Source organism: Globicephala melas, chromosome 2 (genome assembly GCF_963455315.2).
Source record: "Globicephala melas chromosome 2, mGloMel1.2, whole genome shotgun sequence".
Lineage (NCBI taxonomy): Eukaryota > Metazoa > Chordata > Mammalia > Artiodactyla > Delphinidae > Globicephala > Globicephala melas.
This window is the reverse complement of record NC_083315.2, coordinates 119,264,567-119,336,655: the sequence shown is the minus strand read 5'-3', so window position 1 is coordinate 119,336,655 and position 72,089 is coordinate 119,264,567.

Below are 72,089 nucleotides of genomic sequence, written 5' to 3'. Positions count from 1 at the left end.
TTCTTTCTTCCCTATAAGGTATTTTGCTTCAGTTCTATTCAACCCTGTTTGAAAGTGTTTTTCTGAAATAAGCCGTGTTATTACCTAAGGCACATATCTTTATTTTCAATTAGATGACATAGATTGACTGCCTCAATCTATTTGTAAATTCATAAGCCACAAGAAAAATGTTAGAAAACTAAGTAATTTTCTCGTAATGCCAGTGTTTGATTTCTGGCATCTTATTTGTCTACTTGCTTTGAATGGGGTCCATATATAGCTTCTTCAGATATAACTTTTGCTTCAAGGATACTGGACTTAATCTGTGAAGTAAGTAAAGGCAATAATGGCAGTTTTCCTCAAAGACATATTTTGGTCTACAGCAAATAGCAGATTATCACAAGATCACTCTTGCCTCTAACTATCACAGAGCTACACAGCTTGTTACAATAGCCAAATCTGTGTTCTCTCAGATCATTAGGCACATTTTGAAAAGGGGCTTTGGAACCTACCATTTCGAAGACTGTAAACAAAGTGCTAGCTAGCAAATTAAAATGTAAGCAATCATTTCACAAGCATTGTTTATTGTTGGTCAAAACTACTTTTGTAAAATATAGCCATTGTACAAAACAGCATCAGGCTTCGATATTCCCAGTAGGATATTCTCTTGACTATTCGTTGTCTGAAGATATTTTTGTAGCAAACTATTTCAGAACTTGATTTTATTAACAGTTTCTTGCCTAACTAGAAAAAATTTAAGAAGTTTATCCTTCAGTTAAAAAGCAGAAACTGATATATTCATTACTATAAGTCTCTTTCATATCCTACTCAAAAGAATTTAAATGTACCCAATGGTCAGAGTTCAATAAATACCTTACATATTTTATATCCGTATATTATTTTTCTCAGTCAGAGAATCAGCATTTTATGTGCATGTCCACCTTTGCTCATCGATAATTACTTGTGCCCTAATGTTTTAATAAATCCTATTCTTTCCATAGTATCATTAAGTAAAAGTTCATTATTCTTGCTATTTCTAAATCAATGACATATTTTGAATGCTAAAGAAAGTCACATTTCAATAGATCAAGGTACATATGTTGAGGGAATATAAAGTATTTTTAATTGTATACCTGGTTTTAGTAATAGACTGGTTTAAAGAGAAATCAAAATTAAAAAGATAGTTTGAAAGTGTCATAAATTACTATTAGAAAGACATGTGATTCTTATTCCTGATGAGGCATTTTTCACAGTATTGTAATTTCCTGTTTATTCATGTACCTCATCTATTACTTTCTAAATTCCTTAAGTTAAAAAAAGCTTTATTTGTAAACCAAACACTTATTTGAAATAACACACTGCCCAGACTATGTTAGAAGCACAAGTACTTTTTTAAAATAAATTGAATAAACGACTGTACCATCAATACCAGTGTAACAAAAGTGAATTTTCTAAAACTTGTTGATATTACATAATTTTATAAATTAAATGGCTTAATTCCTTATGGGCAAAGGGAATTAGAGGGATATTTCAGGCATAAACCATTTGATTACCTCAAAGAGAAAGTCAGTCTAGGATGGCTAAGGGAATATTCATGTAAGGTTTCATACAAGTTTGATGATGATATATTAGTAAATGGGTATTCTGAAGCTAGACATTTATATTTCTAATCCACTAATGTGGACAAAGTGATACTTGAAAATTCCAGATATATCCTCCTGTGGCTCTAAGGATTGGAGCTGATATTTCCCTCTGGAGAAATACTTTACTTTTGGAGGCAGTTATATGGACACCATGATTCTCTTCCTACATCACAATATGCTTCACACTGCTGTTAGGACTATCTTCTGAAAATAAAAATCTGCTCCCAAATACATGAAGCCACCCATATACTTCATGAAGCTCCGTTTTATCCCTTAACATAATATATACGTCCCAGAAAAATATGGTTTATTGCTCTCTCTTCAGTTACCACAGCTTAAACTTGATAAACCCCTTATCACCTCACAAGTGGATCATGCAATTTAGTGTCTAAAAGCTACTATTCTTACCATTGCCTGGAGTCTCTTCTCTATACTTATTTGGCAAAATTTTTGTTGAGTTCTTAAAGATCCAGCTCAGGGGCTTCCCTGGTGGCGCAGTGGTTGAGAGTCCGATGCAGGGGACACAGGTTCGTGCCCTGGTCTGGGAAGATCCCACATGCCGCGGAGCAGCTAGGCCTGTGAGCCATGGCCGCTGAGCCTGCGCGTCTGGAGCTTGTGCTCCGTCACGGGAGAGGCCACAACAGTGAGAGGCCCGCGTACAGAAGAAAAAAAAAAAAAAAGATCCAGCTCAAAATTTACCTTCCTCAAATAAATCCTCAAGTAACTGCATGAAATAAATTATGGGACTCCCTTATCTTGCTCCTATAGCATTTCCTTCACACCTATACAACTGGACCTACCATGATGCTAGGACAGTGTATGGGACTGTCACCTTGTACTGTATTTTGATACCTACAAGACAAGGCTCTATGTTTATAAGCTCCAAAGTCAGTACTTAGAGAGACTAATGAGACATTTAAAAGTATATAATCATAATAGATGTCAATAAAGTCCATAAATCATTTTTGTTTTATTTTAGCTTATATTAAAGATGTATAAGCTAATAAGATAACTGGTTATAAAAATCCTTTCACTCTGCCTATACTATTTAAATGAGGACTAAAAAAGATCTTTCATTAAAAATAATAAAGTTTTGCACATCAAAGGAAACCATAAACAAGAAGAAAAGACAACCCTCAGAATGGGAGAAAATATTTGCAAATGAAGCAACTGACAAAGAATTAATCTCCAAAATATGCAAGCAGTTCATGCAGCTCAATGTCAAAAAAACAAACAACCTAATCCAAAAATGGGCAGAAGACCTAAACAGACATTGTCCAAAGATGATATACAGATTGCCAACAAACACATGAAAGGATGCTCAACATCACTAATCATTACAGAAATGCAAATCAAAACTACAATGAGGTATCACCTCACACCAGTCAGAATGGCCATCATCAAAAAATCTACAAACAATAAATGCTGGAGAGGGTGTGGAAAAAAGGGAACCCGCCTGCACTGTTGGTGGGAATGTAAATTGATACAGTCACTATGGAGAACAGTATGGAGGTTCCTCAGAAAACTAAAAATAGAACTACCATATGACCCAGCAATCCCACTCCTGGACATATACCCTGAGAAAACCATAATTCAAAGAGTCATGTACCACAATGTTCATTGCAGCTCTATTTACAATAGCCAGGACATGAAAGCAATCTAAGTGTCCATTGACAGATGAATGGATAAAAAAGATGTGGAACATATATACAATGGAATATTACTCAGCCATAAAAAGAAACGAAATTGAGTTATTTGTAGTGAGGTGGATGGACCTAGAGACTTACAGAGTGAAATAAGTCAGAAAGAGAAAAACAAATACCATATGCTAACACATATATATGGAATTAAAAAAAAATGGTTCTGAAGAACCTAGGGGCAGGACAGGAATAAAGATGCAGACATAGAGAATGGACTTGAGTACATTGGGAGGGGGAAGGGTAAGCTGGGACAAAGTGAGAGAGTGGCATGGACGTATATACACTACCAAACGTAAAATAGATAGCTAGTGGGAAGCAGCCGCATAGCACAGGGAGATCATCTCGGTGCTTTGTGACCACCTAGAGGGGTGGGATAGGGAGGGTGGGAAGGAGATGCAAGAGGGAGGAGATATGGGGATATATGTATATGTATAGCTGATTCACTTCATTATACAGCAGAAACTAAAACACCATTGTAAAGCAATTATATTCCAATAAAGATATTAAAATAATAATAGTAAATGACTATATGATCTACCTGTGTTCTAATTATAATTTATATGAGTAAGAAATTAAAAATATGTATTCATTAATTAAAATATTAAAACTTAATTTAATTATTTAATTAATCTTTGAAAGAAAAATTGTTTCCTTTTGTGTAGCTTTCTTATGGAATCCACCAAACCTGTATTTCTTTGTCCTCCTGCTCAACTTTCAACATTATGTAAATTAACTTGAATTTGCAGAATTAATGTGTCTAAAGGCCATATTCCATTCAGTGAAAGCTTGGTAAGTGTGATTTCCTCAGCCAAAATATCTAGCTTACAAATAACCTTCAAGAGTTATGAAACCTACCTGTTACATTTGGTCATGCATTTCCCATTAGTATTTCCATTCAGTCATTCCAGTCTCTTTCTATTATTCATCAACAAATATATTCAAAAGCAAGTTTACTTAGTCCTTGTTATTATAACAAATCCAAAATTGACCACAGAACCACACGCAACTTTAGTCAGGTGTAAAAAAGCACATGCACACATGTAAGCACGTGAATATAGACATATTGAATAGGAATACCATCTCCTTTGGTTTATGTACTACTGTTAAAGTATATTTAATCTCATTTTGGTGAGGTGAACTCCACTATAGCAATAAATACATGATTGTATTGTTTGTTTGTTTGCTTTTGTCACCTTCAACATTGTAAACCATATCCTCTGGGTCTAACATCTCTCTCTCTCTCTCTCTCTCTCTCTCTCTCTCTCTTTATATATATATATATATATATATACTTTTTTTTTTTGTACCTATCTGTTCATTTATCTATTTACAAAGACTTTAACTTCCAGTAATGGAGGACAGAAGAAGAAAATAAAATACCTGGAAGAATAATTCTAACTGAAGAACTTTCTATACGTACCTTATATAGGCCTTTTCTGGCTAACGTCTGTGGGAAAACAGAAGTTGAGAGAGGTGTGGTTGGTGTTTGGAGCTGCTCTTTCTTAGGGGCAGTTGCGGATGTGGAAGATTTATCTGTGAGTCTGAGTAGCACTTTTGATCGCTGTAATGGAAAAGGAGGAGGGGCAGGAATACATGTTGGGTGCAGAGTCATAGCTGGGAAAGTGACAGGAGAACCAGGAGGCCACAGCATGAAACCCAGGATTATGGTGACTGCTTGAGAGTGAGGTTTGATCAAAACAGAAAAGATTTCCACCTTCCTCCTCCCCCTACCTCCCCTTCACCACTGCCCAGCCTCTCCCCACCAGGCTACGGAGAGTTGAGTAATGTATAGCAGTGCAATACTGCTGAATTTCAACAAAAGTTATGATGCATACTAAAACGTAACAAAGCAGATCAAAAGGACAAAGCAATTTTCAGAATCACAGATGTATGAAATATCAGACAAAGTTGTAAATGATTATGATTAATATGCTAAAGGTTTTAATGTTAAAAATGTAGAAAAAATGTAGGAGAAACAGTATTAAGATTTGAGATAATATTTCTATATCTTTCTTTTTTTTTTTCTGTACACGGGCCTCTCATTGTCGTGGCCTCTCCCGTTGCAGAGCACAGGCTCCGGACGCGCAGGCTCAGCGGCCATGGCTCACGGGCCCAGCCGCTCCGCGGCCATGGCTCACGGGCCCAGTCCTCCTGCATCGGCAGGCGGACTCTCAACCACTGCGCCACCAGGGAAACCCTCTATATCTTCTTTATAGTCAATACTCTCTCAATCAATATTCTTTCAAATGTATGTATATAACCCATTAATCAAAGACATGATAAAATAAGTCATAATTGAGCAACATATACCTTAGGAGAGAAAAGGAGAGTAAACTGTGATTTTATGTGACCTTAAGAATGTAACATTGCTTCTTTCCTAGAAATATTTTAATGTCTTATTCTGGTGTATTTTTAAAAATTTATTTGGAAATAATTTTAGATTTACAGAAACTCTCATATATAATACTAGTATTCCCATATACCCTTCAATCAGCTTCTCCTAATCTTAAAATCTTACATAGGGCTTCCCTGGTGGCGCAGTGATTGAGAGTCCGCCTGCCAATGAAGGGGACACGGGTTCGTGCCCCGGTCCAGGGAGATCCCACATGCCGCGGAGCGGCTGGGCCCATGAGCCATGGCCGCTGAGCCTGCGCTTCCAGAGCCTGTGCTCCACAACAGGAGAGGCCACAACAGTGAGAGGCCTGCATATTGCAAAAAAAAAAAAAAAAAAAAAAAAACTTACATAACCATGGTATACTTATCAAAACAAAGACATTAATTTGATATAATACTAACTAAACTACAGATTTTGATTTGATTTTCCAACTAAATGTCCTTTTTCTGTTCCAGGACACAATCTGTGGTGTCATGTTGCTTTCAATCATGTCTCTTTGATCTCTAATCTCTGACAGTTCTCAGGCTTTCCTTGTTCACCAGGACTTTGATACTTTTAAAGAGTACTAGTTAGTCTTTTTGTAGGCTGTCCCTCTATTTTGGTTTCCCTAATGTTGTCACATGGTTAGCAAATGTAATTTTAAAGATAAGTTTTTAAATACGCCTTCTGCTTTCTTACTAATTTATCCATTGATTTTCCTTTCATACAAATGTTCTACATTCAGAGCTACCACTTGTTTGTGCAGACCCTGCACTGAGCAGTACTGGGCGGGGGGCGCTCCATATCCATTACAGTGCTTATTTATTTATTCACACAGTCCCAAGACTATAAAAATAGTTGTATTCTGTAAACACTGTGAAAGTGTAATTTATTTTAATTATTAATCAACCTGAGGGAAATTCACACGTGCAAGTGTACATGTTTTAACAAACTACTTGTTTCTATGGCAACGGTATATTTAATAATTTTTTTTAAGAAAACCTCAGAATATGGCTGCACCCTCTTGTCCCAACAGCACAGCTATCCAGATCAAAAGATAAAAGAATGCAATCCCAAAATTCAATCTTAATTTCCCTCAATTTCCTTTACCTTTCCAGAGCTTCACTGCAGAAATTTCTAGCCCTACCAATATTTCTATTTTATATCTTTTTTTCTCTGGCTAATTCTGTTCTCTTACTTTACAAATTATACAGTGAGGAAATATTTTCTTAATTGTCTCACTTGCTAAAATTGAAAATCTCAAGGCTGTGGTAAGGATATATAGAAAGTAATTTTCAAATAAAATAGGACATAAAAGAAATTCAGATTTTGGGAAGGATTTAAAAGAACTCATAGGTTCCCCAGAAATCTCTCAGACAGTGAATTCCATGGTAAAATGCATTAAGAAAAAATGATTATGCTACTTTCCATCTTTGGGGCCATATGCATTAAAATGCTAAATAGATTATGACATAAGTTTCAATGAAGTCTTCCTATCCTTCCTCTTTTATCAGTGGGAACTTGCTTTAATAAATTTTAGATGCCTGTCTTAGCATTAAAATTCTTCAAGAATATAACATTATAAAATTATCTACCTTTTTCTACTCTAATATTCTATTATTAGATGAAATTTTGTAAGTTGCTAAATGACAGCTTAATTGAAAAAGTGGTTTTAAAAAAGGCTACTTAAATACATTCATTATTATATCTATGGGTGAGTGAAATATTATACACATATTAAAAATCTTTGCAAAATTTTAAATAAATATTATGCATATTGGCTTCCCTAAGCAACAAAATACAATTTGTTTTCATTTCTTTTCCTAAAGCATGGAGAGTCAAGAGAATAATTAGATTCTTCCTGGAATTGAATCCTATAATACATGTGAAATAGAGTACTACAATAGAAATTACCTGACTTTGTCTTCATTATAATAGCAATTACTTCTACTCACTACCAATCTGAACATTTTATTTTCAATATTTCTGATATTATTGATACCTTCTCCGTATACAAATCTTCTAAAATTTGTTTGCATTTAGTCAGCCGTTTATATATCTTCTCAATGTAAAATTTAAATCCTTAATCCTTATGTAATCACTAACACAATCTTGGAATTTATGGTCCGCTTTTTCAAGTTACATGATATTATTATTTTGACCATTTAAAATTATTTCTAGATCCAGAGTCCTGATCAAATGAGAAAGTTCCTAAAATAGACACACCCTGATCAGTGGTTTATTTTAAAAAAGTTATCTTGCAAGAGATTAGTATTGCTGCATGCTCAGGCAAAATTATGAAGCACAGCAATTTATTTTTAACTTGATCTTTCCTCTCTTTCTGTATTCTTCTTAACTACCACTCTGTCCTGGGCCTAGTGTCCATATGTTTTTATTTCACAAACTATATCTGTCCAATTTCAATAATTATCGTCTTAAATTACTCTTTCTTGCCACACATTAAACCCTGGAAACTCTGACCCACCCTAGATGCTTTCCCAGCTGCTCAAATTATCTCTCAGACCATACTCAATGTACTTCTCAATTCTGTGTGTTTTTCATCGAAACTTTACAAAAATCAGATTTTAACTCTCTAAAAGAAGAATTCACAAATTCTCCTAATGGGAAAATATTTGGGACCAAATTTATTTTCAGATGATTCTTATATTAAATATCATTCAGAAATGCCTGTAATCAGAGATAAAGTGGTAAGATAATAGGTCTTGCAGTCTATGATTTTAGCAGAAGAGCTTTAAAAATATTTATTATATATAATTTTCTGTTCAATTTATACACTAAGTAAACTATTAAAAATGAAGTTTTTTTCCTGTGCTAATTTAACACTTCTCCAGAATAACTTTAACTCTTGTATTGTCTTCTTGTATTTATATTATGAATTCATTTAATTTCATTCACCTCATTCATTATAGCAGTTTCTATTTATAGATCTTAAAACATATATCAAAGAGCCAAATTATGATGTTGCAATGCTTTACTTCATAGTTCCTTCTGTTCATGCTATGGATTCAGTTAATTAGAATTTTTGTAGTGCAATTACCAGTTGAGGATGAAATTTATTTTACTTAATTATTTTCCTTGATGAGAAGTGCAAACATTTTTTGATATTTCAGAAGCTATATTTTTATCTGGAAAGAACACTAAAACAATGTAAATAAACCTACTCTACTAGTTTGGAAAAGAAAAACCTAAATATAGTGAATCAAAATAAACCTTTTTTGTAAATGAAAGTATACAAACGTCAAATAGAAAGATGGGAAAATGAGTAATAGTTTACAACTCTGAAAGATTTTATGTCCAAAGGAAGAAAAATTTTGAAGTTGTTTTAGATTTCAATTAAAAGGTGAACTTTGGAAAAGAAAAATCACTGGATGTATGTATTCTTTTAAAATTGCATAGCAGGATATTTATTTATATGTGTGTGTATGTTCACCTAATTTTTATTAATGTACAAGATGTATGGAAATAATGCTATATTTTCTAACATATAAACCAATTGTTTAGTATACTAATTTTATTCATGGGCGATTAATAATTTTGCAAAGGATTTTGATAACTCTGAAATTGAAAATTCTTCAAACATTTAAAGATAAAATAATCTCTGTGAAATCAGTATACCTTTTCTCTAAAATTAAATTTGTTACTCTACCAATATTTCTGTATGTGTTTCTAAGTCCAAAGAATATTCAAACATGTAATATTTTCTATTTGGCAAGTTTTATCATAATCTTCAAGTAAAATTAAAACTGTAATTAAAATATATTAAAGAGGATGCTAAATACAAAAGAAAAACAGCAGAGTTTCTTTTTCTTCCCTTTTCTTATTTTTTCTAGTCTTTTAAAATATTGATTCTAATAGACTGTTTTAGACAGAGACATATTTTCCTTTAAATGAAGAACTTAAGTAAAAATGGTAGACATATAGAGAGAAAATCGTCTACATAAATGAGGCAGACATATTTGTCCATCATCTGATATATAAATATAGATTATTTAATAGTATTAAATTATACACATAATGAAAAATTTTTAATAATAATATGCCAGAATGTACTAACCTTAAATAATTGTCCTTTCGAGCCACAAATATGATTATCAAAAGAACCCTATTATATATCTTTTAATCTATTACATGTGTTTTTATAACTGTGATAAGTGCTCATATTCCAAATGCAAGTACTTTGCAAAAGTCATAGTAAAAAGAGATTTTTTATATTCTTCACTTTCTATCTCTATGATCTTGTCTTTCTTTCCTATTAGAATGAATCTTTTCTTCAAAACAGTTGTTTATACTTGCTGTTTTCAATTTTCTACTCCCATTTTTTATTGAACCAACTTCAGTCAAGTTTGACATCCAATAAATCTATTTTTGTTCTTCACTCTGCCTAAGATATTTATTTTCATACACAGACCTTAAAATTGTTTATAACTGATAATTTCTGGCTCTTCTTATTCACATTTCCATTGCTTCTCGTGCACGGAATACAACTCCTTGACCTCAGTGGAACCTTAAACCCTTCGGATCCTATGACATATTATTTACTGGACTCCACCTACCTCACATTTTTATTTTCCTCCAATCCATCTTAAATAACACTATCAATAATTGCAATCACTCACTTTAATATATTTTCAACTTCCTGTCATTTCTCCATGATTTACATTGAACCGGTTGAAAAAAATCACAAACCTTGTTAAGCTAAATCCCCTTGAATTACACACTGCATTTGTGTAGCTGTATCGGGCTGAAGAAAAACACAAAATCATGACGTCTCATCTCACTTTAACATTCTGGTTGTGAACATGAAGTGCACTTATAATGCCACCTAGCCACCATATCGTGATTCACCTTGTCCACATATCCTTCTACTGTGCTGGAGACACGATAATTATCCAAGCTTTCTCAGTTCATGGAAGCTTAGTGTCTTGCTAATTTTCATATGGCACCCTTAGATAAAAAGAAATACTGAACAGTTCTATTTATTAGGTTATTAGGTTAGGAAATGTATAAAAATTTATGTCAAAATGACAAAATATATACATATAAATTGTAATAAAACATTGTAATTTCAATTTTAAATGACCACAATCACTTACTAAGGAGATATGGGCACCTTGTTGGGCGTGGTACAATTTCTCAACCCTTAGAATTATATTGGATGCCACCACCTTCATTTCCAGCTCCACACTGATTTTCATGCACTGCTTGTTTTTCATCACAAGGCAACAACCAAAGTAACAACCAAAACCAACTTTGCAAAAGAATGACATTATCTAAAGGAATGTAGCACAATCTAATATTGGAATTGTTAACACGTCAACCCAGTAGTTAGTATAGCATCCATTGGTTATCAGGTATCACTGAGATGCCTTAAAAAAAGATTGTTTTCAATGTAAGTTCATTGCAGTGCCTGGATGTTCTTTGGTGCACAGTGTTAGAATTTCAAGACTACACTATATCATTCTCGCTCTTCTCAAACTTCTAACAATTCTTCCCCATCATCATTTAGTTAGTGTTTTTGATGCTTATTTCACAGAGAATAGAAAAAATTCAGAGGATAACTTTCACAAGTTCCCACAAAAAGATGACCCCATCTCCTGAATTTGTGCTAATATTCTTTGATTTATTTTGTTATTAAGATGGTTTTAATCCCTGTGTTTTTAGTAAAGGCCAAACTGTCATTTGTGTCTCGATCCCATCCAACTAATCCTGCTCTCTCATGCAACAGATACTTTCCCACTTTACTGAACATTTCATATTGGCATACAAGCATGCTGTTATTTCTCCCACTGACTTAAAAAAAAAAACTTTAAAAATTGCCATCCATGTATTCCTTCTTTTAGTGCAAAGTTCTTCCTCAAAATAAGTTGTATTTACTTTGTCTTTAAGTTTTCTCTTCCCACTTTCTCATGAACTTCAAGCAAATTTCATTCTCATCACTCCTCTGGAAACTGGGCCTACAGTTTATTATTCCATCCTTGACATACTTTATCTTCTCAATATCATGGATACCTCCTTTACTCCCAACCCTGTCAGCTTCTCAGCTTACATTGCTATTTCATCAACATGTACCTGATCTCTGAACTTTACAGTGTTGTATGGATCAGCCCTTGTACTGCATTATTTTTTTTTCAATATGCAGTCATTTACTTAGGTTCTCATCCAATTCCATGGCTTTGAATATTATCTCTGCTAATATCTTTCAGTTGTATATCACTCTCTTACCTTTGCTCTAACCCCCAGGTTTATATATCCAAGTCCTTATTAATTTCGGAGGCAAATGTTGCTTCTTATTTGTTTTCCCTCAAAACTGTTTGTATCAGAGTTTCCCTCTATCAATTGTCATCAATCTCATCTTCCCAATTTTTCAGGGTTAAACTTTTTTCTCTCAGCATAACCATTTCATGAACAATTCCTGCTATTTCTTAACCCAATCAGTTCCCATCAAACCCATTGCAAATTTCTTGTTCTGAGCCACTACCATCTTTCACTAAATTAAGGCAAATTCTTACATCTGGCTTCCATGAATCTTCCTTTACTCATCTTTCCATTCTCAATACAGCGCTCACAGTGTTCCATGTAGAACTAAATCAGATTTATGTCATGACTCTGATTGCTCAATACCTTCAAATGGCTTCCCTTCTGTGAGTTAAAACCAGTAGGGTTTGGTGTAACTCATTTTTGATGTTTGTTGACAAATTTAAATTTCTACTCTCCTTTTTACCTAATTGCTCCATATACTTATGTGCAAACTGATAAGAAAGCGGGAATGCTCTCTCCCCAGCAGAGGAAGGAGGTTCAAACCATACAAGCCCCACCTTCGTGCACAGAAACTCTTGCCTCAGCCCTGCCCCTTAACCAATATAATACCCAAGCCAGCTGCTCCTTCTTGATCTCTCAAGCCATTTTCAGACCCACTTGGGAGCATGTCCTGCTCTCCCCAGAAAGCTACACTAGTGAGTAATAAGTTCATCTTAGTTGGCCTGTGTGTATGTCATCATCAGTTCAACATCTGAAGCAAATTTTGGGTAGGGAGTTTATTCCACTTACATGGGGTAACCACAACATCTGGTCATACATGACTTTTCTGATCTCATTCCTTAATATCTCATACTTCATTCAATTCACTCCAATTCACTGGAATCTTTGCTCCCCATATGTTACACTAGGTAATTGTTCCTAAGTTTTTTTGCACAGAATGCTCTCCACTTTGTTTAGAACTTTCTTTCCCTAGAAATCCAGACATATCCATATCCTCACTCCCTAGAAATCCACAGACATATCCATATCCTCACTCCCTCATACTTAAAATCACCTTCTGAGACTGGCTTTCCTTAAGAAACCTTTTTATTCCGTAGCACTTACTAACATCTAACATAATTAACACTGGCTTATTTAGTTTGTTTATTATTGGTAAGTCCTATATGGATGGACATTTTCACCTCTTTTGTTCACTGCTTTATTTATACCTCCTAGAATAGTGCCTTATACATGCAATAGATGTTAATCAGTACTTGTAGAGTGAATAGACTCATAGATGTGTATTGGTGGTGGTGGGAGTTCATTCATCAAAAATGAACATGTCTTACACAGATAATTTTTATAAAAATAAAGGTAAAAATATCAAAACTTCATGGGCATATTTTTAACTTCCCTATTAATTACACTAAAAATATGTTGTGTGTGTTTATTTATTTATTTATTTTGGTCATCAGTGAAGAAAAATTAGAGGTAACAAAAATACTAAAGTACATTAAAATTCAATGAAATAAATGATCTTGTACACTATAGGTGGAATAGAATGTTAACATGATTCCTTGGGAAAGCAATTTAGAAATATACCAACAACTTAAAATTGTTTTTCATGTACTTTGAAAAATAATTTTAATTAACTATCAGATAATCCAAATGTTTGGAATAGAAAAATAATATTTCCTTTGAAATAATGTTGATCAAACTCATAATGTTGTTTTAAATGGATTGGTGGTTTTATATCTATTTTTTCAGAAAACAGAGTAAAATGTGCTAAACTTAGGCAATAGGATATGATTTTAAAATTATTTTTATAAAATAAAATGGTTTAGGTATAATCCTGTTACTGAGACCAAAATATTAGGAAAATATTGGAAATCTGTAACCTTTCAGTGTCTGAAAAAATAAGGACAGATATTTATATTGGATAGGTAAGTCATGACTCTATAAATATTTGACTCAGTTTTTAAAAACTTTATCCACTTGTGTGAGTCAACCCAGATTATTTTCCCCTTGAAGTTCATAAATGCTCCTGACCTAGTGGTAGGTCTTTTTCTACATTGAAGTATGTTATTTCTTGTTATTGATATTCCTATTGATTTTCCTTTCCCTTGAAAACAATAATATACTAAAGATTTTGCCGTAAAGGTACACATATCTAAATTTGATCTTTCCCAAAGACATCAGTGGAGAGATATAAAACATTTATTTTTCAATAAGTATTATTAAAATAATGTCATGGCAATTGCTCCTGTATTTAGCTTTTTATATTTCAATGAGATTTATAGGAGAAAATAGAAAGTTTATAATAAAATCCCAAAATATCAAGCTTTGCCAGAAGTCATTTATATTGTCGAATTACTGCCAAATTTCAAGTTGTATGGGCTATATTTCACTAATAGTAACCTGACAACCAATGGTTTATTTTATTATTAACAATTGCCATCCATTGCAATTTCTCTAGGACAAACATTTATTATTGAGAGTTATTAAAGAACTTCAGTGTTGAGAGGAGATCTACTACAGATGCAGAATTATTTCCAAAAATAGACTTCTTGAGTATAATCTAAAAATCATTGTGCAAATCTAAAAACCATTGTGTAAATATAAGGTTTTGTTTGTAAACTAAAGATTTGTTTTTTAAAAAAAGCAGAATAGTAAGCTTGATTGTCCTTCATAAACAGCAAAAGAAAATATTATATGTCATTCTTATTTGTCAAAGGGCAAAATTACATGTATTTGTATATAGTGCATTTTGAGTGATAGCATAAAATTTACAGAGACATAATCGTTATTCCTATCAAGTGTTGAAAGTTACAACAAAACTTTCAATATTTTCATTCACCATCTACAAAATGACAAAATGCTAAGGGGATATAAATATCAAATTACATACACCTTTCCTAAAGGCATTACAAAAAATATAGGGTGTCAGACATATCCATATACACTGCCTTATAAGTTTCAGAATAGATGTATAGGAAAGGAAATGGCATTTGAATTAAGTCTTAACATGAGTTAAAAGGATGCACAAACATTACTTTTATCTTAAATCTTTTAGAGCTTTTATTTTGGCCACGTGAAGGAAAATTTCTCATTAACCAGGAAGACATGTATTATATTGTTACATAATTGTAAAATAAGCACATGTTTTGTTAAGCTACTGAAAACTTGCAGTTATCTATTACAGAAAGTACAATTCTAATACTGGTGAAAAGTGTGCTTGTGCATGCACACACACACACAAAACACACATACAAACACACACACTTGTAATTCCAGATGGGAAGAAAAAGTATGGACAAGAAGCAGTATTGAAGGAAAGATGGCCAAAATTTACTGAAACTGGAAAGAAAGACACATCTTCTGAAATATAGAAGCAAAGGGAAGCACTAAAAATGAAGCCATACTGTATGTAACTACCATTCAAGGTATTTGGTGACTCCATATGTGTGAAGCAAGACTCCCAGAAACCAAGCAGAAAACAGATGTTATGAGACTAAAAATGCTAAAGATAAATGTTGGCAGTCACATAAAATGTAAACACAAAAACTGGAGTCAGAGCCACAGAGGTAAAGGGACACAACAGGCACTACAGACCCTCACCTAAGACTCTTGAAAGGTTTTACCTATGAAGGAGAGCAAAATGGAATTAAATCACTCTTAAGAAAACCATAATTCGGAAAGATATATGCACCCCAATGTTCACTGCAGCACTATGTACAATAGCCAGGACATAGAAGAAACCTGAATGTCCATCAACAGAGGAATGGATAAAGAAGTGGTAGATATATACAATGGAATATTACTCAGCCATAAAAAAGAACAAAATAATGCCATTTGCAGCAACATGGGTGAACCTAGAGATTGTCATACTGGGGGAGGTAAGTCAGACAGAGAAAGACAAGTATCATATGATACCACTTATATATGGAATCTAAAAGAAGGGTACAAATGGACTTATTCACAAAACAGAAATAGAGTCACAGATGTAGAAAACAACTTTATAGCTACCAGTGGGTATGGTGGGGAGGGATAAATTAGGAGATTGGGATTGACATATACACACTACTATATATACAATAAGTAACTAATAAGGACCTACAGTATAGCACAGGGAACTCTACTCAATACTCTGTAATGGCCTATACGGGAAAAGAATCTAAAAAAGAGTGGATATTTGTATATGTATAACTGATTCACTTTGCTGTCCACCTGAAACTAACACAACATTGTAAATCAACTCTACTCCAATAAAAGTTTTAAAAAAATCACTCTCAAGATGATCTGCCTTTACTCCATCTACATGCTAAAAGTTTAACTTCTTTGAAGGAAGATATCATCAGCCCAGAGACTGCTCCCCTCCGCCCAGTATTTTTAAAATACAAATATCTGAAATGTAGTTAAAAATTAAAAGACATAATAAAAACAAATCCCAATGACTTAAATTCAAGAGCTAAAAGGGACAAAGGAAATATATCCATAGGTGGTACAGATTTTGAAATTATCAACAAGGATATTAAATAACTCTAATGTTTAAAGAAAATACATGGAAATATTAAAAATTTCTCATGAAATCAAAAAATCTATTAAGAGGAATCAAAATAATATTTGAACTGAGACATTCTTAACATCTGAAACTAATAATTCAAGAAATACATTTGAAAGAAAATTATAAATAGCAGAATTGAGATTAGTGAATTTGAATATATGTCAGTATAAATTAACCACATTGAAACAAGGAGGTTTTGAAAAAGAGAGGAAGGAAAACAGTGCTAGCATTGTATAGAACGTGGTGGGATGATTTAACATATATGCAATCATAGTCCCAAGTGGGAAGGAAAAAAAAGTATGAATTGAAGGAGAAAGAAATAAAGGAAAATCTGGCCAAGAATTTTTGTTGTTGTTGTTTAAAAGAACAGACATTAAACTATGGATTTTAGATTTTTGCCAAAGAAGAGGGATAAAAACAAAAGAAAAAAACTCACACTCAAAAATGTAGTAAAATTGCTGAAAACTAAAGACAAAATGACTATTTTAAAACCAGCCAGAGGAAAATAGAAACCTTCCCTTTGGAGAAGGAAAACGAAGACTTACAGCTGACTTCTAAGCATATATAATCCAGAAAACTGTGGATGAAGATACATAAAATATGGAAGGAAAATAAGTGCCAATTAAAAATTACATATGCAAAGAATGTATATTATTACAGTTGATGGGGTTATGTGTGTGTATTTCCCCATATATAAATTATAGATTTGAAATACATATAATCTATGAATTATATGTATGGAGACACACACAGAGATAGACACACATAGAACACATGCATGCACTCATATAGCTCCATCAACTGTAAAAACACACATTCTTTTCTAGTACACATATGATTCTTACCAAAAGAAAACATATTATGGGTTATGCAGAAAGTCTCAACAAAGTTAAAAAACATGTGATATGTTCTGAACAAAATGAAAATTAATGATAGAAAATTAGAGTATCCCCAAATGATTTGAAATGAAACAATACACTTTTAAATAATTTGAGTTATTTTAAGAGAAATAAAATTCAAAATATAAGTCAAAATGGATATTAGAAAATATTTAAACTGATTAATAATAAAACGTCATAATAAAATACATAAGCTATTACCTAAGAAGTCCACTTCTATGTATTCATCCAGAGAAATGTCATATAATATAGCATCTCAGCATAATTATTCATAATTCTAATCTGGAAACAACCAAAATAGTTATCAACAGTAACAGAATTGTACAATAAGTTGTAGGATATTGGTAAAATGGAATACTGCAAAACAATAAAAATAGTGAATTGTACACTATATGCAAAACATGGATGAACCTTAAAAAATAATGTATGATTCCATTCATACAAATTTCAAGATCAAGAAAAACTAGTCCAAAATCAAAGTGTTAAAAGTCATAAAAACAGTTATTGAATACCTTCAAGGACGGCAATGATTTGGACAGGGCAGGAGGGAGGTTTCTGAAGTACTAAACATACTCGACACTTTGATCTGGGTCTTCCTTAATGGCTATGTTAACACTGTAAAGTCATCAGGCTTTATACTTACAATTGGTGTACTTTATACGTCAATAAAAATTATATAATTCAGTTAAAATGTAAGATAAATAAGTAGTTATAGTAATTTAATTTTCCACATGAGAAAACTATGGAATACTTTTTTAAATATTTTTGAATTTTTTCTCTACATAAAGAATTCTAGATTGAGAGTTATTTCTTCTCAGCACTTTAATTGGAATAATTCTATTGCCTTCTGTCTTCCATCATTTCTGTTGAGACGTGAGGTGTATGTCAAGGTGCTACTCCTCTGATTTCTAATTGAATTTATCTGATAATTTTCTCAATACCTTTAAAAAGTGGTAAGGGCAATTAAAACTCTTCGCTTAAAATAAATCAATAAATCTTGTCGCCTTGTGTGGTATGTTCAACTCAGACAACTTATGAATTCCTACGGGAATAATTTCATATGCTGCTGTCAAATGTCATCAACTCTAGAATACAACAGATGTTTAATAGTTACAACAATATTTAGCTCTTAACAGAATATCTCATCTTCGAAGCACCATACAAACATTACATAACTAAACTTTACCACTTCCTAGTGCTGTAGATAAGTAAAGATTCATGATGCTGTTTGTTTATTTTTTAAAAAGTTGTATCATTATACTGGTGAGCAGACTCAGAGAGAGAAAAAGCTATCTATTCTCAGAAACTACTTGTTGTATGTAAGGAAAAGAATGTGTTTCTTTGGAAGTCAGCGTTATTCAAATACAAATATTTAAAAGAAAATTTAAAACTGTGACTCTTTATTTGCAAAAATTTAGAGCAGGTTTTCTCAAAATGCTGTCTGAGTAGGATATCAATATCATAATTACTAGGTGTATTTGATAAAAATACAGATGCCTTGGACAAAATTAACTATACACCTACAAAATCAGAATCCCTAGAAGTAGACTGAGGGAATTGGAATTTATAACATCATCTTATAATTTTTATGTAAATTTTAAGACAATTGTTTTAGAGTTTATATGTATTAAATAACATTTATTAAAATCTACTTAAAGTGAATCAAGAAGCTTGATCTTAGATGTATATGACATACACACATAGATTGAACTGGGTAATTGCAAATGAATATTTTCCTATTAGCAGTTGAGAAGTATATTGAATAGGGTAGCATCTGTTTCTACAAATTATATGTAGTGCTATTCAAACACTCCTTTTCTATCTTTACAGCTAATAAGAGAATGATATTTTTCCAAAGACATCTCCTTGTTTTGATCTCTTCTTTTATCCAAGAATCTTGATATTCATAAATAAGTTGTCTGAATATCCCTACAAATATTTTTTGCCTGAACTTAGCTATAAAGACTTTATAATGCTTCAACACATTTTAAATAAGTGCATTTATTTTGACATAGGCTTCTGTGAGCACCTGCAAAATCATAGCCTTAATTGGGATACAGCTGTTGCTGATTGCTGTGAAGAGAGGGTGTCTGTGTTGACTGATTGGCCATTTTTATTTAATAGTACATCAAGCTTTCTCTCTTTTTTTTTTCAAGTTGTAGTTTTCTTAGGAAATGTTTTAAGTGATTAAAGACCTAAAATGGAGTGTCACTTTGCCAACTATCAACAGTAGAAGATGAACTGCTTTCAGTAAATAAACATTGCCAGACACCTGTGTATCACTTTTTCCTTTTTGGAGCAAGAAAATTGATCTGAAGAACCAATTTGCTCAATGATTCAGCAGTCACAGAAGTAAATGTTTTAAATTGATGAGGCATATAAAGTAGTCAAAATGTCAAGGCAGCAGGAACAATTAGGTTTGCTCTCAAAAGTACAAGAAGAAATGGGAATGGTTCTAATGAGTGTTAAATAAATGTATACTCTGATTCCTTTTCTAGTAAGGTCAGTGAGGTATTTTCAATTATCTGTGATTTCAGTTTATTCATTGACATTGAAAGCAAACAGATTTTAAAATTCTTATTTTAAGAATCTGAATATGTGATATCTGGATTTCTACCTACATAGAAAATTTAATGTTATAATGATGATTAGCATTTTCACCTTTGTTCCTTAAATAACTTCTTGATGACTCTAACGATATGCCTCTCAATCAAGAGGCGAGGTTTCAAATTATTCTTCCTTAGCACCCTTAAATATGTAAAAATATGTTACAAACACTGTAGGCCCTAAAAAACCAAGTGTCAAACTCAAATATCTTTAATGCCTGAAATCATTTTATCACATGATTTCAAGTCCTTTCATCAACAAATTCATGCTACTAGACATATAGCAGTTTGTCATTTCCTCTTAAAGCATAGTAATAAGAAATTAATCTTTTGGGGAATATTGTTTTGGAGTTTATACTTCGAATGATACAGTCTAAGCTAACAAACTCTTTTTAGAAGCTTAGAGTGAACTAAAACTTACTGCTCTTGAAATTCTCAAAACCTCACTTTGTAGTATAAAAACATGTATTTGATTCTATTCATCTCTATTTACCTAATCAACATCAACTTCTATGTCATGAAACATTTAATTCTATTCAGATCTTATTATTTAGCACATTAGCTTTCTCCTTAAAAACTAGCTGAGACAAATTTCTATGGGGAATAGGGGATTTAATTAGAAGGCAGATAATTAAGAAGCATGGCATATATTTATGTATTATGGATGAAGTAAATCATATTTCCCAGTGGCAGGCCTCAGGAGAAGAATGAAAAAGGTTGTGGAAACATGTCTTCATAGATCACTTTATGAATTTTATCTATCCCTCAATATTTACTAAGAAGAGAAATCTTTTCAGAGAGGGCATAAATGACATGGGGACACACACACACACACACACACACACACACACACACACACACACAAGCAGTGTCTATAGAGAGTTAATGTAAATGGTTTTCCAGTTCCTTTCTGAAATACAGATGCATCCTTGTCCTTGAAGTGTCTCTGGTCCCAGAAAATTATACGGCACTCTACTTTAATTCTTGCTTCCTCTTTTACCCTCCCTCTTATGATCCCTTTTCTTTTAGTCCCATATTTTGGTTATTATTCCTAATATTATAGTTTAGCTTTATAATTTGTCAATTTATTCACTTTATATATATATATATATATATATATAGTACTAGAGAGCACAATTATCTATGTATAGTCTACTACTAGGATAATTATCTAATGTTAGGTGGATAAATAAATGAGTAATATGGAAGTTTGAATTTTGTCCTTAGAGTAATTGGAAGTGAAAGCATAAATTGAAGCAGGGGAGGGACACAGTGTAATATTTTTACAGATGCAACACTATGTTGTATAGAGAAGGCACTGGCAGAAGGCATTATTAAAAGTGGAACTAGAAATTGTAACAATAAGTTTCAGACATACTGGTGGCTTGAACCAGAATGGCAGCAGTGGAGATGAAGTGACTTGATTAGAAAAATATGTAGAAGTCAAACTCTGCAAGAATTCATAAGAGAGAAGGGTAGCTGACTCAAAGATGACTCCCAGAGTCCTGACTTGGGAAACAGTGTTGCAACTTCAAATACACAGTTAGATATATTAATCTGTGCTCACAGAAGAGCTCTAGAATTGAAGACAGCACTTTGGGCATTGTCATTTAAAGATGTTATGCAAAGCCGTATGACCTAATAAGAGCTTCTAATGTAAAGGTGCAGAATCAGAAGAGATTCTAAAATAGAGCTAAGATTTAGCTGTCTAACAGAAAAAACTGGGCTAATACTGGAGATCAAGAGGGAGAACAAACAGGAGATTTCTAACATCATAAAAATCAACAAAAGAGATTTTTTTTTAAAGAAGCTGGATTGTTGATGAACTAACAAAATTCCAGGGGATTAAATAAAATTTGTTTATAGAGCAATAAAAATTATTTATTTCATACAATTAAATACAATTTTAGGAACACAGTACCATGATATATTGGGAACCATCTATATTTATAGTTTCAGAAGCTACAAAAATATTTATTTATTTCCTCCCTATTTCTTTCCATGTTGTTGATAAAAGGAATAAGAAATGATTTGTGTGTATGTGTGTGTAACTGACCATATATGACATATGAGAGGATCAAATAGGATATCAGATTGTCTATGATCACTACAATGTTTAGAATCTGGGTAGTGCTTGAAATTTTAATATTGACAAGTGGTTTTAACTATTCATGGAGATTAAATAATATGTGTCCTTGTTTTAAACCATAGATATGCTTATCAGAAACAACTTTTAACTAAAAAATATTGATTTCTGATTTATGTCTTCTTTTGTAAATTTGTTACTTCAGTGTCTGACTCAGCAAATGACAGTATATTTTCAGCATTCTCATTACAAAGGATGCATTTACATTTTTGAGGTATGGAAAATAATACAAAGTCAGGCTTTTCATTGAATTGGCTTGTTACTTTTATTTGAAAAACTGCATCATGAAAAGTTCCTTAACTATCTAAGAATTTATAATTAAAAATATAAAATTACAAAAATATATTTGGTTCCAGATAATTTCAAATGGATCTTACTGTGGTAGAAAAAAATATTTCAGTAGCAAAGCAGAATGAGGAAAAAAAATATCTTCCAGCATGAATTTTATAATAAATTCAACTAGGTCAAAATGATATGTAACTCACTGTGAAGAGAAGGACTAAATATTGATTTACTTTGTTGTTGATCTGAATCACAAAATAGATGATTTTCTAAGATGTAATGGAATTATCATAAAAAGTCAATTTAATTTTTCTCCAGAGTAATTGTGATATATTTAGGATATGGCTTTAATGTGAGTGGCTGTAACATAAGAAACTTAGCATTATTATTATTTTGAAAGAGATTTAAATTGTATTAATGTAAAATCACAAATTATCATAGAAAAACTATGAGATAACAATTATAAAATAACATAAACAGTATACCTGGTATATTTAACTGAATATATTTCTTATTCAAACAACAGCAACAAATTTTATATGTGTATGTGTGTATTTGCTATCATGAAATTGTAGTAATATGGTTTAACATATTTTCATTAAACATTTATTTCACAAGTTGAAAAATGTCCTTAAAATAGAAGTCATAACTTAATCATATATATCACTATAGCAGTTTTTAACCTATGTAAATTTTTGATGACTTCCCTTTACATAGGTGTATGATAATCTTCCTTCTCAAATAAGTCTCTTTTTAAAAAAGATAAATTGCTGTGAGCCCATATCATCACGTTTTACCTATTCTTTGAATAATCTTTGAATAATCACTGAAATTTGAGTTGTGAAGTTATACTGTAAGTCATCTTTAAAAGAAACACTATCAAATCTACACAAAATATCTCAGAAAAGAGGTAGATGAAGTGCTTCCAAACTCATTTTGTGAGGACCAGGATTGCACTGTCAAATCCCTATAAGAAATAGGAAAAATTTTTTTCCTCATAAGCATAGATCTGAATTATTCACAAAATATTAGTGTATAGACTCCAATATATAAAAGTGATAATCTTGAAAAAGTAAGATTTATCACAGGAATGAAATGATGATTTACCACTTGAAAATCACTCAATGTTAGAACATATTAAAAATAATGTTATTAGAATATAGTATCATATTGAGATGCAGAAAAAAATTGACAAAATGTAACTCCAATTTAAGAAAATATCTAACTAGAAATAAAATGGAACTTCCTAAGCCTGATAAAGGGCATATATGGAAAACCCACAACTAACGTCATACCCAATGATGAAAGCTAATCTTAACCTGTATTTTAGGAATGAAGTGTCCACATACTTGGAAAGTAAATCTTAGTCTGCTGCAATGAGCAAGTTTATAACATGAATTAGCTCATGGATGACAGAAAAATATAGGTAAATGACATCAGTATATGGCAGAAGTTGGATTGTTTCCAGCGCACTTATATGTTATGCCATCAGGTAATGACAGTTGAACCCAAAAGGCACTAACACAGCTGAATAGAGAAAGCTACAAAAAAACCCTGAGTATTGATACATGCCTATTCTTTTTAGTATTGCTTATTACCTGTTTTTATAACATTTTTGTTGTTTTTTACATTTTTAATATTTCCTTTAGTTAGCAGCCTCAACACTTCCTTACACGATTTCCATCAAGCTATATTCACCTTTTTTCTAAGGTAAAAATTTAAAGTGCTATACAATTCCATTGTCAACTTTGTTATTCTGGTAATTGTTTCAAGTTAGAGTTGGCCAAAGGAGAGACCCAAATGAGATTTGGGAAAGAGAAGTAAACCAGTGGTCCTCACTTTCTGACTCACTATGGTTTCTATGGAGTCAGAAAGATGTAGAGATACTGGGTAAATTCCAGATTGACTTCACTCACCTCTACTATGCCGAGTTTTTCTCAACCGCTGCACTACAACTTGTGGCCCAAATGCTTATATGAGATGCTTGGCTATAGAACCACAGAATGTTCTCCTGGATCCAATTCAGATACCAATTCAAGCATAGTCAGGGGTCAATCATTAAAGCAGAACATTAAGAATGGGAATCTGCAATTGGTTCTCAAAACTGATTAGATTTAATAAAAACTAACTTGATTACCATACAGGGTATATATTAATCTTAAAGGACAAGTACATGCTTACCTAGGCCTTTATTCCACCTCACCAGGGAGTTTCAAGCCCTACTTATTTATCTGTAAATGACAATCACATACATTATCCTTTAAAGTCTACTGTAAAAAGATGTTGCCAGGAGTAAGGAGGACACTAGTAAATGCATAGCATGCAATAAAAAAAGAGTTCTAAATTAATAACAGTAATAAAAATTCTATAGAAACTGTTTCCATATGATAAAGTAACTGCTGCCATAGAAGACTTTAACTATAATAAGAGATATAGTGGACTTTGTTGTTTCAAATTTCACTGGAGAATTTGAGCTCAGATTAAATTCTCAGCCTGTTTGAGTTGAGTTTAACCACATGCAACCTCCTAATTCTTTGATACAAGTGGGAGTTAAGGGATGAAATCAACTGCTTGGATATTCTGTCAAACATCACCAAATTATTTTGTCAATAAAGTGAAATAATTTTGTAATTAAAATCTCACTTTAACTTTTAAAAACAATATTACTACAGAAAATACTAGATTATAATGTTGGAAATAAATGGTGTATATCTGTTGAATCTCTGGATATTATAAAAATTAATAAACAGAAACCTCAATTAAAATAGAGTCAGGTGGCCAGAAGGGGGAGCGCTCATGCCCTAAAATAATAGCAGAGCCCAACAGGAAGAAGGAAGGCTTCCTCTTTTTGCCTGGCAAGAGTTCAGCCAATGAAAGACTATCACAACTCAGCCAATGAAAAGCCACTGTACTTAGAACTCTCAGTTCCTCCATTGGACTCTTTATTTACAATTGCCCTCCCAACTTCCTTTTCCTCTCTATAAAAGAGTTCTCTCCTTGTTACTTGCACATGGCTCACTATGGTTGCAAATCCCAAATTGTTATTCTTGGCTGATCCCTAGTAAACCCATTTTTGCTGGAGAAATAACTGGAAGCCTACTTCTTTAAGGTCAACAATACAATAAGTTGCTTTCTCAGACATTTAGTCTAAGAGAACTGAGTGTCCACTTGATGGATTATTTTTTTAAAAGATATTTTTCAATAGCTAAAAAAATTGCCAAGGACAGCTATCATAAAACAATTACATTAAGGAAGAGAAAATGCTTCCTATTTTTAATTTCAAGTTACTAACATGATACCTTATCAAATTTATCAGTGAATGGAAAAGGATAATAATAATGACAGACTTTAATGGAATCCCATTATACTCAGTCATGTATAAGTTGCCATTTCCTAGTGGAAATGCCATTTTCCTAGGCTAATATCCCAATTTGAGTCTTATAATAACATCTGTATTGCAAGGATGAAATAATTGTTTCAAAAACTTAGTCTCTTCATGCAATGTGTTTTATGAAACTATCATTGAATAACAGTTTTTTCAGCTTGTAAAGTTTTCTTCTTTACTTTAAAAAAAAAATTCTTGGTGTGCTTTAAGGTCAGCCTAAGGGAAAGCAAACTAATAGTTATTGAAAAATTGCTCTATGCTAATTTAAACTTTCCTAAGTTGTACCCTGAAAAACTGTATGTAAATTAAGATTATTTTACATTTTGATTCAGCAGGAATCTTGTATCAACCTAGATTCAGAATATCCAATGCCAGATATAACCAAAATCTTTGGAACTATGAAGTATTTTTATTCACATGGGTCATTTCCCACACAACTATGCTCACTATAAAAAGCCTTTTCTCATACTTTATATTTTAACTTCCAGAGTTTTCCACTAAACAGAAATACAGTACTTGGGATTCTCAGCCAAGGAGTATATAATCCTACTACTACAATGTATTTATTTTATACATTAATAAAATGTGTTAAGTCTTAAAGTAAAAAAAAATAATTCCAACAATTCTGACAGTTAATAAACTAGTTATTTTTTTAAAAAAGAGCAACCCATTCAACTTAACATGTAAGTACAACCTCAGTGCTACTAGAGATTGATTAGTTTTCTAAAAAGAACTACAAACCTCCAAACTGTGAAACAGAGATATATCTCTCTTCAAAGTGCCTTATTTGGATTAACAGTAAAGATTCCTGCTGAATCAAAATGTAAAATGATCTTAATTTGCTTAAACAAATTAATATATGTGCTTGTATGTGGTAAGCAGCAATGGATCTGGAAAATATTTTTTTCTGGATATGTATTAGTAAAAATCATCAGAAGCAGTTTACTTTCAGCTGTTAAGACCAACAATAAACCTTCACTTACTACCTTAGGCATATAAACTCTCTAGCCTTATTTAGTAACGTAGTCTGCAGGAATCTTGCTCACCTTTCAATCTCATATCCCATTTTGTTGATAATACTATGCAGATTGCAACTAGTGAGCAAGAAGTAGCAATTACTCTAGACATATTGGTAAGACATTTGCATATCAGAGGGCGGGAAACAAATCTGATAAAACTTCAGAAGCCTCTAGCCTCAGTGAAATTTCTGGGAGGTCAGTGGTGTAACACATGTAGAGATTTAAGGTGGAAGAGAAATATCTGACTCCTCATAATAAAAAATGAGGCATAACACAGAGTGGGCCTATTCGGATTTTGGAGGCAACATATTCCTCACTTGGGTGTGCAATCCCATCCCATTTGCCAAGTGACCCAAAGAGCTGCTACTTTTGAGTGGGGCTCAGAACAAAAGACGGCTCTGCAACAGATCTAGACTCCCATGCACACTGCTCTGCCACTTGGACCATATAATCTAGCAGATCTAATGGTGCTTGAAGTGTCAGTGGCAGAATGAGAGACTGTGTTGCCTTTGGCAGGCCCTCCCATAGGCCCCAGTCTCTTAGAGTTTTGGATCAAAGTTTTACCATCTTTTGAGAATAGCTACTCTTCGTTTGAGAAACAACTTTTAGCTAGCTACTGGACCTTAGTGGAGACTGAACCATGGGCCACTAAGATACCATGTCACCTGAGTTGCCCATCATTTATATCCCACCAAGTCATAAAGTTTGCTGTGAACACCAGCACTCTATTACCAAATGATAATGGATTTAAGAGGCCCTGAAAGCACAAGTAAGTTACATGAGGCAAGTGGCCCAAATGCCTGTGACCCCTACTCTTGCTACACTACCTTCTTTCTCTCAGTGACACTGTGGCCTCATGGAGAGTTCCCTATGAACAGCTGACTAATAGAGAAAACTTGGTCTGGTTTATAGTTAATTCAGGATGATATGCTGGCACCACCCAAAAGTAGATAGCTCTAACACCACAGCCTCTTTGGGGGGCATTCCTGAAGGAAAGTGGAGAAGGAAAATCCTGTGGGCAGAACTTTGAGTATTGGACTCAATTGTTTGGTTTGCATTGAAAGGAGAAATGGTCAGAGGTACAAGTCAATATTGATTTATGTACAATGCCCAATGATTTAGCTGGATCATTAGGGAATTGGAAAGAATACTATCAAAAAATTGGTGACAAGGAAGTCTGGGGAAGGGCTATGGTAATAGGAGTTTTAGAATGGGCAGTGAATATAAAGTTATTTGTGCCCCACATGAATGCTAACTTGAGAATTTTAATCCTCAAGCGTATATGATGATCTATTATATGGATGCCAATTAGTCCTTTTCCCCAGCCAGCCCTGTCATCATCCAGTGAGCTCATGAACAAAGTGACCATCGTGGCAAGGATAGAGATTATGCCTAGGTTTAGCAATTTAGACTTCCTCTCACCAAGGCCTACCTGACTACAGCCACTGCTGAGTGTCTAATCTGCCATCAGTACAGAACACTGAGTTTCTGATAAGGCACCATTCCTTAGGGTGATCAGCCAGTTACATGTTGGAAGGTTGACTACTTAGGACTGCTTCTATCTTAAAAAGGGCAGTGTTGTTTTTTTTTTTTCTTACTGAATTGGCATTCTGGATATGGATTTGTTTCCCTGCAAATAATGCTTAGGCTAACTACCATCTGTGGACTTACAGTCTTAGTCATTGCCATGGTATTCCGCATAGCATTGTTTCTGATCAGGGAACTCAATTCACAGTAAATGAAATGTGGCAATACGCTCATGCTCTTGGAATTCACTGGTTTTACCAGGTGTCTCATTATCCTTAAACAGGTGGCTTGAATGAATGGCAAAATGGCCTCTTGAAGACTCATTTACAATGCCAGCTATGTCTCAATACCTTGAGGGCAGGAATAATATGCTCAAGGAGGCTGTGTATGCTCTAAACCAACCTCTACTGTATAGGGCTCATCACCACGTAATTAGGATTCACAAGTCCAGGAACTAAGAAGTAGCACCACTAAGTATTACCTCTAGTGATTGAGCCATGAGCAAAATATTTGCTTCCTGTACCCATCAACCTTAAGTTGTACTGATATAGAGGTCTTAGTTCCAAAGGGAGAAATACTTTCAAAGAGAGACACACTATTTCCATTGAACTGGAAGTTATGACTGCTCTGTAGCATTTTGGATCCCTCATGCTTCTGAATGAAAAGACAAAGAAGGGAGCTACTGTCCTGAATGCGGTGATTAATCCTGCTTACCAAGGACAATTGTACTGCTACTACAAAGTGTCTGTCTGGAACACAGGAGATCCTTCAGGGCATCTCTTAGTACTACGATGTCCTACGATTAAAGTCAATGGAAAACTATAACAACTCAGCTCAGAAAGTATTGTTAATGGCCAAAACCCTTTAGGAATGAAAGTTCACATCACCCCACCAGGCAATGAACCACAACCAGCTGAGGTGCTTGCCAAGGACAAAGGTATATGGAATGGGTAGTGGAAGAAGGTAGTTATAAATAACAACTATAACCATGTGACTAGTTGAAAAAACAAGGACTGTTAACTGTCATGAACATTTCTTCTTTATTATTGTTATAAATATGTTTGTGTGTGTGTATATTTATAATATATATATTTATATCTTTCTTTCCTTATCCCTTTATAGTGTACCATAAGATATATTAATAATAGTTTATGTCTCAGTACTTACATATGTGCTATCAAGAAGAGTCACTTAAGAATAAGTATTTTGAATTACATTCTGGGGAAGAGTTTAGTAGCATGTTTTTGGCTATCTGTAGAGCAGTTGTATCATGTTCAGTGGAAGTATGGATTTGTTGTTGTCTCTCTTTGTAGATTAGGTGTGAATTAAGGAGATGTGCATGGGTCCTGAACGGACAAGAGGTGAACTGCAATCATCAGTTTTTTACGTCAACATGGCTAGGCTATAGTCCCCAGTTACTCAATCAAACACTAATCTAGGAGTTTCTGTGAAAGTACTTTGTAGATGTGAGCCACATCTACAATTAATTGATTTTATGTAAAGGAGATTAATTGGTGTGGATCTGATCAAACTAGTTGAAAGGTCTTAAGAGCAGAGCTAAGCTTTTCCTGAGGAAAAAGGAAGAAGAAATTCCCCCTGTGCAGTGCAATGTCAGCTTCTGCTTGAGAGGTTCCAGCCTACACATTTCAGAATTGCTTATGCAGCCTCCACAGTCACATAAGTCAATTCCCTGTATTATAGAAATAAAATGCATTGAAATATGTTTACTGCAATTAAAGAGCATATACCTGCATTGAGTCCTCCTTGGCCTTTTCCCTAGTATTTCTGAGGGATACACTATTCCCAGAATTCTGTAATATCCCATAGTTTCATGTCCAAGAACTCAAACATCAGATAATTGATCATCTGCCTTTGCTTATATCTCAGAATGCCAGAAACAGTGGGACTGAGAATTTTCTTGTTTATAATTTTTTAATTTTTATATAATTTTGGTGTTTAACATATTTATAGGTGCTGGCATGGGTACACATTGATCTAAGCAATATTCGTGGATCAAAATTTGGGGAATAACTATTTTATTTTTCTTCAGTTCTTGGGGGTATATCTTATGCTGAATTTACCTATTGATATATTAATTTAAGATACAATGCATTAGAGTGTAATGAATATAATGTAGTGGGTATAATTTAATAGAAGATATCCAATATATGTAAGGACAAATTAGGATTATTGAACAACTGTCAAGGAAAAATGGCTCTGAACTACCTTGCACTTCACTGCATTTAACTCCCGTGATAACGCTTCCATAGCATTCACACTGGAATGTGGATTTCTATGATCACTGGAGAGAGATAAGTAGAGGGGAAAACTGTTCAATATGTTGCAACTTCCATAAAACCTTGTAGAAATTTATTGATTTAAGCTGTGCTGGAGATACAGTATGGCCTAGTCTCATAATACCAGCAAACACAAAAGGTAAAACAAATAATCCATCAAGCGTCCTTTATTTTTTCCCTTATCCAGTAAAGGGGGTGGGTGAGAGGGAAGGTGGAGTTATAATAGCAGTAATGCTCTGTATATTATTACTTCTACTATTTTCTGCCCTGATGAAGTGACAGTATAGCATGATTGAAATAACATTGGTTTGATTTTTGCATGTAAGAAGATATGAAAGTTCACCACTTGAAACCTTTTCCAAGTTACGTATACATTGTGAGTATTATTTTCTCCAATGAAGAAATGGAATGGGACAACCTTTCAGAAATAGTGTATGTAAGGTGACTAAGAGAGTCTTGGCACATACTCAGTAAACAGTCATTTTTTAAAAATTAATATTTCTCTATTTTCATTTGTTTTTGAGATGAAAAGAATTTCTTTAAATATCTTGTCAGGAGAAATGCAATTGACAGGACATAAAAGTTAGGTAAAGCCAAAGGAGCAAATTTGGCACAATTTGAACAGCTTCATTGGCCAACTTAGAAACTACCAGTCCAGTTTAAAGCAGAGTTTTATTTAACAGAGGGGAGTAAGTTTTCCTAAGTCCTCAAAGAGCCACTGTCACTCAAGGATCAGTCTGTTCATGTTTACCTATGATCCTGTACAGCAGTAATAAAAAGTTAAAATTTCCATCTACTAGAGTTTATTTTGGAGAGTATTTCAAAGGTAAAAGATGCTGTCACACAAGAGGAAGCACTGTCTTCTTTGGCAATCTTTAAAATCAGGTTATTTGTTGTCAGCTATGGGAATCTGAGGGAAGACATCAAAGCAGATTCTGTGATTAGCGATAGCTCTTCAAACAATGAAGTCTGGTAGCCAAGAAAACTGAAGAATTGTCCCACTATGATAGTTAGGAGGGAAAAAATGAGAGGCAAGGAGAGAGGCACCACATAGAATGTGAGCCTCCAAAATCATATTAAAAATGAGGAAAATGATACCTATGTTTTAACTTCACTGTGAGAATTACGATTATCTACAATACATAATACATCAATTACAGTAGTTGTCATATCTCAACAAACCATAACTGTAAAGGATTATGATCATTAAGTGAGCAAAAGATTGCTGGGAATCAGAGGAACAGGCTATAGTCTACTACGAAATTGCATTTTGATTTTGGATAAGACACTTATTCAGATGGGAATTAAGATTTAAATTTTATCTATGAAATGAGTGTTCCCTTGGGCTCTAAAACACTTCTTATAGGCTGAAGTTCACAACAGTTTAATAATATTGATTAATTAATTCAAAACTATTATGTATATACTCTAAGCCAGGCATTGTTCTAGGGGCTAGAATCTAGTCACTGGAAAAAGTGTCCTTGACAAAGCAGATAAAATTCCTTTCTCAAGGAACTTAATTAAATTTTAATGGGGATGAGGGGAGGCATATATAGAAAATTAAATGATTAAATAATGAATTATTAAATAATAAAATAGAGTTTCTCCAATGATGTTAAATGATATGAGGTAAAAGAGACAAGGGAAAAAGTTGAAAAGGGCTTATACATACAAATAAACATACCAGAATATTCTCACAGAAGTGGCAATGGAGAAAAGACCTGGAAGAGGTGAAATATCTAGCCAATAATAACACTAATAATAGTAATAATACCTTTAGCTATTTTTTAGCAGTTTACTGAATGGTTTTCATGTACCTGGTGTTGTGCTATGCAAGTTACCTGCAGTCCCTTAGTTAATCTTTATACAAACCTCATTTTTACAAATTAGGTGAAAAAAGGTAATTAATTTGCCCTAGGTCACAGAGCTAGTCTGTTGTCAAGTTGGAATTTAAATCTAAGATTATTGGACCGGAAGTCTTTGTCCCTAACAACTATAGTGCACTTCTATAAGTGAATAAGACTTAAACATCATAAAACTTCCTCAAAATCTCATGCATGAAAGTCTAGGTTGAAAACTCAGGGGAAAATGCAGTTTTTACGTATTTCCAGTGGATGTACCATTCTCTCTTTGAGAAATGTCCTCAGCTCTGCCTTGAAATTTCCCTGGCCTTATTCTTTATGAGGCACCACAGTACTCATAAAAACAAACAAACAAACAACTTCTGAAAGGCTTTGAATATTTGCCTTCTTTCCAGTTCTCATTATCATGTTCTTTGCACCTGTGACTGTTTGGGGGAAGAGCCAAGGTTGTAAAATGAGACTATTTATCCTCCCCTAAAAATCGATCCACACATTCTGAATGACTCAATTTGAAAGTTGTAAAATCTTTTTTTTTTTCCCTTTTCTGGACTGTGAGGACCCAATCGGTCACTGATTGAGGAAGTTTAAGCCAGAAACGTTGTAACGTTGATATTTACCCCCAGGCTTATTTCACAGTAATCACTTTAAAATGCAAATTTTCCATCAATATGTTAGGAACATGACCAAGTATCTATTAATGGATGGACAAAATACAATGTGTTCCAGTCTGAGGCAGGTTACAAAATTATATTATGATTTAAAGTTGGTGGGGAACTGCATCTAATAATAATGACCATTGAGAACTAGGACATAAATATGCTTGATGAAAATTAGATGACCCCTTATAAATAAATTATATTTAAACGTTTATATTAAAACATGAAATATTTGTGATATTGTCACAATATTTCCTTATAAATCTTGTAGTGGTTATATCAGTGGATTATAAATTACACTGAAGTTTGCCATTACTAATTTTTGTTGGTAAAATAGTACTATTTTCAAGTAAGAGAAAAATTTCTTAGTGAGTTTAAAATATATTTTGGCATTCCTGTTTTGCAGCAGGCTGGACCTGGGCAGCATGGTGTGTTCCCTAGAAGTCCCTGTCTGTGGCTCAGGGTCCTATCCCTACTAGGCACAGACATGGGGACCCATCCCAGGGTTTCTGGATGCCCTGGCCTGGAGCACGTGCATGTACAGTTCGCTCCCACACACCTGTCATGCATCCAGGCCCTTTAGGCCTGCATGGACAGGGACCACCCCTGCCCACCAGACCATCTTCCTATTTCCAGCAGTTCTGCTCACAGCAGTTCTGATGCAGAGCCTAGAAAGGAAGCGCCACTAAGAACTTTAAGGCTTTAATTTTGTGCTATATATCAAATATGGCAAATCTCAGAATAAAATATCATAGAATGTGTAATAGTGAGGATGCAGAATAGGGACTATAGCATTATCTGGGTTTTTTGGTTGTTGATTTTTAAAAAATGTCCTCACTGAAATCATGTTGTCAGTATGCAATTAATTTAGATTTGATAAAAGATGGATGACATGTGAGTGAAATCAACACTTTCATCCAGGAAGGTTTTGCATTTGTCACATGTAGTGATTTAAACGGTAGCCTCCAAAATAGGTCCATGCCAAATTCCTGGAACCTGTGAATGTAACTGTATTTGGAAAAGACATACTCGCAGATGGCAATAAATTAAGGCTGTTGAGATGATGAGATCATTCTGGATTATCCAGGTCAGCCCTGAATCCAATGGCAGCTGTCACTATGGAAGACACATAGAGGAAGAGGAGGAGACAATATGAAGATTTGAGTGATATGACCACAATGCGAGGAAGCCAAAGAACACAAACAGCCGCCAGAGCTGGAAGAGGCAAGGAAGGCTTCTAGCCTACACTGGCCTCCAGAACTGTGAGAGAATAAATGCACATTGTTTTAAGCTTCTAAGTTTGTGGTAATTTATTACAGCAGCCATAGGAACTTAATGCAAATTCTCAAAGATTAGGTAGATGTCTTTCATCCTTTGGATGTTAAGAAACTTCTCTCCTTAGCCTCCCTGTGTTAAAGAGCAAAATGAGTTAATGATGAGACTCTGTGGAACTAAAAATGAGAAATAGTTATCTTCAATAATTATCTAACTACTGTCAGTATGAATGCTCAATCTGCTGGTAGCAGAGAGCATGCTGAGACTTTTATACGGCAACCCTGCTCAAGGAGGCTAGTCAGCCATTAGGTGGCATGGAGATTATCAAGAAGGTCTTTGAGGGACATTGATTCATCCTCACCAGACTAGATACCTACTCTGGATATGTGTTTATCTTTCTTGTCCAGAGGCCTCCTACAGCATTATCTTCTCATTACTTACAAAATGATTGATCTATCAGCATGGAATACCACATGATGCTAACTCATAGCAAAGAAGATATGGAGTGGAGGATAAGCTATGGCTACCAAATCTACTGTCTTAAATTTTTTAAAATAAATTGAGACTAACTCTTTGAAGGTAATTACTTGCACTCTTACCTCCCTCTTGGGTAGGAAATGGGCATCTTGTTTCCATTAGTATAGAGGCATCCTACTCTAATATGGGAGCTAAATGTAATGGGAGAGCAAATGTGAATTTGTGTGATGCAAGAAGTGACCTATATCAGAAATTTCCTTTTACATAGGGCAACTGAGTAAATGTATTATGTTTGGGACACAGCGTTTTCATTGTGGGAGAAGACTGATGAAAATATGAAATGCAGAAAGAAAAGGGAAAAATCATGTGGTGCTGGATTAAATGTACAGTATCAGTATAAACTTGCAATATTTTATAAAAAATATTTTCCCAGGTATGTTCTCTGAAGTATGCTACATAATGCTACTCATTAGGAATGAGCATATCTAGTGTCTAGAATCAGTATCTAAATATTATTCCCTACTTAAAGGAATTAAGATTCCTTAGAGAAACAGCTGATTCCAGGTCTCAGGAAGGGAAAATATGAAGAAACCTGGAACAGTATGTTTTGCTAGAAAGTAAGAAATTGTTCAAAGAATAGGAGTACATCAAAAAGAAATGGGACTCCTATTGCCCAAATTTGTAACAAACATTAAGATGATGTGCTTTACCCAAATGTCCCAAAATAATGTTAGTAATGAATTACACATACTGTCATACAGAGTGAAGTAAGTCAGAAAGAGAAAAACAAATACCATATGCTAACGCATATATATGGAAACTAAATAAAACGGTACTGATGAACCTAGTGGCAGGGCAGGAATAAAGATGCAGACGTAGAGAACGGACTTGTGGACCCTGTGGGAAAGGGGAAGCTGGGACGAAGTGATAGAGTAGCACTGACATATATACACTACCAAATGTAAAACAGATAGCTAGTGGGAAGCAGCCGCATAGCACAGGAAGATCAGGTTGGTGCTTTGCAACCACCTAGAGGGGTGGGATAGGGAGGGTGGGAGGGAGACGCAAGAGGGAGGGGATATGGGGATATATGTATACATATAGCTGATTCACCTTGTTGTACAGCAGAAACTAACACACCATTGTAAAGCAATTATACTCCAACAAAGATGTAAAAAAAATAAAAAAGTACATTTGCACAAACTTGAAAAAAAAGAAAAACCAATGAACCAACGAACAAAACAGGAATCCATGAGTCCATGACAATATAAATAAATAAATAAATAAGGAAAGTTATTCCCTAAAATAGAATGCACACTATATAAATGTAGACATAATGGTGGAATTAGATAATCACTGATTGTCAACTAACATAAAAATAATTAATTCAGACAATATTTATTCTAGCAATAATCATTGATGCTATAGTTAGTGAATAAAAATTTGTTGAGGAATTGTATATCTCCATATTTATAACATTTATTAATTAAAGGGGAAAATTAGTAACTTTTACAAGGTAATTTTGTCTAGATTTTTCATATAAGTTTGTTAATAAGCAATACATTTATGGAGGAGTCTAATTCTGTAGTGAATAATCCTGAATCGATTGTTATTATTATCATTATAATAATAAAGGTAACACACTTTGGACACAGGACAACTTTCTTGACAGTGAAAATGTTGATGTTTTTATAGCTAAGATCCTCATCTAAACATTTGTTTTAGTCCAAAACTCTTAAGTCAATAAATTCAGAGATTAAGAGTGCAAGGTCTTTACTATTTTATAAGGACATTTTAGGTATTTCTCAGCACCTGGTGATTAAATGTATTGATATGTCAACATATAGAAAACATAAAAATGTGAATTTGAAATAAAACAGGGTCTACTAATAGATTAAATTTAATTTGTGGTTGTGAAGGAATTACTTTACTACCTTTCTATGTGTATGCACTATCTACTGAAAATTATATCATGGAAATATGTATTTTTAAAATGTCACCAAAAAAGCAACCAATTAAAGGCATGATCTTCCCCCAAATAAAGAGCAGACATGATTTTCACATCATTTTTATTCTGCTCAATTCAAGGACTCTGATGGAAATCTCTTGTCAGAATAAGTAAGCTTTCCTACAGGCATCATTAAACATATAGAATGAGGCAGAGTCATTGGTAGGGATCATGCAGAACATCTTACTTCTCTGTGATGCTATTTCTCCTTTAGAGAAAGCATCTCCATTATAAAGAGACAGGACTATAATAGAATTACCTAGCTGAAAGGGAGATCCAAGATGGATCACTTTACTTCAATTCCTTTTACAAAATATTCTCATAGTATCTATAGTGTCACAAGACATTTTTTACAGTAGGCTGTGACCGTTCCATTGAGTAAATTTGACTAACAGTATTAAAAGATCCATCACATAAAACACAATTCGATCATAGTTAAAACAAAATTCTACACATATTTTTATGTCAAAGTAGTTTTGTGCTTCAATGATTCCACTTTCTGGGTTTAAATTAGTATGCCCTTTAACATGGAAAGATCTTTTCTTCTAAAATAAATACCGAAGATATTTGTTATCATTACTCCTCCTAACTAGTCTCTTATTCATGTATGCATGTACTATTGAATATAATTCTGCTATGGATATATAATAGGGATTGCATGAGTATTACCAATTTTAAATTCAGATTAATTCCCAATTAGCACTCACTGAGAGAGGTGGATCTAGATTTTGTGAAGCCTGATTCTTACTCAGTTTGGGGGACTGTCTTTAAGAAAAAGAATGCAAAATTGCAATATAAACATATGTTTAGTACATGTAAAACTGTAAAACTTGGATACTATTATAGGGCGGAAAGGACAATACGAAGAAAGCCATGGGGGAATGTAATTTATGTGTGCAAAGATTAGTCTGGTACTTAGGAAAGGAGGACGTAGGGCATGGAAAGATCATTTGGGGCCAGCACAGTACAGTGTAATTTACATGGACATTGCAGCAATGTGCACTCTAACCATAACGAATATTAGTGGTTTGACCTGAGGCAAATGACTTAATCTTCCTGAGACTCGGCTCTCTCATTTTGAAAAAGAGAAAATAATAACTAACTCATGGATTGTGGTGAGGACAAGTAATATATTGAATGTTAAAACACTCATTTTCCTGAAAATAAGAGCTTATAGTTTAGAGGTTGAGGATGCAGAAGAGAATACACTCCTCTGATGAAAAAAAGTATGCAAGCTCCAAAGTCATAAATATTCTTGCAGTTATCAGAGAATTTAAATAAGCTCTTTCCAGCAAAAACTATTTTACCTTTAGCACAACATTGGAGAAAGAGGTGGCAGTGATAAACATGTATATGAAAAAAGCAAGTAAAATTTTAACAGACTTTTAAAGACCTAATACAGCTCAGAATACCAGTTTAGAGTTATCTGGTATCCCAGACACAAAAGGAGTCCTCACTTACTCACCAGCTATTGGTGAGTCTCCACCTGGTGCTCACAGGGCAGGATGGAGGCAGGGCAGAAGGTCTGAAAGAGCAACCCTGTTGTTAGTACACAGATCCAAAACCCTACCTACTTTCTGAATCATTTCAAACCTATCTTAGGAAGCAGAAGCCTTCTTTCCCTGAGGCAGTGGCATAAAACCCACTACAACGATGCAAACAACTAAATATCCTCCACTTCCAGGACTACATTTATCAGTGAAAACTCTAAACTTGCTGTACTCACCTACTAGATGAAAAATTATCCAGATATGCTACCTTTCCATTGTTTGTTTCTACTATCAGCACCCACTCTAAATCTGTCTCTCAATTCCCTAACTCTCCTCAGAATCACTTAGCACATGCTCAGATCCTATAGTGGGCACCTCCTAACTCCTTTCTGAAATGAGGACAGTCCTCAGAATTACCTCACTGGAAGAGCCTTATTTACTCACACCGTTTTCATGGCCTCATGGTAGGCAGAGTATACTTCCCCACTCCTTAACTTCAGGTTTGGCTGAGACTTGCTTTGGCTGATATGATGTTAGTTGTTATGATGTAAGCAGAGGCTTAGAAGGGGCTTTGGCTTTTTCTGAGGTTCTGGTAGTACCATGAGAAAAACATACCCTGAGTAATCGCTGGCCACTCAGGCTGGACCACAGACTGAAGCCCGTGGAGCAGACCCAGGAACTGGAGCCAAGCCTGGCCAATCCACATCCTGCAACAGTCATACCAGCTGTATTTCAGACTACAGCCAAAGCCTGAGCTTCTCTGGCTCACTTGCAAAACTGTGACGGGGGGCTTCCCTGGTGGCGCAGTGGTTGAGAGTCCGCCTGCCGATGCAGGGGACACGGGTTCGTGCCCCAGTCCGGGAAGAGCCCACATGCCGCAGAGCGGCTGGGCCCGTGAGCCATGGCCGCTGAGCCTGCGCGTCCAGAGCCTGTGCTCCACAACGGGAGAGGCCACAACAGTGAGAGGCCTGCGTACAAAAAAAAAAAAAAAAAAACTGTGACGGGAGAAATAAAAGATTATATGTATACACCACTAAATTTGGGGGCAGTTTGTTATGCAACATTATAATGGATATAGCTGATTGGTACTAGAAAGGGGGCACTGCCAAAGTAGAAAGAATCCTGAAATATGTGGCATTTGTTATGGGACCAGGCAGTGAACGGTGAGGAAACTATTATAAAAGTTGAAAAAATGGTGCTATATATTATGTAGTGCTGAAAAATGTGGATAAAATGTCATCTATAGTAACTCATAGGACAAAAATATGTATCTAATAAATATTAAGCATGTCAAGGCAAAAACTGTGCCAGACAAAATTAAACAGATAAGGAAAATTTTATTATAGACTGAACTCAGCTCTGCTGAAACAAAAAGCTGGAGGGTTTTTAAGTACTGGGCTGAGCTTGTGGAAAAGTACTGAAGGACTTCTGGGGGGAAGCTGATCTATAGATGTGTCCAGCACATGGAGTTATTCCTGAGTTTGCCAAAGTTCTTCTCTGTGATTCAGTAATCTGTGTTTCCTAATTTGTGCCCATTGAGGTTGGGCTCCTACCTCCCACAGAGACTGGGAGACTGGTTTCCAGGACTTTGAGAAATACCTTTCCTGTTGTAAAACTGGCAAGAGGCTGAGAGAAGATATACACACATTTCAAAAGGGCCAGAAAGATCTTACAATTATAAATCTTCTAAAAAAAATGCTAAGTATATTCTAAGAAAACAGAGGCCCAGGAGCTATAGTTAGGAAGAAACCCTTGTAAGGTTTAGGCAATTTGAGGGGAATGTTAATGACATCCTGGTCAAGGCTTAGGTAAGAAACTTTGAAGAAAGACTGTTGAAAGGGAAAGAAGTGGCTACAAGCTGCATTTGATAAGGTATCACCTCCCAACACCCGCTTCAGCTTAACAACTTCTACTTCATCAGATAGTAGATGGATGCTTAGAGAAAAATCAAATCACTGACAGGAAATAAAGAAATATTACACTCTCTTGGTATATAGTACTTGTAAATATCCACCTACTACATTTGACACAGTGATGAATTCATGTCTTGAGCTTTATACTACCTAAATTTGAATTATTTACTCTGAAGCTTTCTGAACAATCTTTGGCTAATTACTTAACTTCCTCACTCATATAATAAACAGAATAATAATTGTTACCATAGAGGTTTTTTGATGATTAAGTTAGAAAATTCTCTTCAGAAATTTAAGTCATTCTGTAGTAGGTAAATTCTATAGTTTAGAGAAAGCACATAACAGAAATAAATTTCAGAAAGAGTCTGGAGGAATAGTCACCAGCACAAATGGCTTAAATTATACATAGCTAACAAATTCTTCCCAGAATATCTACGTTTCAATAAAAATCAGCATTCTTTAATAACCAGGCAACAACAAAAGATTCTGTGTATTATTTTCTGTTGAATCAATTTTATATTTTTCTTTTTCAAATGCAGTCCCTTCAGTCAGAACAACCCTAATCTCCCACCTCTACTACTGTAATAATCTCCTTATTGATTTTGCACCATCCATTCCAGTTGCAAATTATGCTCAATAGTACAAATAAAATGAACTTTTCAAAATGCAAACACAAATTACTTCAGAGGCTTAAAACCCTCTGAAGATTTGTGTTCCTTTCAAGATTAAAAAAATCTTTAAAATTTTCTTTAAAAACTCACTAGTCTTGTCCATGGTTACTTCTCTAGCTTCATGCTCCACCACTATCATCACTGATTTTGAGTCTCCACCTTCTTACTATACAAACCTTCTCTGGGGGATCTGCACAAGCTGTTCCCTCTGTTTTGAGCTCTATCACATCCATCTCCCTCTAGGAGTCAGCACCTACATAGTCTTCTAAAGTCACTTCAGAAATCATATTCTTAGAAATAAAAACTGAACTCCCAGATTGACAGGGTCCCTGTTGTAATTTGTTTAAAATTGAGAACCTGTATTCATAGCAATTATTTTTGTTTTAATTTTGCATTCATTTGTATGATCTTCTTTTGTTAGTTATTTGCCCTTTCCTGTAAGGCTCATGAGGGCTGGGACAATGCCTGATTTTGTAAATATCGTATCCTTAGGACCCACTATGCTGACAGAAATGTAGTAGGTATTAGATAATGATGTGTTGACTTAATTTAACTGTAATAGAAACTGCAAATGTCAGTACTTGGCCAATACACTAATCACTTATCCTCTGTCTCAAAAAAGGAAAGTCTCAGTCTGTGACATTTTTCCGCAGGACAGATGTGGATGTCAGTGGAAAGGCCCCTTATCATTGGTTATTTCCCTTTTAAATGGCTAGAAGACATGGGTTTAGCTTAGTCACAAATTCTCATTTAAATTTATGTATGTACCACAGCAGCCTCAACTGCTGATGGAGACTCGGGCCACTTTATTACTTTTTGTCCAGCTCCTGTCTATCAAAGCAAAGCCAGTTTGCCAGAGATCTCACTACCACAAAGCTGTAAATACTAGAAGACTTATTTTCCAGACATATACTTATTCTTCAGAATTTAATTACTATTAGTTCATTTATTTAAATGAGTTAACCTTGATTAGTGTAACATTAATACAAGTAAAATTATTTCTGTTTGACAAGATTGGGTTGACAAATGCATAATTATCACTGAGATATTTGAAAGTAAAACATTTATATTATCTGAATATTAAAACAAGTCAGTATGGCCTCCTCTTTTTTAAAGGAATACAAAAATATAAGTGTTCTGTGAAAGAAAACTAACATGCAAAGTGACAAAATTTTACCATTTCTTCATCTCCATCAAACTTAATAAAATTCATTTTTATAAATATTTTATATATAAAACAAGGCAATAGCAATGGTTATCTTACTGAAGAATGGAAAATTCTGCTCCTGCCTAAAGGACCTGAACAGTTTCCTCAGGCATATCCACAGGACACTGCAAGACTGGTTGACAGCAATCCTGTACTGAATCACCCACAATCAGTAAACCTTGCTCCCATAGACCTGCTCTGGAAGCCCATCTAGTCAATGACCAGCTTAGCTTCATTTTGAGCCAGTCAGAGTATTGATACATTTAAATTTAAACTAAACTCTTTGCTTCCCCAAACTCTATAGAGGTATGTTGCCTTTTGCTTCGTTTGTATTGTAGAGGCAGTTTTCTTCTTTTTATTCGATTAGCATGGGTTCTCTTGGAATAAAAAAAGGTTATGTAGGAATGAAAAAAATTTATAATGGTAATGACTTTCATCATTGCATGCTACGTGACTACTGTCCAAATATCATGAAACTGTAGGACTTCCTCAAATGACATATAATACGCACTCTATCCCATGCCATTTTATCCAGTTTTAAATATATAAAGCAGGCAATATAGTTCTCAGCCAAACAATGATTACATTGAGAATCATCATGACATTTCAGATGCATTTCTTTCCCATATTAACTTGGAGAAACTTATCCTCCATTCCTTTCTTTCTTCTAATGTGCCTGTCACATAGCCCCTCTGGGAGTATTGCCAAGTGCACCTCTCCTGTTGTCACTGCAATTATTAAAGAGTAACCATTTCTGATATTCATGAACAACTAGGCCAGTTAACATTCTACATTTATCTTTTCTCACTGTTCGTTTGGAGGGGACAATGTTTACAGAAGGAAAATTCTAAAACATATCCTAGGCACTCCTGGGTCTGAGAACAGAGTTCAGATCTGTTGGTCCACCCCCTGACTCTGGATTAATACACTGCTGAGCAAATTGTTCTCTTGTCTTATGGAATCTCTCTTTATGGAGAGATTTATACTACTAAAATGATGCATGTATGTCAATGGTTAACATGAACATCCAGGGTAGTGATAGTATGCCTTCAATTAGGCCCATTAATTTCCCCAAACATCTTTCTAGCTCTTGTACGCTCATCAGCAAATATATTGAACTTGATTTCCATGAAACTGTCAGTAATTCCTTTATTACATAGATAGCACTAAAAAAAATATTAAATATATGTTTACTACACTAAACATCATCACCTTGTTTTATATATAGGCTATTAATACTGCATTAAGTTAATTAATTAATGTAATTAATCAAACATTAAATAAATGCTTACTATACCAAACATCTGTCTTTCTCAGCAAAAGGGCTCCTATCACTTTTACCATATGTTTTCATAAACAGGAGTAGTTGTGAAAAGCCAATGAAGATTAAATATCATATTCAGAGATTCTGGGGGTTATAGCCATACTTCAGTCAGAAAATAAAACAAATCCAAACAAAAAGCAAAGTTTCACCAATATTAGTTTCTAAGTATTCTTGGAGAGCTCTGGAATGACATGGCACATACATGTCTGTCTGTACTATCATAACTGTACCATTGAGTAGTTAACTCCATGGTCCAACTGTACAGAAAGAACAGTTATGAACACATTTTCTAATGCTGTACTACAATAACATGAGCAGCTCTGACAGTTCGCTTAAGAGGGCTACTCCACCTCGTCTTCCCCATCCCCTGATCACTTTCCTCAGAACTTATTCTATTCTGTAGTGTTAACATAGCACATTATTGATTTTGGTTGAGGGTACATGATTTCTCTCAAAATTGCATTCAGGCATATTGTCCTATTGATTTAGTGACATGGATGTTCCATATACATATTACCTCATCCTCCTTCCATGCTTCCACCATATACTGGAAACATGAGTGTGGATTGGTCTCAATGATACACTAAATATATAACTATAAAAACTGTGTTTCCCCAGAAAATACTCTTCTCCTCAGAGTGTCCTCACAATTACCCCTTCTGGAGTAACATCTGAGATACATGGTAAGCATTATAATACCAGGCAAAGTGTAGCAAAACATTATCTCTCACAGTCTTATAACCACCTCAACACAGTGCCATATGTAGCTCAGTCCCATGATACAGGTGCTTCATTATTGTATACTCACTGCCCTGTGAAGTTTAGAGGTAAAATCTTTTTTGGATTTTCTGAAAAGTGACTACTGTATTAACTATAGTTCATAAATCAGGAAGCAAATGAGAATTCCAATCTAGTGACATTCATTCTGATCAGTAAAGGTCACTGAAAACCCATTGATCAGTTGTATTATCTGTCAAATTATCATTCAAAGCTCAGAAATGAGTTTCGGTCTAATTGCATTTAGAGGAAAAAACTATTTTGATAATTTTTCCTACTAGTGCCCATCACTCAAAAGAAACAACTTGAAGAAGCTATTCCCTTGTTCTGAGAAATTCTTTATAGAAGAGGTAAACAGCACTATTCCCAGTATTATCTCTCACTTTCTGCGTCCTTTACTTTCAGTAACTACTTCTCCCTTTTTCAAATTATCCACATACTAATCCATACTCTCTCCCACTGAATACAATTCAGAAACTTACTTATAAAACTGGTAAGGGTATAACTGCATCAGTTCTTTCCCTGGCATCTGTTCCCAGGATTGAATTGTCTAATTTCAGAGGTATTAGAAATTCAGAAGCTCTCCCTCTTCTACCCTGGACAAAATTATAGCTGATCTCCTAAGTTTTAGCATAGCCATACACAAGATTCTTTTAGGGATACCTACAAAAAGATTTAAAGATATGGAAATAATGTCTTGTACCAAGGTGACTTTTTGGCTGACACCTGCAAATATAATACAAGAAAACATGAATTCCAACAACACAGAAAAAATTTTTGTGAGTCAGTGTACTAGGCAGCCTCTAAGATGAATTCCAATGATCCCCACATCCTCGTATCCACATTTTTGTAATTTGCTTCTAACCAATAACATGCAGCAACATTGATGGGATGTCACTTCTGTGATTAGATTACCAAGGAATATGACTTCCATATTGCTAGCTTACTCTATTGCCTTCATGGTTGCGTGCTTTGATGAAGCTGCTGCCATGTTGGACAGGCCCATATGGCAAAAACCTGCGGTTGGCTGGAGGCAGCTCAGAACTGAGGCCTTCAATCCAACAACCCTCAAGGCACCAAATTCTGCTAACAACCACATGAGTATGACCTCCGCCAGTCAAGCCTTCAGATGAGACCCTGGCCTTAAACCACACCTTAACTGCAGTGGTGTGAGAGACCCTGAAGCATAGTACCTAATTAAGTTTTGCCCATATTTCTCGACCATAGAAATTGTGAGGTGATAAATGTGTGTTCATTTAAGCTGCTAAATTGTGTGGTAGTTACGTAGCAACAGAGATAATACAGTTGAGAAAAACAGAGTTTTGTTATGGCATAATTCTCCACACCATCTTCCCAACTTTGTACCCTAAGAACCTTTAAAAAGGAGATCGCACTTTATTAATTTTCTTGCATGCAATGTGGCAAATATTCATCAATGCCAACCTCTAATTTCTTTTCACCCTCTGCTTTTTAAAACAAATAACTTAATCAAAGACTTTATTTTTATATTATATTATTACCTTGAGAGTTAAATATAATAGGTAATGGCCAAATGACAAGGTGATATGTAGCCCATTGCTGAGCAGCAATCATTTTAAAATGGGTACCTTGATCCAAGGAAATAGAGATGACTGCTACAAACTGATAGAATACATGTTTTTCCAATTCGTTCATTGTGACCTTTACTATAGGTTTGGCAGTAAGGTATATAAATCTCAAATTAGAATACATCTAGACTTCTGAAAGGATCCATTAAAATTTTCCATGGATAAATGGGTCCATTTGCCAACTATGACCAAGATACTGTCCTCCAAAGCAGTCATGCTGTGGCAAGCTTTAAATAAGTCTGATACACTAGCATTCTGAAAAGTCTTTTGCAGCCATTGTTGCCTAAACTAGTGCATATTATTACATAAATATTAATTAATAAATGATTATATTGGTGATCACTTCATATAATTTGTTTTTGTTTTGATATTCTGATTGGAAATTCTATTAGCCAAAGTTGGATCTACCTACCCTTCAGTAGAGAAAAAGAATGAAAGGAGAAAACAAAAAGGAAATAAATGGGAAATTACAAATTTTAAGAGTAAAGAGAAAATCATATAAAATACATAGTACAATGACTAAGAAAGAGAAGTTGATAAAGATAAATATGTAAAAACAGAAAGAAAAATCTAACCATTTATTATGAATACATTCACTGAATCAACAATTCCTGCTTTTCATCACTTTCTTTTCATTCAGTCTAGATTGGGAGATAGGGACAGTGGTAGCATCTTGCCATTGCAGAATATTTAACAGCCTGGGCCTACAGAAACTTCCAGTAGTTACCTAACACAAAAGATTTGCTCTGATGACTTCAACATATAACTTTACTTATTTCAAAGCAGAAAGGCAGATTACTTACTGAGGGCTTCCTGTTATTTAAGATAAAGACAATCACTATACAAGCAATCTAAACTATTATCTAAATCCAGATATACTTTTATTTAATTTATTTTTTCCTGTACTTCTCTTCCCATTTATTACGGGTTTAGTAATAACAAAAATGATTTTAAAATGCAAGAAATACACATTAAGTCTAAAACTCAATGAGACACTCCTCTTGGTTTCACTGTATTTGTTCTTTTTGGATACAGAGAACTCTGAGGACTGTCATGGTTCTCTCCTGATTCTGGCTGCTAATTTATTTATTGGCTTCTCTTCCTTATCCTTGAATCCTTTAAGTTTCCCAGAGCAATCTCATACATGATATATATTTGATCCCATTAAATAACTTTCAAATAAATTAGTCAGTTAAAAGTGATCTATAAACTTACAAGTTTCTTACAGTTTTGAAATGACAGGAACATATAATTTGGTGAAATGTCATTTATAGAAACAGTACCTATTGATAAAATTATGGAGATTAATTAAATAATGATGATAGATTTTTTCATTTAAAATCATAATGTATTAATAAATGTTTACATGTATTTTAAATCAAGATTCCATTAACTAACACATGTTGTGGTAGAGAGCTTTCTGTTAACATGTTTGAAAAGCACCATATGAGACCTTGGGCAATTCTATTCCAATATATGCATTCTCCTTACATCAGTCTTCTCATTTTCTATACGACACTTTGAAAGATACTACAATTAGGGCTTCTTTAAATAAAGATGGAAACCAGGAGTTGAGCAACTCATGTACTTCACCTTAGCTGAACTTTGACAGTCAAATAGCAATCAAAACTCTTGTGACCTTGGAATGATTGTAACGCCAATCAGTAGAGGATGATTTGTGGCTTTAATAGAAACAAAGAGAACCTATTTTTTTAAAGTATGAACTTTAAAAGAATTCATGATTATAGAGATACTAGTAAAATTAGATTATTTTCTTAATACTGAGAATTGCAACTTTAAATTTTTTAAGAATTTAATTTGGAAGACAAAGAATACCAGGTTCAATTAGTACTTTATAAGATTTTGTAAAGATTGATATTTTGTATTCTAATATTAAAATCAACTACATACTTAATGGATTACTTGTCTCTATTTCCACACTGGGTTTATGCAACTTTGAAAGATAAAAAAAATCAGGTAATTTAGAGTAAAATATTTGGTTAACTAAAATTTACTGGCTTGTCTAAAATTTTACAAAAATATGCCTGGTCAATGGGAAAGATATTAATTCAGGCTTTGAATAAACATTATACTATTTTTTCTAAAATAATTTCAATTAGCAATAAAAAATTCCTATAAGTTAAAAGACACATTAATATTTTGAACAAATTTTCTTTAACTTATGAAAAGTAGGTGTCTGTTTCAAACATTTAGTGATCATCAAAATAATAAATTCATAACACATAAAATATTAAAAATAAATTCACTTAGAAGAAACAAAGCTTGCCCATAATTCTCAAATAGAAGATAATGAATATTTGCTGTATTTCTCATCACTCATTTTTCTGTACGCTTTTTCTTTTCCCTTTTTTTAACATAATAAGTTTGCATTGTTTTAAATACTAATTTTTTCACCAGTAAACCCTGAACCCTTTTCAATAGCAGTAAAAGATCTTCTAAAACATAATTATTAATATCTGAACGCTATTTTGGCATATAAATATACCATAATGTACTTAATCCAATACATATTTTTTAAATAATATTAAAACATGTACACACTGCTATATTTAAAATGGATAACCAACAAGAACCTACTGTATAGCAGAGGGAACTCTGCTCAGTATTATGTAACAACCTAAAAGGGAAAAGAATTTGAAAAAGAATAGATACATGAATATGTCTAACTGAATCACTTCGCTGTATACCTGAAACTAACACAACATTTTTTGTTTGTTTGTTTGTTTTGTTTTTGCTGTACGCGGGCCTCTCACTGTTGTGCCCTCTCCCGTTGCAGAGCACAGGCTCCGGACGCGCAGGCTCAGCGGCCATGGCTCACGGGCCCAGGCGCTCCGCGGCATGTGGGATCTTCCCAGACCGGGGCACGAACCTGCGTCCCCTGCATCGGCGGGCGGACTCTCAACCACTGCGCAACCAGGGAAGCCCCACAACATTTTAAATCAATTATACTCCAATATAAAACAAAAAGTTAAATAAAAAAGCATATAGTTTTTTCCCCCTAAACATGCATGATCTTTTTTCCAGTACTCTGGTAGTTTCTGATTAGCTGCAATAATTTCCCCTCATGGTGTTTGTGGTCACCAGATTGCAGGTGACTAGATCATCATACTTAAAAGAATGAAGCTAAAAAAAAAAAAAAAAAAAAATTAAAAAAAAAAAAGAATGAAGCTATATGTTTACTTATATAAATTAGGTAAGGGGAAAAATTAAAGTAAGATAGAACTGTATTTTTAAATTAGAACTTCATTCTTTGAAAACTAAAGTTGGTTTTGCTCTTTAAAATCATGTTTTATCTATTCAGTAGATAAGCCTCAACACAAGAAGAACTGTAATGTGGTTCTCTAGAAAGGTTATTTCTGAAATACTAAAGAAGGACACCTAGCCCATCATCCCTGCATAAGGGGACCAGGATTAATTATTAACTACCATAAATGCCAAGGGAAGAGATGAATGTTTTGTAAAGGTGACACACAAAATCAAAATATCCTTTAGTCAAGAGATTCAAGGGATATTTGAAAAGGATGTTCAGACATCTGAGAGTTCTACTCAGCATTTCAGCTTTAGCAAATACTCTATCAGGCTATTGCCATATGATTCTTTGAGATTTAGTGAAGTAGTTAACATCAAGAAGACAGATTTCACAAAATTATATGATATCCCATCATTTTGAAATCGTCCAAACAATTCAGCAACAGAGAATTTGATCTATAAGAGGTTTTGTCTGATATCATTTAGTATAATGGCCATTCCTGCATAAATAGACCTTGTGATTCAGGATAGTGAAACTATGTAGTTTTTCTTTAAAATGTATAAATATACTTTAATTATTCTTTATTCATTTTCTTGCTTTTAATACTGATGGTTAAATTTAGGTGTCTTAACCAAACATTGACTTAAATTAATTTTCTTCTTTGTATTATTAAGGCTAGGCTGCACTGACAGATAGATCCCTAAAATTGTAAATGCTTAAATGCAAAAAAAAAATATTTTTTTTTAGTTTATAGAACAGAAAAATGGTTGGTGGCAGCCTAGGCCATCTTCAATACATGTCTTACAAATTAATTCTGTGGGTTTCCATCTTGGCCAAAGAGAAGAGGAAAGAGCAGGGAGAAGCATGGGGACCAGTTTTCATAGTCCTGGCCTGTAAGTGGCAAACATCCCTTCCTCTCCTATTTCGTTGGTTAGAACTCAGTTTCAAGGTCACACCAAGTAACAAGAAAGCTTAGGAAATGTGGTCTGCCTGCTGCACAGGAGAAGGGGAAAGGGATCTTTTAAAACAATTATCAGCTTCTTTAGAATCTTCAAAACTAAAGAGCCTGTATGAAAATAAATGCCAGCTCATATCATGTTCCAGTTTTCTGAAGAAGTTCTTCATGACTAAATTCTTAGGAAATTCAATTGATATTAATATCTTCAAAAGTCTGAAAATCAACTGAGCACACACACACAAAATAACTATGGCTAGTTTACTCCTTAAACATTTTCTTTTGAAAATATTGACATAGGCAAAAAAAAAAAAGAAAGAAAGAACTTATACCCATCAAAATTTTCAAAAATCATAATGTCATTTGAAGAAAAGTTTAAGAAGATTCATCTGAAAAGTCAAGGCTAAATCCTGATGCCCCAGAAATTGTATCATTTTTGAGGATATAATTTGGATTTTCTAGATCATTTTTTCATCTGGAGTCATGAAAAAAAAATCGATATTCATAGCTCAGAGTTGTTGCAAAGATATTTCATTTAATCTAATGTAAAAGAACAATGCTCCATTCTGGTATTCACACAGCATGCATCTTCATACATCTTCTAGTACTGCCAGTGGTTCTCAAACTTTAATGTGAATTCAAATCATCTGAGGTTTAAGGTACAAACACAAATCCATGCACTTGCTTTCTGAGGTCCCAACTCTTTGGAGTCAGAGTCTCCATGTTTCACAAGTACACAAGGTACTTCTGATATGAGACCCAGAGACCAAGTTTATAGCACAGAGTTACACCTCAGTGTCCTTAAGTGTGAACATCCATCCTATATCATTTTGTATTTCTCAAAACTGGGACAATGTTTTCCCCATATTGAGCACTTAATTAGTGACTGTTAAAGAATAAATACTTTAGTGTAATTTAAACATAAATTTTAAAAATTAAAATAACTGAAAAAAAAGACACCTCTGCTACCTATTTTTTGATGTGATCAAGTCATAATTCTCTGAATTCAGTTTCTAAGCCTGCCAAATGAGAATTATACATATCCTTGTATGGTGTTGAAAAGATTAGATAAAATGTATACATAGTGTTTTGTATAAAGTAGATACTAAATTTATAATAGATCTTATAATTATTCTATTTTTCAGGTATATTAACTATATTTAATCCATTTAAGTTTCACCTAGATAATATACAACCTAGTAATCAAAATATATATGTTTTTCACACTTAGATCATATGTAAAAGGGGAATTTGATCAATATAATTTTTTAAAGAGATATAATTCCTCAGTGATGTTGGAGTACATTTAAAAAGTACAGAAATATAGTGACTAGGCTAAAGATTTGATGTTAACTTTTCAAACTTAAACAATCCACTTTATTTATCTGAGATTCTATTTTCTTAATTAAACAATGAAGAAGTAAGCATAAATGAAGTGGAAGGCACCTTCAATTGTAAATTCTATGATGATATGGCCCTTCTAGGAAATCATATTGAATGAAATAGAGTCACATGTCAGACCTTGAAATCCCTTTTTTCCTATATAGTATCAATATTTAAAAATTTAATAGAAAGTAAATTAGTATTTAAATAAAAACATGTCTAATTGAATTTAATTGAATATATAATTCAAAGAAAAACAAAGTCATTCCATTTTAAAATTTTATCTTTCTGCGGTATTTCTGAAGTTCCCAAAGCGTCTTAGATGTGTTACATATGTTACAAATTAAACATTTTTCTACCAATTTTCACACTAGAGAAAACATTTCAAAAACTAAAGTTATGCTCAATATAATCTGCTGAAATTACATTTGAATAATAATATATAAATCATTTTCAACATGATCATTAACCTATCTGGTATTAAATTGCCTGAGAGACCAATACCTAGTGTTCCCTTAATCGTCACTTACAGGAAATATTGCTGGGAAGAGTGCAGGGATGGTTTACTCTGGAGTTGCAAATCGTGATCATGTGCTTCTTTATCTACTTCCTTGTTATTCTCAGCATAACACAGTCTGATATTTCATTGTTGTTCTATTTCATTTAATATTCAAAGGACAGTTTACAAACCCATATTGTATGCCATATCTCTTCTATAATTATAATTTATTTTTTATTAAATATAAAGGGCACTCAAAATTGCTTCTTTTTCCTGTAACACATTATTTCAGTAAGCTTTCTATTATATTCTGGTATATACACATTATATCACACTATTATACAACATCATGAATACTCTATATTCATAAATTTGGGAACTATATGTTTACTTGTTTTATTAAAAAAATTATTTTTAACATCTTTATTGGGGTACATTTACAATGGCGTGTTAGTTTCTGTTTTATAACAAAGTGAATCAGCTATACATATATATATACATATACATATACATATATCCCCATATCTCCTCCCTCTTGCTTCTCCCTCCCACCACCCCTATCCCAGGCCTATAGGTGGTCACAAAGCACTGAGCTGATCTCCCTGTGCTATGTGGCTGCTTCCCACTAGTTATTTTACATTTGGTAGTATATATATGTACATGCCGCTCTCTCACTTTGTCCCAGCTTACACTTCCCCCTCCCCGTGTCCTCAAGTCCATTCTCTATTTCTGCGTCTTTAATCATGTCCTGCCCCGGGTTCTTCAGAATCTTTTTTTTTTTTTAGATTTCATATATATGTATTAGCATATGGTATTTGTTTTTTTGTTTCTGACTTACTTCACTCTGTATGACAGACTCTATGTCCATCCACCTCACTACAAGTAACTCAATTTCGTTTCTTTTAATGGCTTAGTAATATTCCATTGTACATATGTGCCACATCTTCTTTATCCATTCATCTGTCGATGGACACTTAGGTTGCTTCCATGTCCTGGCTATTGTAAATAGAGCTGCAATGAACATTGTGGTACATGACTCTTTGAATTATGGTTTTCTCAGAGTATATGCCCAGTAGTGGGGTAGCTGGGTCATATGGTACTGCTATTTTTAGTTTTTAAGGAACCTCCATAAGGTTCTCCATAGTGGCTCTATCAATTTACATTCCCACCAACAGTGCAAGAAGGTTCCCTTTTCTCCACACCCTCTCCAGCATTTATTGTTTGTAGATTTTTTGATGATGGCCATTCTGACTGGTGTGACGTGATACTACCTTGTAGTTTTGATTTGCATTTATGTAATGATTAGTGATGTTGAGCATCCTTTCATGTGTTTGTTGGCAACTGTATAACATCTTTGGAGAAATGTCTATTTAGGTTTTCAGCCAATTTTTGTATTAGGTTTTGTTTTTTTGATATTGAGCTGCATGAACTGCTTGTAAAATTTGGAGATTAATCCTTTGTCAGTTTCTTCATTTGCAAATACTTTCTCCCATTTTGAGAGTTGTCTTTTCGACTTGTTTATGGTTTCCTTTGCTGTGCAAAACCTTTTAAGTTTCATTAGATATCATTTATTTTTGTTTTAATTTCCATTTCTCTAGGAGGTGGGTCAAAAGAGGACCTTGCTGTGATTTATGTCATAGAGTGTTCTGCCTATGTTTTCCTCTAAGAGTTTTATAGTATCTGGCCTTACATTTAGGTCTTTAATCCATTTTGAGTTTATTTTGTTTATGGTGTTAGGGAATGTTCTAATTTCATTCTTTCACATGTAGCTGTCCAGTTTTCCCAGCACCACTTATTGAAGAGGCTGTCTTTTCTCCATTGTATATTCTTGCCTCCTTTATCAAAGATAAGGTGACCATCTGTGCATGGGTTTATCTCTGGGCTTTCTATCCGGTTACATTGATCTATATTTCTGTTTTTATGCCAGTACCATACTGCCTTGATTACTGTAGCTTTGTAGTATAGTCTGAAGTCAGGGAGTCTGACTCTTCCAGCTCCATTTTTTTTTTCTCAAGATTGCTTTCGCTATTCAGGGTCTTTTGTGTTTCCATACAAATTGTGAAAATTTTTGTTCTAGTTCTGTGAAAAATGCCATTGGTAGTTTGATATGGATTGCATTGAATCTGTGGATTGCTTTGGGTAGTGCAGTCATTTTCACAATGTTGATTCTTCCAATCCAAGAATATGGTATATCTCTCCATCTGTTTGAATCATCTTTAATTTCTTTCACCAGTGTCTTAAAGTTTTCTGCATACAGGTCTTTTGTCTCCTTGGGTAGGTTTATTCCTAGGTACTTCATTCTTTTTTGTTGCAATGGTAAATGGGAGTGATTCCTTAATTCATCTTTCAGATTTTTCATCATTAGTGTATAGGAATGAAAGAGATTTCTGTGCATTAATTTTCTATGCTGCTACTTTACCAAATTCATTGATTAGCTCTAGTAGTTTTGTGGTAGCATCTTTAGGATTCTATATATATAGTATCATGTAATCTTCAGATAGTGACAGCTTTATTTCTTCTTTTCTGATTTGGATTCCTTTTACTTCTTTTCCTTCTCTGATTGCTGTGGCTAAAACTTCCAAAACTACATTGAATAATAGTAGTGAGAGTGGACAACCTTGTCTTCTTCCTGATCTTAGAGGAAACGATTTCATTTTTTCACCATTGAGAACGATGTTGGCTCTGGGTTTGTCATATATGGCCTTTATTATATTGAGGTACATTCCCTCTATGCCTACATTCTGGAGGGTTTTTATCATAAATGGGTGTTGAATTTTCTCGAAAGCTTTTTCTGCGTTTTGAATTGAACATATGGTTTTTCTCCTTCAGTTTTTTAATATGTTTTATCACATCAATTGATTTGCTTATACTGAAGAATCCTTGCATTCCTGAGATGAACCCCACTTGATCATGGTGTATGATACTTTTAATGTGTTGTTGGATTCTGTTTGCTAGTATTTTGTTGAGGATTTTTGCATCTATGTTCATCAGTGATATTGACTTGTAGTTTTCCTGCTTTGTGACATCTTTTTTTCTGGTTTCGGTATCAGTGTGATGGTGATCTCATAGAATGGTTTGGGAGTGTTCCTCCCTCTGCTACATTTTGGAAGAGTTTGAGAAGGATAGGTGTTACCTCTTCTCTAAATATTTGATAGAATTCGCCTGTGAATCCATCTGGTCCTGAGCTTTTCTTTGTTGGAAGATTTTTAATCACGGTCTCAATTTCAGTGCATGTGATTGTTCTGTTTATATTTTCTCTTTCTTTCTGGTTCAGTCTCGGAAGGTTGTGCTTTTCTAAGAATTTGTCCATTTCTTCCAGGTTGCCCGTTTTACTGGAATATAGTTGCTTTCAGTAATCTGTCATGATCCTGTGTATTTCTGGAGTATCAGTTGTTACTTCTCCTTCGTTTCTAATTTTATTGATTTGTGTCTTCTCCCTTTTTTCTTCATGAGTGTGGCTAATGGTTTATCAATTTGTTTACCTTCTCAAAGAACCAGCTTTTTGTTTTATTGATCTTTGCTATTGTTTCCTTCATTTCTTTTTCATATATTTCAGATCTGATCTTTATGATTTCTTTTCTTCTCCTAACTTTGAGGTTTTCTTTTTTTCCTTTCTCTAATTGCTTTAGGTGTAAGGTTAGGTTGTTTATTTGAGATGTTTCCTGTTTCTTGAAGTAGGATTGTATTGCTATAAACTTCCTTCTTAGAAGTGCTTTTGCTGCATCCCATAGGTTTTGGGTCATTGTGTTTTTGTTGTCATTTGCCTCTAGCTATTTTTTATTCCCTCTTTGATTTCTTCAGTGATCTCTTGGTTATTAAGTAGTGTATTATTTAGTCTCCATGTGTTTGTATTTTTTAAAGATTTTTTCCTGTAATTGATATCTAGTCTCATAGTGTTGTGGTTAAAAAAGGCACTTGATATGATTTCAATTTTCTTAAATTTACTGAGTCTTGATTTGTGACCCAGGATATGCTCTATCTTGGAGAATGTTCCATGAACACATGAGAAGAAAGTTTATTCTGTTGTTTTTGGATGGAATGTCTTATAAATATCAATTAAGTCCATCTTCTTTAATGTATCAATTAAAGCTTGTGTTTCCTTACTTATTTTCATTGGATGATCTGTCCATTGGTGAAAGTGGGGTTAAAGTCCCCTACTACGATTGTGTTACTGTTTATTTCCCCTTTTATGGCTGTTAGCATTTGCCTTATATATTGAGGTGCTCCTATGTTGGGTGCATAAATATTTACAATTGTTATATCTTCTTCTTGGATAGATCCCTTGATCATTACATAGTGTCCTTCTTTTTCTCTTGTGATTACTCTTGTAATAGTTTTTATTTTAGTCTATTTTGTCTGATATGAGAATTGCTACTCCAGCTTTCTTTTGATTTCCATTTGCATGGACTGTCTTTTTCCATCCCCTCACTTTCAGTCCGTATATGTCCCTATGTCTGAAGTGGCTCTCTTGTAGACAGCATATATATGGGTCTTGTTTTTGTGTCCATTCAGCCAGACTATTCCTTTAGGTTGTAGCATTTAATCCATTTACATTCAAGGTGGTTATCGATATGTATGTTCCTATTACCATTTTCTTAATTGTTTGGGGCTTGTTATTGTAGGACTTTTCCTTCTGTTGTGTTTCCTGCCTAGAGAAGTTCCTTTAGCATTTATTGTAAAGCTGGTTTGGTGGTGCTGAATTCTCTTAGTTTTTGCTTGTCTTTAAAGGTTTTAATTTCTGCATAGAATATGAATGAGATCCTGCTGGGTAGAGTAATCTTGGTTGTAGTTTTATCCCTTTCATCACTTTAAATATGTCCTGCCACTCCCTTCTGGCTTGCAGAGTTTCTGCTGAAAGATCAGCTGTTAACCTTATGGGAATTCCCTTGTATGTTACTTGTTTTTCCCTTGCTACTTCTAATATTTTTTCTTAGTATTTAATTTTTGATAGTTTGATTAATATGTGTCTTACAGAGTTTCTCCCTGGATTTATGCTGTATGGGATTCTCTGTGCTTCCTGGACTTGATTCACTATTTCCTTTCCCATATTAGGGAAGTTTTCAACTATAATCTCTTCAAATATTTTCTCAGTCTCTTTCTTTTTCTCTTCTTCTTCTGGGACCCCTATAATTCGAATGTCAGTGCATTTAATGTTTTGCTACAGGTGTCTGAGACTGTTCTGATTCTTTTCTTTCTTTTTTTGTTTATTCTGCTCTGGGGTATTTATTTCCACTAATTTATCTTCCAGATCACTTATCCGTTCTTCTGCCTCAGTTATTCAGCTAATGATTCCTTCTAGAGATTTTTACATTTCTTTTATCATGTTGTTCATCATTGTTTCTTTGCTCTTTAGTTCTTCTAGGTCCCTCTTAAATGTTTCTTGTATTTTCTCCATTCTATTTCCAAGATTTTTGGATCATCTTTACTATCATTACTCTGAATTATTTTTCAGGTAGACTGCCTATTTCCTCTTCATTTATTGGTCTGGTGGATTTTTGCCTTGCTCCTTCATCTGCTGTGTGTTTCTCTGTCTTCTCATTTTGCTTAACTTACTGTGTTTGGAGTCTCCTTTTCATAGGCTGAAGTTTCGTGGCTTCCGTTGTTTTTGGTGTCTGCCCCCAGTGGCTAAGGTTCGTTCAGTAGGTTGTGTAGGCTTCCTGGTGTTGAGGGCTGGTGCCTGTGTTCTGGTGGATGAAGCTGGATCTTGTCTTTCTGGTGGGAAGGACCACATCCATTGGTGTGTTTTGTGGTGTCTGTGACCTTTTTATGATTTTAGGCAGCCTCTCTGCTAATGGGTGAGGTTGTGTCCTGTCTTGCTAGTTGTTTGGCATAGGGTGTCCAGCACTGTAGCTTGTTGGTGGTTGAGTGGAGCTGGGTCTTAGCTTTGAGATGGAGATCTCTTGGAGAGAGTTTGATATTACATGGAGCTGGGAAGTCTCTTGTAGACCAATGTCCTGAACTTGGCACTCCTACCTCAGAGGCACAGGCCTGACACCTGGCTGAAGCACCAAAACCCTTTCAGCCACACGTTTCAGAAGAAAAGGGATAAAAAAATAAAGAAAGAAAGAAAAAAATATAAAAAAATAAAGTTATGAAAAAAATTTTTTTAATTATTAAAAATAAAAAAATTGAAAAGTAAAATAAAAAAGAAAATAAAAAGAGTGCAGCAAACAAAGAAACAAAAAAAAATGGTCAGACAGAATCCTAGGACAAATGGTAAAAGCAAAGCTATACAGACAAAATCAAACAAAGAAACATACACATACACACTGACAAAAAGGGAAAAATATATGTATCTATATATATATAAAAAAGGAAGAGAGCAACCAAATCAATAAACAAATCTACCAATGATAATACACTCTAAATACTAAACTAAGACAGACATAAAACCAGAAACAAATTAGATGCAGAAAGGAAACTACAAGTCTTCAGTTGCTCCCAAAGTCCACCACCTTAATTTTGTGATGATCCATTGTCTATTCAGGTATTCCAGAGATACAGGGGACATCAAGTTGATTGTGGAGATTTAATCCACTGCTCCTGAGGCTGCTGGGAGAAATTTCCCTTTCTCTTCTTTGTTTGCAAAGCTCCTGGGGTTCAGCTTTGGATTTGGCCCTGCCTCTGCATGTAGGTCACCTGAGAGCATCTGTTCTTCACTCAGACGGAACAGGGTTAAAGTAGCAGCTGATTAGGGGGCCCTGGCTCACTCAGGTCAGGGAGAAGGAGGGGTACAGAATGCGAAGCAAGCCTGTGGCAGCAGAGGCCAGCGTGACATTGAAACAGCCTGAGGCACGCCGTGTGTTCTCCCGGGGAAGTTGTCCCTGGATCATGTGACCCAGGGAGTGGCATGCTGCACAGGATTCCTGGCAGGTGCAGGTAGTGACCTGCGCTTGCACACAGGCTTCTTGGAGGCAGCGGCAGCAGTGTTAGCAGTCCATGCCCACCTCTGGGATCCGAGGTGATAGCCATGGCTCGTGTTGGCCTATGGAGCTCACTTAGGTTGTGCTCTGCTGTCTGTGGGCACACGGAGCAAGAATCTCCTCTCCTCGCACATCCTGAAACAATGGTCTCTTGCCTCTTAGGCAGTTCCAGACTTTTTCCCAGACTCCCTCCTGACTAGCTGTGGCACACTAGCCCCCTTCAGGCTGTGTTCACACAGCCAACACCAGTCCTCTCCCTGGGATCCGACCTCTGAAGCCCAAGCCTCAGCTCCCAGCCCCCACCCTTTCCGGCAGGTGAGCAGACAAGCCTCTCAGGCTGGTGAGTGCTGGTCGGCACTGATCCTCTCTACGGGAATCTCTCCACTTTTCCTTCTGTACCCCTATTGCTGCACTGCCCTCCATAGCTCCAAAGCTTCCTCTCTGACACGCCCCGTCTCCACCAGTGAAGGGGCTTCCTAATGTGTGGAAACTTTTCCTCCTTCACAGCTCCCTCCTACTTGTGCAGGTCCCATCCCTATTCTTTTGTCTCTGTTTTTTCTTTTGCCCTACCCAGGTACGTGGGTAGTTTCTTGCCTTTTGGGAAGTCTGAGGTCTTCTGCTAGTGTTCAGTAGGTGTTCTGCAGGAGTTGTTCCACATGTAGATGTATTTCTGATGTATTTGTCAGGAGGAAGGTGATCTCCACGTCTTACTCCTCTGCCGTCTTGAAGGTGCCCCCTATAAGTTTACTTTTAAAGAACCACAATTTTGCACCACATTGGTAATTGTTTTCTCATTTTGGTATAATTTCTTTTTGTATATTGACTTTTACAACAACAGTCCTTATATATTAACTCATAACTATATCTGTTATTATTCTATGTGTATTAAATATGTACTTAATGTAGGCCAAGAACCATGGAAAATTATGAGTTGGATATAGATTATAAAATGTACCTCATCCCTTTATGGAAAATACATATCATTTGGAATTAAAAGTAAATTAATATGAAACATATAAAAGACAATACAGGGCATTATTTAATAAAGCAGTGAGGTATACCAAAAACTAGAAAGACATTCCAAAATACATACTACATGAGGTAGAGGAGGTATAAGCAGGGAGTTTTCTGTTTGCTTCTATTATTTAGAAAGTTTTCAATAATCCTAATCCACAATGATTTAGTCTTCTTTCACATTCACTGTACCGGTGCTATGAAAAATATGTTACCCTTTTATTCCCTAAAAGAGCAATTTCTTAACTGCTCAAACAAAGGCACAGGAGTTCTCCTTCCTACTAATTCTCCTTAACATTTGATTCTTATTTTGCTTCTCTCTTCATCATTAAAGTGCAATTTCAATATTGACATTTTAGCATGACAGCTGCAGAAAAGTCATGTGATAAATATGTGTTGAGTGAATAAAATAAAGACTAACTTTTACTCAAACCGGATTATCTCATTTAGTTTAATTTGAAATAACTGGCTTTATACTTTCCGATTACTCCTTGCTATTTTTCCATCAATCCTACATTGAAATTGTGTGGAGGAGTCAAGAATTATTTTTCCTTTATAAAGTTTTTGTATATTTCCATTTCTCTGCATCCCCTTGCCAGCCCTAGTTGAATCTCATTTATGTCATACAACTCTCAACCACAAAACCAACAAACGTATTTTGGATAACTACATTAGAGAATCTGGCACCCTATCTTTAATATGATATTCAAGATGCACACAGATTATAACATAAATTTAAAATTCTTCTGGGGTATTTCCCAGAAGAATTTATTTTCCCCCTAATGTGACTGTGCTCTATTAAGCATGTCCACGTGGTGAGGTCCCCTTGCCAGCTTTGTATCCCTGCCACTTATTACAATAATTATATGCATTTGCCTTCCAGTGGTTAAGTACTAACCCACGGCCTCTATTATTTCAGGATTTTATACACTAACTATCTTCCAGCCAAATTCTGTAATAACTTTTCAATACCATTAGCCCTTGCCTACAGAGGAGAGCGAACCCTGATCTTTTTAGTAGTATAGGTGTTCTTTCTCCTTAGTGAGATTTTTACAACCTTAAAAATAATATGTTTTCTGGGCCTTCTGGTGGAAAATAATATTATTTTATTGCATTTCCAACTGTAGATAGTACATCCACTTCAGCATATCTACTCCCTTCCTCTACCATTTCTTATTACAGCTTTGACATTTTATCTTTAATCAAAATTGGTTATCACATCTTACATTCTTCAAGGAGCCATCCTAGTAGTAAATTCACACCATTTCCTGGAGTCCTTCACAAGGGTTAAAACCTGTACTCTGTGCTGAGAGTGCTTCAAGTTAATCAATTCTTCCTTTCCCAATTTTCATCCATGTGTCACTGACCAGTACCCTCAGAATCTATTCACACATGTATTCCCCCTACCCCTGCTGATACATGATATATAGGTTTTCTAGTTCCTTTGTAGTATAGTCCTTTCCTCCTTTATCAAGATTTTCATATCCTATGTTTTAATGTGAATTAACCCTTGTTACAAGTCTAAGAGACCGGAGGCGGACTGGCCTAGAAGAGGACTCCTGACTTCTGAGAAAAGGCTCTGTTTTTTTTCCCTGGCAGATGGGGAGTTCTGGAGAGGCAGGTAACTTCTGCAGGCTCAGAAGTTTCAGAGGAGGCAGGAGAGTCAAATATTTAGGGACATCCACCTAGATATCTCCATCTCATGCATTAACATCCCAGGTTTTCCCAACCAGAGCCCTGACTTTGAAATGGTAGATCTGCTTTGGTTGGATATTTAGTTTTCTGTAAAGTTAAGCTCTTATTATGTCTTCATCTTGATTCTCAGATTTCTTTGCCTTCCTTCTGCGGGAGAGGAGGGCTTCATTTATTTTTTTAAGAAATCCTCTGGCCTTCACTCTCAGTTTTCAATTACTTATTAGTTTTCTTTAGTATTGCATTGTTTTCTGTTAAATTAGTACAGTTTAGCAAAAGCATCAAATCCCATGGTCCTTTCAGTTTAATTTTCCCCAATAAGCTTGAAATGCCTGATACAATACACTTATTTATTTTCCATTCAACTACTACTGTCCAAATACACAAGCGATAAATGTTTTAACCACTGAACTTCCACCTCGTGCCAGAGGATGTTGATGAGGTTCTCAATGCTGGCTGAGTCATGCATAATCAGCTCAAAAAACTCATCTTATAACCTGCTCCTGGGACTACCCCTGATATCAACTTCTGCAGGTTGTGTTCGCTGGAAGCAGATGCCAAGATGCAGTTTGTGGTGCAGCATTGATTAGGGATCAATATTTGTGAAAGAAGGAAAAGAAAATTGGGTTGAGCAGAAGGAGGAGTTGAAGGTGTGTCTAAAATGTGAATCAGGTAACAATACTCATCCTGGCTTTTGACACATGGTTTTCTTTTGATTATTACGCTGGCTCACCATAAAGCTTACCTCTTGGAAGAATATGTATTTATTTGCCAATCCAAGAAATTGTTTCTCTCCAGTATTTTTGTTTTTATAGAAAAACATACTGATATATTGGTATGGATCAAGTTTTGAAGAAAACCTCAAAGACCCATTTTTCTATCTGGAAAAATTCAGTTTCTGAGACTACAGATCTAATGGACAATCATGTGACTCAAACTTTTTCATGGGAACTGCTATACTACAGGAATTCTTAAAGAAAGTTAGCTGGGTTTACATGATCACGTATCTCATAACTTTTCCCAAGTGCAGTTTTTACTATAATTAAATAAAGACAAATAGTAAACTACTAGAAAGAACTTAAATCAAGTACCTAGGATTTTGCACATAAATATGGATAAAAGACTGATAATGAAACCGGCAGAAATGAGCGTATTTTGAGTGTTTAAGTTGTGACGGGGTGGTTATATCCATTATTTCACCAACCCTTCAAAACTACTTTAGAAAATTTGATAGTATGTGTTAACTCCATTTTACAGAAAAGGAAACTGAGATATGAAGACTGTAGAAATTTTGCCAAATCACCCAACAAATGAGTAGATGTGTAGATGATCCCCTGTGTGCCTGGTGCCAAAACCCCATGACATTTCCGCTGCACCAGGGTTGTCTTCTAGAGTTAATTCCTAACATTAATATGTTAGTGTCAACTATTCCTAAAACTGGAAATATCACAGCTAACAGTCCCACAAAGTCAAATTAGTGTCTTATATCCACTGTAATACAGGTTCAAGACTTATTCACTTAATTTAGGAGAGGAGGGCTTCAAAGTTTTGCCATTTATTAAAATTATTTAATCATGGGAGCAGCCCTTCCAGACATTTCTTCTGATTACTAAAATTAGGTGTTCCTGAAATCTTTCCTACTCTAGAAATGTTAATTCACCATAGTATTGAACAGGTGACAGGAAAATGCCTGGATGAATAATAAAGGGAGTATTTGGGAGACATAAGTAATTAATGTTAATTTGATGATAAATTTCATGTAACATGAGTTGAATAGATGGAAACTAATGAGTCAAGGGAAGAAATGAGTCAAATAAACAGCAGCCTCAAGATCTAAGTTGGCCAGAGTTTAAGAAGACAAATTTTTTTTTAACATTCCAATTAGGTAATCAGCCAAAAGGAGAAGTCACTTGCATCTCATTATTATATGAGAAATACTGATGACACTGTTCCAATGTTTACATTACTCTATATTTTTCCCTACCAGGAGTAACAGCCAGGTATGCATGGACTGCACATAAACTGAACACCATGTTGTGAAACAAATAAAAGAGATTCATGGAACATCTGTACATTTTGCCTTTACAAAGCAAGGAAAAAAATAAAGTAAAAATTTAAGTAGTTCAAAATACTGACGTTAATATATTTAAACTATGGTATTGGTAAGATGGTCCCCTAACATGTCCACATCACAATCTCCAGAATCTGTGAATGTTACCTTATATGGCAACACACTTGGGAATGTAACTAAATTAAGAATCTTGAGATGGGGAGATTTTCCTGGATAATTATCCTGGGTAATTCTAGGATTATCTTGGAGATTATCTTGGATAATTACCCTGGAGATTATCTGGGTTGGCTCTAAATGTAATCACAAGGGTCCTTGTAAGAATGTCAAAAGAATGAGGACAGAGGAAGAAGCAGAAGATATGACAACAGAAGCAAGAAGCTGGAATGATGTGAGGAGAGGGACTTGAACCAAGGAGTGCAGGCAGCCTACAGAAGCTTTAAGATGCAAGGGAATGGCACAAAAACAGAAATATAGAAAAATGGAACAGAATAGAGAGCCCAGAGATAAACCCACGCACCTACGGCCACCTAATCTATGACAAAGGAGGCAAAAATATACAAAGGAGAAAATACAGTCTCTTCAATATGGCACTGGGAAAACGGGACTGCTACTACATGTAAAAGAATGAAATTAGAACACTTCCTAACACCATACACAAAAATAAACTCAAAATGGATTAAAGACCTAAATGTGAGGCTGGATACTATAAAACTCTTAGAGGAAAACATAGGCAGAACACTCTTTGATATAAATCACAGCAAAATCTTTTTTTAATCCACCACCTAGAGTAATGAAAATTAAAAATAAACAAATGGGACCTAATTAAACTTAAAAGCTTTTGCAAGGCAAAGTAAACCATAAACAAAACTAAAAGACAACCCTCAGAATGGGAGAACATATTTACAAATGAAGCAAATAAAAAGGGATTAATTTCCAAAATATACAAACAGCTCATGCAGCTCAATATCAAAAAAACAAACAGCCCAATCAAACAATGGGCAGAAGACCTAAATAGACATTTCTCCAAAGAAGACATACAGATGGCCAAAAAAACACATGAAAGAATGCTCAACATCACCAATTATTAGAGAAATGCAAATCAAAACTACAACAAGGTATCACCTCACCCCAGTCAGAATGTCCATCATCAAAAAAATCTACAAACAATAAAAGCTGGAGAGGGTGTGGAGAAAAAGGAACCCTTCTACACTGTTGGTGGGAATGTAAATTGGTAGAGCCACTATGGAGAACAGTATGGAAGTTCCTTAAAAAACTAAAAATAGAGTTATCATACGACTCAGCAATCTTACTCCTGGGCATACATCCAGAGAAAACCATAATTCGAAAGAATGCATGCACCCCGATGTTCGTTGCAGCACTTACAATAGCCAGGTCACGGAAGCAACCTAAATGTCCATCCACAGATGAATGGATAAAGAAGATGTGGTACATATATACAAGGGAATATTACTCAGCAATAAGAAGGAATGAAATTGTGCCATTTGCAGCAACATGGATTGACCTAGAGATTGTCATACAGAGGGAAATAAGTCAGAAAGAGAAAGACAAATATCATATAATCTAGAAGAATGGCACAGATGAACTTATTTGCAAAGCAGAAATAGAGTCACAGATGTAGAAAACAAACTTATGGTTACAAAGGGGGGGGTAGGGTGAATTGGGAGATTGGGATTGACATATACTCAGTACCATATATAAAATAAATAACTAATGAGAACCTATTGTGTAGCACAGGGAACTCTACTCAGTGCTCTATGGTGACCTAAATGGGAGGGAAATCTAAAAAAGAGTGAATATATATATATATATAATTGATTCATTTTGCTATATAGCAGAAACCAACACAACATTGTAAAGCAACTATACTCCAATAAAAATTAACAAAAAAACAAAAATAAACAAAAAAACCCAAAGGAGCCTGGGCTTTCAGGAGTTATATATTTTATTGATTTCCACTTTAATTTTTATTAGAAGGTAAATTAAACATTGCTTCATTCTAAAAAGAAAAATGAAAAGGCAAGGGAATGGGCTCTTCCCTAGAGCCTCTAGATGACACAAGTCCTGTGAATACCTTTTGATCCAACATAACTGACTTTAGACTTCTGGCCTCCATAATTGTAAGTGAATCAGTTTGTGTTGTGTCACCAAATTTGTTACAGCAGCAATAGAAAACTAATGCTCATGGAATATTAGATTCAATTATAAGAATGAAAACATGTTTTTCTTGGATGGAATTTGGAATTAAGTGATGCAAAGAAACTAAGAGGGGAATTCTTTGGTATAGATTTGTCAAAAATGACTTTAGTCTACTTGCCAGGTGAATAGGATTTTCTGGGACAGAAGCAATATTCCACCAGCATATTCCATTGCTCTGTGGTGTGATGGAGACAAGCTCAAATAACAAGGAAGGAGGGTGAAAGAATTTGATATAAAAAATAAGGTAGAAGGTACTAGATATCACTGTAATTCTTGAAAAGTATAAGGCTCATGATGAGAAGAGTTACTCCATCCTTCTGACAATGGGTAAAGAACAGTAATGAAAGCAATCAGAAAGTGTTGTAAGGAAGGACACAACATTTAGGCTTCAGGGGAATTTGAATCATAGTAGTGCCTTCCTCCTGGGAAAGAATTCCTTCAAATCTGCCTATTCAAGTAAAGAAGTCAATTTCCACTGAATACCACTCCTCATTAAAAGTGAATTCAGCTTGTCCCACCATGTCTATTCTGGCACCTATCTTCCCTAAAGCCAGTTTTCATCTAAACTTTCATCTTAATTAATCAACTTTGGCACATACATATATTCCAATCTAATTGTAGCCCCATTAGGCTTTCACCGAAAGTTCAGGATCAGGGTTCATTGGGCTTCCAAGTCGAGGAGCCTAAGAAAAGTTTCTTCTCTGACCCTTGGCCATTTTACTCTAAGTGAGCATATAGCTTTTAGTCCCCAGCCAGGGGTTGGGCCAAAGGACCTTGGCCCCTTTGTCAATGCTTTTCCAGATTTAATTTGTCCCAGGTGATTTGAGGTCAGGTTTCTTATTTCCATTTTTGCCTTTAGGCTTTTTAAAAAAATTTCCTCCAAACTGCATTAAATAGTGTGGATTTGTTTAGGTCCTTAAATGTTGAGAAGCCAGCAGGGTCTATCAGTCCACCTCACCTCTGAGAGTGCTGCATTTCAATCCCATCCATGTCTGCTTTATCAATTTTTTGCTTAATAACCATTTAAAGACCTCTATCCCCTGTCTTTTCCCATTCTCTTGTGAATCACTCTAATTTTTTTTAGCATCTGTAAGACACATACCTATAAGAGGAAGCTGAGGAAACAAATCTGACATGGCCGTTTAGACTGTTGCTCAATTTGACAGCAGTAAGTTTACATGGCGTGCTCATGAGAAAGGTGCCCACTTAATCACAGCATTTACCATGACCTGGATGAACATTTGATCACCATAAAGCCAATTCAGCATGGCATGTAGTACAGAATATCAGCCACTTCATATGGGGAGTTCCACTTTGCTTTTAAGGAGAGGAAGGACAGTTCCCTTTCTCAGGAAAGGAGGATTCTATAGCAGCTGTTTTCTAGTCTACTAAGCTAACCATCCTTTCAGGAGTAACCTGCTGCATTTGGATCATGTATGGCCATATTGTTGAACTTGATGTGCAGTAGTAAGCTCTGGACATTGCAGCCACCTAAACATCTTTCTCCATTCTGCAGTATTCGAAACCAAGGAGCTTGCTCCTTTTTCAACAAAATGCTTCATGGTTTTTTACCTTTCATTTGATTTATCATTATTGTCATTAGTAGTAGTAGTCATAGTAGTATTTTATAAACAAAGATTTTCCTCTTCATTTTTTGAGCCTAGAACTTTTCAAAGTTTATCATAATAATTATATCTCTCCTCAACTTTTTAACTTTTTATGCCCTGGAAACACCTGATCTAGACTGGACTGTTTTTAGTAACTTCTTTTACACTTCTAGGTGATTAAAAGTGGATAAGAAAACATGATTTTTTGCAGTCATTTGTAAGACTGGTTTATTCAAGGAAAAACGTTAATAAATGTGTTTTGTTTTAAAGCTATAGATTTTTATATTCTAGAAAAATACAAAGTGAGTTTTGGTTTTATGTCAAATAAAACTGACTATTCAGATTCTAGAGTGGGTAGGATTCTATATAAAACCAGTTATGTGACTACTTAAGTGATGGCCATCCCTCCATTTAATACTGTCAGTAACAACAACAACAACACTAGGATTTAAAAATAGCCTTGGGATATGAAAATATATGAACTACATATTTCTCCTCTAGAATAAAAAGTGCTATAGCTACACATTCATATAAAAGCATATCAAACATTTCAGTACAAGACGTAGTTTTTGGTTCCTAATTCAAGTTTTTAGGCACTTATTGCAAACTGAGAACAAAAACATATAAATTCAGGAATTTGTCAGCTATTTGGACAAAACTATATTGCATATAAAGAAAGTTTTCATAGAGGTAATACTGAATTTTGATTCATGATGGTAATCTCAACACATTTTAAAGTGATACATATTATTTGTAATATAGAATAAAACAAAAACAAATTTCCTTGAAAATACTGCTGAGTATTATAACACATAGTTACACTGGAGGAAAGTGAAAAAGCATTTGTACAAAAGTGAAGCTTTAAACAATATTTTCCCTTCATAAAAGTTCATCGTATTAAAGGGGCTTCTGTGACAATGAAGAGTTAAATTATTGGCAGCATGAATCAGGAAGAGCACAGATAGAGGAATGAAGGATACATTAATTTGAAAGCACTTGTATTCCACAGCCTCACCCAGAATAGCAGAACAATTGTACATGTCCCAGTGAATCAGTAGATTAGGGGAAGTATCTATGTTCAGACTCTAAATTTTTTCTTGTATCGTTAAATTTGCAATATTTCATGAGGTCAAAATGTTTCTTCAGATTCATTAGTTATAACAGGAATGTTAATTCTGTGCATTTTGTTCTACATATTCAATATGACTATTAAGTAATTGTGTATACACGATGTTAAGGAGATGAATGTACCGTGTCACTCTACAGATCTTAATAGTTATTGAATGACAAATTTTAATCTCATTAAAACTGTCAGTGATGAGGTTAAAATATATGCCACTTATTATTAAAAGTTGATTTATACCCTAGGGCACCTGTACTTATCTCTAATGCCACCGTTCTTACTTCACTTTTTTGTAGCCCCCATTAGATTATGAATTAATCTTGTTTCTACATCCTGGCATAATGCTTGACATATGGTCATCAACCTGTGTGTGTATACATACAAACAGACAAATATATATGTACATATATAATGTATAGTGATATAATGCATTAACTATATTATATAATATAAACATATACTTGTTATTTAAATATTTTAACATATATCATTACTATGTGATATACTAAATAATATTATACATGATAATTGTTGAATTCCTGAGAATAGGTGGTAATTATGACACTTTCATGTTTTTTACTAAGATTTGTAATTGACAGTAAAGTGGATCAAGATACTGTGATCCTTTATAAGGCAATGTCATATCATATCAGAATATCTAATTATTCTAACTTAAATGACAATAAAATAGTAGCTGCTAATATTATGAATCTTTTCTTTGCCCATAACATTGAGGTAACTATTGTAAATATCATTGCCAATGCCCAATTACAGCATTTAAGTTATTCCTTTATAAATTTTGCTGAAACATTCACACATGCTTCCCCAAAATACCTGCCTATTTTAAATACTGCCTTATGAATTATGGCAACATTTTAATTTTGGTACATAGTATATTGAACTTAGTCAGTGTTCTAAACATTACTAGCTTTCCATGCTGTATAAAGTACAATGCCACTCACCCATTTTCTCACGTGAAATCAGTAACTTATTTAGGTAGTAAATCTCTTACTTGACACCACAAGATTTTTGAATATAATAGAGCTGTAAGAATGAGAAAAGTGAAATTACAGACTGGAACTTTGAGCAAAGCACCCCCAGATTGTTTAGATAACACTACTGGTTTTTAAAGCACATTTATGGATGTTGAATATCACTTTGTAAATTAGGAAAATAAATACATAGTTATTCTATAGTTATTGTATTTTCATAAAAGGAGAGTAAGAAATGTATCCAGAATCCTAGAGCTAAAGAGAGAGACACAACTAAAATCCATCTTTTTCCAACTGTACTCAAGTACAATTTCCATCATGTCATAGAAACTCACTATCAGCCCCAACCATACTCAGACATATAATCTAGATAGAGATATCTTTAATTCAGAATAATATATGCACGTGGGGGTAAATATTAGCATCATGGAAGGTTATAAAATGAAAACTAGTGGCCTTCCAATCTGCTCTCATTTTTAGTCCAAGTCTTTGGCAGTAATGACTTTTGAATGTTTTATTCATTTTGAGGGGGTGATATCTCAAATTAAGTAGTATTGTTAATCTCTGATTTCCTGTCTTTAACTCACACTGCTCTATCTACTGCCTTACTTTCTCTTCTCCAAATCTTCTTAGTTTTAATTTGTACATTTTTTGTTATTTTGGTAATTATTTATTAAGTAGATCATGCAGTAAGATTATCTTAGACTTTTCTCATGTTTTAAATTTCACATATTATGGATATCTTAACTTCATTTTAAAAACTGTAATAGCTACATAGCATTTTGTATTAATGACATAAGATAATTTGTTTACTATTATTCTAATTTTATTTCCAAAAACTGACAAATGGCTATTTAGAGGTGCACAGATAAAAAATATCCAGGATCTACAGTAAGAGTGGAATAAGAGGCTCTAACTCTCTTTACATTCCTATAAAAAATGTGTTGGAGGGCTATTGATAGTACAAATGTGCTTAGTCTCTCATACTGGCTTGCATTTGTCCACATCTGCTACTTATTAAACTATTCTGGTGCTTCTTATGGTCAAGAACAATCAGAAGAACACAAATGGATATAATAGGTGTTCTCTCTGTAATTCTTCAGGCTTTCAATCTCCTGCATTTTAAGCTAGGGAGTATTTGGGACCAGATATTATATATCAACATTTGTTATTTTTGTGATCTTTGCATCTATGTTCTTATTGTACCCAGAGTTTGTGATATCTTTCTTAGATAGTTTTACTAGTTTATAACCTGGTTTTCAGAAGATAAGCAAAACCACTTCAAAAAACCAGGGGTGGATAACAAAATTCTGACCCACTCCAAATATTTCTATTTCTACTTCAAATTCACCACTCGCCAAATTTCCTTTCCCTTTTTCATGTTACTATGTATATTTAATTATCAAACATTGTGTCTATATCTGTCTCTCTCCCCTCTCTCTCCCTCTCTAAACACACAGATATATATATAGATATAGATATATAAACACACACACATACATACATACATACATACACACACACAAGTCTACCTTGAAAGTATTATGGCTTCAGTTCTAGACTACCAGTGTAAAGTGAATATTACAATAAAGCAAGTCACATGAAGTTTTCGGTTGCCCAGTGAGTATAAAAGTTATGTTTACACTATACTGTAGTACATAAAGTGTGCAATGGCATTATGGCAAAAAGAAGTATATACTTTTTTTTTTTTGCGGTACGCGGGCCTCTCACTGTTGTGGCCTCTCCCGTTGCGGAGCAACAGGCTCCGGACGCGCAGGCTCAACAGCCATGGCTCACGGGCACAGCCGCTCCGCGGCATGTGGCATCTTCCCGGACCGGGGCACGAACCCGTGTCCCGTGCATCGGCAGGAGGACTCTCAACTACTGCGCCACCAGGGAAGCCCAGTATATACTTTAATTAAAAAATACTGTATTGCTCAAAAATGCTAACCATCATCTGAGTCTTCAATGAGTTTTAACATTTTTGCAGTAGTAACATCAAAGGTTGCTCATCACCGATCACCATAACAAATAAAATAATAGTGAAAAAGCTTGAAATATTGCAAGAAGTGACACAGACACATGAACTCAGCAAATGTTACTGGCACCCCAATAGACTTGCTCCGCACAGCCTTCAATTTGTAAAAAATGCAATATGCTTATACATATATATACACATATATAGATACACACACACACACATACATACACACATGTATCTGTGTAATATATAGGTAATTCTAATATGTCTTTAGATTTTTATTATCTTTTTTCTCACTTTGAGACAAGTACAATACTTTATCATAGTTTATTAATATACTGTATAATATATAACATATTATAAAATATAGTAATTTGCACAGTGTGATGGTTAATTTTATGCGTCAATTTGACTG